The sequence below is a fragment of the Microchirus variegatus genome, assembly GCF_963457635.1.
Source record: "Microchirus variegatus genome assembly, chromosome: 10".
Classification (NCBI taxonomy): domain Eukaryota; kingdom Metazoa; phylum Chordata; class Actinopteri; order Pleuronectiformes; family Soleidae; genus Microchirus; species Microchirus variegatus.
Window position 1 is genome coordinate 18,897,695 of NC_139811.1, and position 72,089 is coordinate 18,969,783.

The 72,089-nt window shown below is 41.3% G+C and overlaps 1 protein-coding gene across 1 annotated transcript; it reads left to right on the forward strand.

The window, feature by feature from the left end:
• Positions 1–13,312: 13,312 nt before the first annotated feature.
• spop (speckle type BTB/POZ protein) lies at positions 13,313–59,233 on the forward strand (the record flags this gene model as incomplete). Its single annotated transcript, XM_083896911.1, has 9 exons — positions 13,313–13,390; positions 14,969–15,090; positions 17,866–18,017; positions 25,755–25,882; positions 46,700–46,877; positions 52,855–52,910; positions 55,285–55,407; positions 56,421–56,563; positions 59,089–59,233. The coding sequence occupies 9 exons, from the start codon at positions 13,313–13,315 to the stop codon at positions 59,231–59,233; spliced, it is 1,125 nt and encodes a 374-aa protein (XP_083753037.1).
• Positions 59,234–72,089: the final 12,856 nt, after the last annotated feature.

Here is a 72,089-nt window from a genome sequence, read left to right on the forward strand (position 1 = left end):
AGAGTGACGTCGGGGCACACAAAGGAGTAACCCTTGTCGTACCAAGTGCAACCGATGGATAGAACTGAACTTATTAGCGCATCTACCTTTCCTCTCCTTTCCTTCTACTGAAAAGAGCAACGGCAAAGGAATAAGACAGAGAGCACTGAGTGCAAATTGTCTTCCTGTCTCCAGATTTCCTCAATGGTCTGTAGAACTGTGTTTGTCTGTGTTTCCAAAGTGTATATATTTAAAATGTTGGGTCTGCAGGCTCAACAGAAATTAAAAACCATGTGAAAAATAGTTTCTTTGGTTGACAAATTATGAGATAAATACCAAAATAAAAGTACAATTGTTGTTACACTGCTTAGACATTATTTCTTAGTGCATAGTTTCTTTCTGTGGGTCATAATAACATGGACCTTACATCAGTAGACAGATAACATAATGCATTGCATTTATGAGTCTATGATGATTCATTTTTTTGTTATATTCTTGAGTTGAGTCATTTTATGAAGAGCCGATTTATTCACCTTAGGAGAGCAGATAATTGCACACGACTAATTGCATTTTCTATGCTGTAGCATTTCAAACATCAATATGAAAATAATCTTACACAAATGTAATATCTTACTCGTCTTATACTCTTATCAGACAACATAATTTGTCTTACAAACATTACAGATGAAAAAAAAAATCAAGGTCAACGAAACAGTACATTTACCACTTTGTTGGCGCTGTATTGTGATGGCTACACTAACAATGATTTTAGGTTCAGGATGGATTGTTATCATAAAAGAATCCAACGTTGACTATCTGACGTTTGGCTGACCATCCATCCATTGACCTTCCTGTGTGGCCTTTGTTGCTCCACAGTAACATCATCCAATTTTCTCCCTTGTCTCCTGGGAGTAAACATTGTGACTTGAACATAAATATCCAACACTGTTATTTTTCTTGAGCGAATGACCCAGGACTATTGTTTACAATGACCCTGCACAGTGGCTCCCTGCCATAGTGGTTACTGCTGAATGGTATCAAATGTGAGCTTGCCTGAGGAGAAAACAGCTAAATTGATGTTCTTGTACATCTTGCTGTCAGTGTATGTTTCCTATATGTGATGATGTGTATAGAGATTTTGTAATGGAATGGGTCCATGCCGAGTTTGCCCCCTCCCCCCTGTTTTGTCTTTGTCTCCATGACTCACTGTTCCTCTGTTTAAGATGACATCTCATAAATTCACTGGCTTCATTATTATTGTTGGAGCGCAGAGAGCATAGGGTGAGGAGAAAATGGAATATAAGGTTGAAAAAACTCACTGAAATCATTACCATATTTACCTATTGACAATACTTCCTCTACCTGGGGATAGACAGAAAGCAGACTCACCTAATGCTGGAGCCACACTGGATGCATGTGCAGTGTGTGACAGCTTCTGCTGCATCTCATGCAGCTTTGTTGTTCACACACCCTTTGTTGTATATGCTGCTCTGTTTTGACACAGAAGGGTTAGGGGTTAGGGTTTTTGACCTTTGACAATTATCATAAATATATATGCTTTTAAATACTCGTATGCTCCTTCATTGTGAAGCTGCGCATCTGTTGGCCGAACTGAAAAAACTTTTAACTTAAAATAGGTACAGGTTGTATTGTGTTTGGGACACACATGGCAGATATTGTATATGCAGGTGTTGAAACTGCCTTCAAAGAGGTGATTGTTGTTTAGCTGTGAAACCCACGCGACTTGTGGGTGGTTTGACACGGGCAGTGTGGCTGCTTGTATCAGTTAAACGTGTGCCTAAATGAAAAGCAACGCGTTCCACGATGTTGACGCCCTGCTCACGTATCCAGTGCAACTGTGGCCGAAGGCAACAATTCTGTGCCAAAGCAAGCTGACATGATTTCAAACTGTAATTAAAATGGAACACAACATGGCGAAGTGGTTGGTGACCAAATTTAACCTTTATGTGTGGAATTCTAATAATGTCATGACATACTTTGAACACTGAATCGATTTTTTTAAGGGGGGGGGAAAATGTTATGCTTTTATATTAAATGTCATCACAAACACAGTCTGATCTCACAGGAAAATATCACAGAACATGTTCATAAGAACAGATATATTCTACATAAATCTCTGTAGTTGTTGGTTCATCAAACTTTTGAATTGCAAAGATTGTCTCCCTAATCAATGATGTGTTCCTATTCATGGTACCCACAGTTCTACAATAATAATAAGCTTGGTGTCTCTTTTTGAACTGTGTCACATTGCTAAATGTGTTCACACATACTATAATGTACACTGTTTGGGCGCGAGAAACAATTTCAAATGTTCATTACTAGTATTACAAGTAATATTTAATATTTAATTACATTTGTTTTATTTAGTATCATTATTCATAACCCACAGCCACATTAACTTACTTTCTAACCCTATTCTTATGGATCAGGTCCCTCTTTCTGCATCCTGCTATAGTCTATTAAAGCTTAACCTCTAGGCATACAAAGGTATTGACTGAGCGCATATATGATGTCCAACAGTCTCTGTATAAAGGGATGGATCACAAGAGATTAAACAAGTGATGGGGATAAAGATAGAGCTAAAGACAGGCTTTGTTTTTGGTCCCCCTATGATCCAGGGCTCCTGCTAATTACAAGCTCTCTGGTCCTTGCTAAATGTGTTTGAAATCCACTGGATGGAGATAATTGAGCTGGAAATGTGTTACATGACAAAGTCACACTGAAGGACAACCACCAAAAGAGGGTCTCCTCTCCACTTCAATGCTGTTTTCTCTGTCAGAAACACTTTTGGAATAAAACTCCCCAAACGATTAATTCCATGGCATTTGTCTTTGTTGTTTGTCGAGATCGAAGCTTAGGGGACGTGTGAGCCACCTATTGTGATAAGCTATAGTCAGAACAGAGACAGGGCCAATGGCGTCTGCGTCAGACAGGTCTGTGTTTTCTTGTTTTAGAAATAATTGCTTTTAGCCTTCAGTTTAGGGTTGTGAGCTCCTAAAAAACCCTCACACATCATCATAGCAGTGTAGAAAATCTTTTATAGCCACAGGCTGGAAGTTTCTGTCCATGCCAATTTTCTTTCAGTCAAATAGTGGTTTGCATTTAAAATTTTGTATAGCCTGGATCTCAAATTGATTTCAGTGCTTCATATAAAAATTGATTTAGTGGCACAGATATATAGATTCTCAGCTGAGATGGTCCTCCCCTGAGAATGTCGTAAAGAGAAAACAAGGTGAAGGGAGACTCCCTGTCTTTCTATTTGCATTTTAATTATAAATTGCATCATTGCACTGAGTGTGGTAACAAAACAAATCCCTCTCCCGCCATTCACTCCTCCATTTTGCTTCAAGCTCGGCTCATTACATGAGAATGTAACTTCATGCAGAGAGCCTCTGCAGGGCAGAAAATAAACAGGGAGGGATCATAAAAAAATGTGAGAGAGCACATCCAATACAAATATTGTGTTGCACAACAGTGTTGTCTATCGTCTTTGTTCAGGGAAAGTTTAGGGAAACTGATCACACAATGGCCTTCATTTATTAAAATTGTGTAAAAGTTGGTGTAGATTCAGGTACGGAGAGTGCCAGGTCTCACACGCGATTTATGAAACTCGCATACCTCACCCAATCCTGACATATGCCAGAACAGGTGTTGATAAATGGGGTGGCTGATAATGATTGTAATACCAGGACTATACACGCTCCTATATATTCACCGAGATGCAGACTATGACCATGAATATAGGCTTCAGAAGCTGAAAGAAGCATTTTAATGTTGGGATTTCAAAAGAACAAGGTGATTCTGTCTGGCAGCTTGAAAAGTGGGATCACAGGAAGTCAGAAGGCAACAGTGTGGAGAGAAATCACAGCAACAATCATTAGTGATGGTGTTGACAAGAGGAGTCCAGCTAACGTTTGAATATTGAATGTATCTGTGATATTTGTGACATATGCATGATTGCCATTCTCTATATCAAGGTGAAGGAAAAATGGTCGGACCTCAAACTTGCCGCCAAAAAGCCAACCTCAACCTTTCACTGACTCATACTGAGGGGTGTGGCAGTGCTAAAGGGGCCTTTAGCCTTCAGTGTGAGGGCATAAGTGACGGAGGAGAGACAGACACACTTCCAGTTGCAAAACTATAACATCGCAAAAAAGAGTTTTGGTGGGTTACGTTACGACCAGTTGCCATTTAGTGGTCTTTTCATGGCTGTGATGAAAATATCTGTTTCAAAACCAAATTGTTTGGAGAGTCTCATAAAGATTTGTTCAGGGTAAGACTTTGTTTTGCGGTTAAAAATTGGGTTTAAGTTGATTTTAGGCAATAGTTGAAAATATACATATTTGCCTACAAACAGAGCCTTTCTTCCAGTGGTTGTGTGTAAACCACACGCAAAACTGTTACTGGCGTGAAACAAGTACAGCAGCAGTACAGTTTCTTTTTTCTAGGCTTTTTTATTGAATAAGTGTCTGATGTTTTTAGCTGAGTGTGCAAAATAATAGTGGGAGTATGCAAATAGACTCATTTGCATGTGTAATAGGATTCACAGACAGAAACTATCGCTGTGAATGTATTTTTGTTTGTAATGAAAGACACTTTGCAGAGATAAGTGTTAACCATTTTGACATATTTCAGTTATTCACTTTTCAGTTAGTAATGCTATGATATTTGCAATAATAATTTTGACTATAAGCTATTTGACTGAGAGACACATATTTTGTTGTATTATATAACATTTTAGACTGTTTAAAGTAGTAATCTTGATCAGATTAAATCAGTAAGGAACATTGGCATTGGCATGATCACCCGGTTTTGTAGCAAACATGTGAGAACACGTTTACTTTAAGTGATTATTTTAAGTGGAAGAAATAATCAGACAGAGCAAATTGAGAGAAACATACCATCAGTGATATGGAAATGGATGGTGATGTCGTTTCACTGGGGTTAGCTCCACAGTTCAGGCCTCTGTCTGCCAGCGCCTCTTAATCCATCATACCTCCTGTGGCCCTGAATCCGACACGCTCCAGTGTCTCTTCAACCCGTCGCTGAGTTTTGTGCTCAACCCTGTCATGCATGCGTGTCCACTTGTCCTGGCATTCTCTTATCCTTGTTTTCACCCTCCTTTTCTCTCTCTCTGAGTGTCATGGCTTTCAGAATTGCCATGGGCAAGATGGACAGACACTACTTAGGAGCAGCCATGTTTTCATACATGCTCTATCCATTCTTGTTCGCACATGCGTCGCAATGCTGAGAGACATTTTGCCTTTTCTTCTATCAGATTTGCCTGCCAGTTTTACCTGCGACAGCTTCTCATATAATTAAGATTTGCTGGCCAATAATGTCAGTGGTATCTCTGTGTTTTCGTTTCCTTCTCAAGACCACCTGCATGTCTGCTGCCAAAATTCTTGAATCTCTCATAAGAGAAAGTTGGAAACACTTCTTTCAAATTATTCCAATGTAAGTTCTTATTTGTCTGGAAGTATACCTCCATCTGTCCAGTATATTTTTTCAGTCAGCTACTTCACTTGATCAGTCTTGCTGATCCCTTAGATGCATTTGCACGTGCTCCTGTTTGCTTTCATTTGAGCTGCTGTCTGCCTTTTAATGGAATCTGACCTTATAATGAACAGGCTCCATTAACCCTCTGTCAGATTTCTTGCCAGATCTGAAGGTAAGAGGGTTGTGGTGGATTGTGAGTGGGGGTCGGGTTGTCAAAAAAGTCTAAACTGTGGAAAAATGAGCTAGCATGTGGGCGTTTGATTTACGTTCAGAAATGCGTCATGCATACGCTCAAAGCTGCAACATTCTGTCACTTCGCCTGAGCTGTTTTTAGTCTTTGTAGTTTGTCCCTCCAAACTCTGCAGCGTGTCTCTGTGCCTCTCTATTTCACTCTCTGCCGACTGTTGCACAAGGTGACCCTCTAAACACTCCACGATTGCCGCTGTGATCGCAGCCTTTTCTGCATCAGCCAAATCACGCAGCTCCACCCTTTGTCCACCTGGTGGTGGTGTCTCAGCACTGTACCTCCCATTTTTTTCCCTCCTCCCAGCAGAAAGTCGGATCCTGAGGGAGACACTAGTGGGTGGTTCTTTGTATTTGATGTTTCCCTTTCATTTTGCAAGTTAAAGGTTTTGGTGTGTGTGTGTAGAGTGTGTTTTGTTATTTCCTTTAATAATGAAGTTATTTTCTGTTGCGGTTTTTGAGCAATAGCTGTAATGAATTCCAGAAGGTTTTCCGTCGCTCTTCTCTGTCAGTCTACTTCACAGCAGGCCCGGTTGCCTGAAGTCCCTGCCATATGGCTTTACTCAAGGATTTTTGGGACAATCTTGTCAATTTCATACAAATCTATTGGTATCGTTCACGTGCATATGATGGGCTTATCATCACCTTCAATAGCTATGGTGTGTTTGCGCGTATGCTTTTTATTTAATTAATAAACAAATTGTGATTAAGTGTTGCAGAGGAACATTACATTACCTAGAATAGATTATTTTTCAGGAGCTGTTTGAAAGTCATTAGAACGTCTCTGTTAATTGCTAATTTTAGATATTAACAAGTGAGATTCAGACACTTGGAGAGAGATTAGTATGACATACCACAGAGTCATAGCTGAATCAGTCAATGGCGATGTTCATCTGAACCAACAGATTTGTCTCATAAATGTTGAACTGTATGAATATCATACATGTGTGTTTGATAAAACAGTCAGTTTGGTGTTAGAATAACAGTACATGAAATAAATCATGGTGTGGAAGAAGAACAAGCTGAAACTCTGAGTGGCTTTCGCAGAGCAAATGGTTGGGGAATCATCACAAGAGAAGTATATACTATACATTTACAGATACACACTTAGTCTGTGTTCCAAGACTGTGTATTGTTCACTGTCACCACTTTAATACATAGCAGTTGTGTGTGAAGGAGAAAAGAAAAGACATTGAAGGCTGCCTGGCAGTGAGTTGCTTGTGGTTTACCTTGAGTCTACATTGGTGGCCAGTGCAAACAGTTGTCCCTTGTTCAGCCAGTCCAGTCACTGTTGTCAAAGACATTCTGTTCAAATTCTGTCTGTTTCAAAAGAAAACATTTTGGAGGTAGTGGACAAACAGGTATAAGTGCTTTTTAAATCCAGTAGAGTTTCTTTTCACCACCAAGGTGGCAGGAAAAGAATGAATCAATGCTGCCAGTGCTCATTTCAAGCCATCAGAGTTCACTGCGTACTTAAACTAAATTGCAATAAGTCGCAGAAATTGACAGACCGAATAAAACTCACCCCATGATGCTTTTCATGTGTATGGAAAACAGCTGGAGCCAGGCTTTTAACCAGCAGGGCGACCGACCCCGGTCCTGGGGACGCCTGGGAAGAAATTAGATGCCCTTCTTTTAGGCAGGACACCCTAAAGACACCCTTTTTTTTTCGGGTGCCGATTGAACCCCAAGTTACACTGTCAAATACGTCATTATTACGGTTATATTGTTCTTGCTGTCTGAGGCTGAAAGACTCACTGAAACAATCGGAACAATGTTGTGATGACACATGCCAGCACATGCCTGTTTATATCCGCTTAGAGTCTGTCCAAGATCAGTTTGGAACAACAATAAATCAGGGGGACACCCTCTAAAAAATTCCTAGCTAAAAGCCTGGCTGGAGCAGACATTATTATTATTAGTATAATCATGCTTGTTCTGGAGAATACCTAAAAAAACACAATAAAGTCATCTAGGATTCACAAGATATTCAAGGTAGTAAGCGTGGTCAGCAGAATCTGTTGCATGTGGGTTTCCATTACTGTGTTGTATTTTATGCTAGTGATCTTTGGAGATCTGGTACAATGCCCACCTTTTCACTTTTCCCTGACTGTTTTGGCGTCCTGTGGCTCAACAGCTATCTACCATCTTCCCTTTTTATGAATGCAGCCAGCAAAATGGCATTGTTTTGATTCCGACTGTTGCATGGCGTGATTGTGTGATGTCAACTCCCCCAAGCTCTGTAGTAGGTCAGCAAATGACACTCTGCAACTCTGCTCGGTATGCACAATGTTTCAAGGATTAATTGATAATCCTCATCCAGTGTTTGTCATTCAATATAAAGATGGATCGTGGTAATGTGAGCTTAATTTTATGAGCTTACTCCTCAGCATGCATGTAAATTCACTCAAGATTTGACAGTGAGATTTTAATATCTGCAAATTTACTTGTAGATTAAAGCACAGCTGAGACTAAGCACAGCTGAGGCTTACCAGAAATGACAGCTGATCCTTGTCTGACAGGATAGATTTAAGATGGACAATATGAATCTGAAACACTGTCAAATCTCCACTTGTACACTTGAGGATAAATCATTTTGATTTACTTATTGGAGTAAGACAAGTCCCAAACTCACAAATAGGTTGTAAAGGACGATTTAATCAACATACACACCTTTATTTATGGAGTTGTAAATGAGGCAGACCAAGCATTGTTGCCTCATTTGTTTTATAGATCTGAAATAGTTGTTGTTACTGCATTGTCTTAAGATCTTTTTGTTTCTGTTGTGTAATGAGCATTTTAGTGTCACAGGCCACTGCTGTGCCAGTAGATGTTGAGTTTTCGATTAGATTTCAGTGATCACACTATGAATTTAGATTACACCGGATATAGATTTACTATTAAAACTGGGAAGGTTTCGTGAAGAACCTCTGTTTTTGCATAAAACATGGGCCAACGATATCATTGTTTTGAAACCCTACTGTAACATTCTGAAAAAAGGGAGCAGCTTGATACGTTCTGTCTTCATAGAAACTGCAGGTTATGGTGGCTGTGCAGGCAACACGTGCATCACCAGCGATCCGGATTGTCACAAGCACAGATGGAAAAACAAATGAACAGAAATGTGTTCTCAAGTATAAATATGCATTGTAAGCTGTTCACGTTATCAAATTTGCAGATGGAGGTAACATATGCACAGACATTATATGCTGGCATCATGTTAAATTTACAGATGGAGTTAATATTACAGCACACGCATTATTACACCATGAGCTGATGTATGGACACAAGTGCAGCGTGATGCTGTGGTGTGGTGGTTGTATGTACTGTAGAGTGGCTGAAATGGTCTGGTCAGGAGCTAGAAGCCCAGCAGCTTCTCATGCGGATGGAGGAAGCAGATGTGCCATCATCTCGCTTAGCTTTTGTTTATACAGAGGAAGTTGAATCTATCTGTCTGTTGGTTTGTCAGACTCTCCTCCCTGGCGGGCTGAGGTGTGTGACAGAGAGATGGAGAGAGATGGAGGTTGGACTGGCAGAGTGAGAGCAGACTGTCTCTCTCTGTAATGAATATAAATCGGCTCCAGGTCTCACTCCCCTCATCTGGATCTGAAAGCGAGCATAGGACCTAAGATGTAGGGAGGACATGGAGCATCCTCCTCCCCTCCTTCTGTATGGACACATGGTCAATTTTTCATACAGAACACAGGCAAACATACAAATCTTTTTGTTTTATGGTGATTGCTCTTTTGTATTGAGTCCCAGTTCAATCAAAACAGCTAATGGTATTACTTTAAATGGAGTGGTAGTGGCTCATACTGTTGCATGACAGCAAGAAAAGTTGCCAGTTTTGATCCTGTTTCAGCTGAGGCCTTTTTGTGTGGAGTTTGTGCTTGGGGTTCTGGTTTCCTGGACATGGAGAGGTTAATTGGAAACTTCTAAATTGACTGTAGGTGTTAAGTGTGAATGGGTTGTGTTAGCCCTTTAGTCGACTGGCAACCTGTCCAGGATGCACCCCGCCTTTAACGCTATGTCAGCTGGGATTGGGATTCCAGCTAACCCGTGACCCGCATGTGGAGGACAAAGCAATAGACAATGAATGCATGATACAGGACTAAACCTGCATCGTAGTGGATAAGTAACTGAGATTAAACCAGTTATTTTTTTTCCATCAAAATACCTGGTGCATGATGCAAATCATGTTTAAGATGTTTACAGGAGCTTGCATCTTAAGCTCTTCATCTTTTATTTTTGTGGTTGTTGTGATGAAGTGATACTAAAATATAGTCCAAAAAAACCTGTGTCATATTATTGCTGAAACGTTATATGTCAGATGACAATCACGCAAAGCAAGCAAATGTACTTTAAATTATGTAAATCTGTCAATTGTCTTTGTTGTCATATTCTGATGTTGTTGATCTTATAGAGCATGTATATTAATAATGAAAACAACAAGACAAAATTGATATTGAGATTGGTGGTTTATTAATAACACATTTCTACTTGCAATCTCATGCCCACACCAAATCATGGGTAGTTTATTCAGTTCTGGTAGACTCCGTTCTAAATACTTGTACAGCCTAGTGTGTCCTTCTGATGCTTGCAAAGTTACATTACTTAGACTTAGACGAAAAATTCACCCTCAACTGTAGTGTAATTCAGTAAAACAACTCAGAAACTGTAGTGTTCAATTCCAGTAACAACCCACCATTAAAAGCTCAACATTTAGTAGGAACTGCAGTCCCTTTGTAAACATGGAACCAGCTGTTGTCTGGTTCTGTTTGCTAGAGAACAGATTGTTAGCGTATTCTGCACCAAACTTTGAACAACTCTCTGCATTGCTTTGTCTTAGCCTCATCACAATTACACTACTTTTTTGTCCAGCCTGTGAGGTGCTGATTAAAACCCATGTTGCTGCAACAAACACTTCAACCCTTATCTGAACAACAACACCTCCATTACATGTACACGTTGTCATTAAGTACCTGTTGGTGAACACACAGTCTTTGTAAAACTCTGCAGGGCATACACTGTATCTGACAACATTTATTTTCTCAATGCTGTGTCCGTTATCACCTATTAGTCATTTGTCCCATTCACAGTGTCATCGTCTGATTTCCCAAGACAAACAAGCTGTCTGAAGATATTTTATACTGAGGGAGTCTGTTGATTAGCACCCATCGTCTCAGCCTCTTAGAGTTGTTGTTGCTGCTTTCCTTCTGCTACTGTGTTCTTGATGTTTGCCATGAAAAGGATGAATAAAGTTCTTGAGCTTTATTCTGGTTTAAGTGTCATCTGGGTCTATTTAGAAAGATGTGAGGCTGTTGGCAGTGCTGCTGGTGTTGTCATAGTTTCTTAAATTGTTTTTCTGTGATTACCACGTATTCATGGTGCTCTTTAAGGGACAGGATGTAAGATAAGTGTTAGGTAAATTGTGTCCTGGGTATGTCATGTTATTTGATATGAAACAAAGCCCAAATGATGACACACAGAGAAACACGTGCTATTAACTCTCGCTCACTCATATAGACTATGATTAATTGCTTGTTAGTCTCACTTTGTATAAATTGCAGATCAGAGCAACCTTGTTCTCCTAACTTTTGTGATTAATATTTTATTGTTTTACTGAGCGAAAATGCCACCAGCGTTTTTACACCACAAATAGTACAAAAGAAGAAATGGGGGCAATGAATTGAGGAAGATCACATGCAGGCATTGCCTCAACATTAATTAAGCCATATCTTAGTCTGGAACTGTTGAGGTCTGCATTTCATCTGCTCTGTCTCCAATCCTTTGACAGAGGTCTCTTTCTATACCTTTCTCTCATTTATCGCTCCGTCTCTCGACACCCTTGGTCTCATACTCGGTTTCTGCCAAGTTTTCTCAGGTCCTGAACTTTTCTTTCAATCAGCCACTAATTAAGTAACAGAGTGGAAGGGTTTCTCTGGCTGGAGATCGGGGGGACATGGCGGCTGAGTAGGAAAAGCCAGATTCTGAGACCTTGTGATGACTTGGGTGTGAAACATGTGAAGAAAAAATTGAGAGGAGCTGGGGATATGAAACCAGCAGAAATAGGAGATTTAGGTAGCAGAGAAATGGAGCTTTCAAACCAAACTGTTGCACCTGCCGTTTTATATTTTTTTAACAAGCATCCTTATTTTCCCATGAGGCTGCTTGTGTAGCAAAGGAACAAGTATGAGATATAATGAGGAAGTTTTCTTTCCTAATTATTCGAGTGAAACCTAATATTACCGTTCCATTGTTGTGTGCCTCTGCCAACCACGTTGCAGAGAATAAGGGCACGATTTCAACTTCTTTTGGTTTACTGTATATACAGAAAAGGGTTTCTGCATGATATTAGTAATCACTTCATGATATAGTTGTGTTATTCAACATCAGAGTGATCTTGATCTCTAAAATTTGATATCCAAGATCCAGTGAGTGTTACTGCCAAATATAAAGACATTCTCTCAGAGGTTTTCCTGACTTATGGTGTTGACAAGGCCAAAAACCAGTGTCACAAGGTCAAGGTGACCTTGAGCCAATCTCCACTGAGCTCTGTGAGAGCTTAAAATGTGCCAACTGCACCCATTACCATTCTGCTATTGGGAAAAAAAAAACCTGCTTGTTTACCCAAATGTTAACATATTGGCTGGCGTGGCACTAAACCAGGGAAAAGGTTTTTGGATATTTTACAATACATTTTATTTTAAATTTGTATTCATCCTCGAGTCCAAATGAATGTCTGTACCAAAGGAAATTCCTCCCGAGATCTCACGTTTACAAGCATCTGACGGACAGAGAGACAGAATACACTCTGAAAACATCATGCATTCAGCCACGATTATCACAAGTATCAAGGCATCAAAATCATGGATAGGGGAGCCTATAATTTATTTTTTCAGCTTTTGAATGTACCATATGACCTTGTGTGTGCATTTGTACAAATGACGACTAGCTGCTGGAGATGGAAGTTTTAAGTGTTGCCCTTTCAGTTAGAGCCACAGTGGACGGATGCAGCCAGGCTGGAATCAGATGGCTGACACCATGGTCTGCTTCCCTCAAAGCAACAAAAAAAGAAAAAGAAAAGACACAGAGATAAAGGAAGGCTTCCCTGTAAGAAGCAGAGCATGTACCATTGCTGTGCTCTGAATGCTGACGCCGCTTTTAAAACAAATGAAATCAGAGCCCCTATGTCCTACTTAGAAGGAAATACAGCTCAATTACACCAACCATTTAAATAGGAATTGCCTTGACTCACACAAATGCAAAGAGACTATGGCGACAAGGTCACTCTTTTTCATAGTTAATGCTTCACTTTTGTAAAAACAGAGTTATTTTAATTACTGTACTTCTCTATCCCTACAGGGTGCCTGTAGCTATTTTGGAGTCTGGACATCCTCTTGTACTGGATTCATCAGTCTGCAGCTCTCAGTACGGCAGGTGTTGTTTAATAGGCTGCCAGCTTGCCTTATTATTGACTCTCTTCACCACTACACACCCCACATCACCTCATCCAACACCTGACTGGTGCACCAGACCTATCCAGGTTCTCTCTGCATCAAGGCTGGCGATGTCCAGTGTCCCAAGCCCCCCTTCCCCACCAGAAATGTTCAGCGACCCCATGGCTGAGAGCTGGTGTTACACTCAGGTGAGGAGGAATGCAGTGGTGAAAAATGTTTTCTATGCTGCTGTAATTAGTTTTGTGTAGCTGCTGTTAGTGAGAAAGCACAAAGTTACCACTTAATACAACTTAGATACGTTTTTCACTTAGTTGTGTGATCACTGACTCACTTATTTCTGATCTTCTGATCCTCAGAGTTCATTAGTTCACCACCCATTTTTTGTGTTGTCACTTTTCCACAATTTTTTTGAGGCTTAGAATGCATTTTATATTTTAACTGAAAATCAAATGTATGGGTTCCCATTACTAATCTTCTTAAAGGGGACATATTATGCAAGATCAACTTTTTAAATCCTTATATTTGGGACTCTGGAGGTCTTATCAGTAGGCAAAGTGTGAAAAAAGATGACTCAAGTTTTTATGGTCTTCCTCAGTCTAAGTACAGGAGATAAAACATGCGATGTTGACTTCCGCACTCATTGGGACGTCACAATGCGAAATTCCTGGAATTGTCTCACGGGAGCTTCGCTTTGTCCGTAAAACACACAAGAGTGCTGGCGAGGGCAACAGTATCCGAAAACCAGAAGTCCGGGAAAAGTTATATTCTTGGCTCCACAGTGCAGCACAGAGTCATACACAAACTTCCAGCATCAGAGGATTTATCTATCCAGTGGATACATGTTATATATGACGGCAATGTGCCCGCTAGAGCTTGCACATTTCCATTTCCTGTCCCTTAAGTTTAGTTTTACTTTTTTTTTAAGGTGGACCTAAAGAGATACTACTAAACAGAGCGTTCTGAACAGGGCTGTTTTGGCAGGGTGATTGAACTGCTGTGGTGCTTCATTCTTATGGTATTTTGACTAAAGCATGTCACAGACATGTTCATTAGGACACCAGGGAAGTAGTTTAACTTGGAGAAATACACACTAAGAAATCAAAGTACGAGACTGTACCTAAAAAGGTACAAATGCTGGCGCTCCAGTTGTACCCTATCAGGGTACAAGCACTGTACCTTCCTCAGTGTGTACAGGTACATTTTTGTCACTAGGGGTGCAGAAATGTTTCTTTGACAGAAAAGAGTCAAAAACAGTTATACAGTAAAACGTTTATTTAGATTTAGTTTGTTGTGGCCATTGATCAGCTGAATGGACATTACCTGTGTCTGGAATTTTCCACTTACTGTTATACATTTCTGACTGATTCACTCATACGGCTTAATGTGTTTCACAAAATTGGTGTCATTTTAGAATGTAGAGGTTATCTATACTGTGAGATTGTGCACTGTAGTATAGACCTCCCCAGTTTTGATATGGCTCTCCTGATTAGAGCTATGGCAGATAAACTATGCCATTGATGATTTGCGTTTTTTTTCATCTTCTCTCTGTCCTTGCAAAATTTGAGGTGTTTTTTTTGTAGATACTTTGACAATATCCTTTCTTCTTTCCATTCGTTTGTTGTCAGTGCTTATTAAGATGAAAGGCAGTTTTGATGTGTGTTTTTGAAGTCCAGGCTGACCAAACACCACTTACCCATATAGAATAGATAAATATATAAATAAAAAAGTGATCTGGTTTCAGCCCTTCATGTGTCCTTTCTTTGCAGATCAAAGTAGTGAAGTTCTCCCACATGTGGACCATCAACAACTTCAGCTTCTGTCGTGAGGAGATGGGGGAGGTCATCAAAAGTTCCAGTTTCTCCTCAGGAGCCAACGACAAACTCAAATGGTTAGTAAAAGGCTGTTCTTTGGAGCTGGCAGATACTCCGAAGTATCTCTCAGAAGAGAAGTTCTCTCTCAGTACTTTTCCACATGATGTCAACATTTGAGAGATTGAACAATATTTCCATAAATCCTAAGGTGCTATTGCTTTGGTGGTATCTTGTATCCCTTAATATAGTCACTCACTAACTTGTGTTCAGAATAATATTTTTTAATTTCAATGTCATGGTTGAATTTACACAGATCTGATCTGTTATTTTCACTCAGATCTTCTCTATCTTACCGGGTGAAAATGTTAACCTTGGATAAATGTTTTAAAAGGCTTATTAACATTTTAAATGTATAGTCAAACGTACTGTATCCGTGTAATACTAGAAAACACTGGGAAACCGTAAACATTTCTTGAGAGGAGCTCATTGAGTTCATCCAAATGGTGTGGTGTGTTTCAAGATGCCAGTTTTGGTCACAGTTTGTCCTGGGATCTAAAACAAGATTGGTTTTGGTGGAGATGTCATACACATCTGACTCAGGTGGCTCCTATATGCTCTCAGAAAATATTCCTTCTTTCATTGAAAAACCTTCGAATCCGCCAAGAAAAAATGAACAGTACATCCAAGGTTGAAGAAAATACAGGTTTATTTTCTTTGTCTGCTACCACCGTGATATGGACCCAGACAGGCAGCAGAAAACTGATAAATGAAGGATAAATTGGTGATCTTTTGGCAAGCCTCTTCATTATCGTATGGAGGTCTGGGGCAAGTGGGAATGGTTCCCATTTTTAAGTGTTTATTTGAGGGTGCACTCCACATATCAAGGTTGGGTATGGAGGCTATGGTGAAATTCAGGTTCAGGAAGGTTTGATAAAATGTTAGTTTCTTGTGGCAGGGTGGTTGGTCTTGATAAGGATGGCTCCTGCATGTCTTCCTGAGTAAGCATGCTGAAATGGGAAGAGAGTTTGTGGAAAGAGATTTTCTATCAATAACTTGGTCTGACAACTAGGGATGCACTGATTGCCATTTTTGTGGCCGATTCCGATTTCCGATTTTTCAAGAAGTTTGACCTGCCGATACCAATTTTAGCCGATTCCGATTTCAATTTTTTAAACCACTTTACAGCATACAGAAAGATATATATTTTTGCATATTTTCTTTAACATTTTAACATAGAAATACAATCAGTTCACATCCAATATCCATCTAAAAATGTGTAGTTTATTTAAGTGTAAACATATTTCACAACATAGTACCTACACAAAAATAAGTAAATGAACTAATGACCAAGAGCGCAGACCTAACTCTCTTGCTCTCTCTCTCTCACTTGCTGTCTCTCTCTCCCGCCCTGTGCCAACAATGCCTCGCGCTCTCTCCTCACACAGGTTTAAATGACAAACAAACAAATGCTGAGTGCTGATCAAAATATTTTGTGCAAGTGATTTAAGGTCCTGACTCTTGTCCCAAATATGACAGGCTTCATTCAGTGATTGAAACAAATATATAAACATTAATGAAACGTTTACATGCAGAGCGCGCCCACTCGCTAAGCAGACAGCAGCGCCGCGGCTGCGCGGATGTTGTGTAATCAAATACACCGGTATGGCGGTATATTAAAAATTCATATCATAACGGAAAAAAAAACTACATGTGCGTGTAGTCGCGTGCACATGTGTTGCTGATGCTGCGCGATGCGGGTGCGTTTGACCGGCTTATTAAAATCGGAATATTTCTGTCTGACCGGCCAGTCGCAGATTGCGGCCGATCACGTGAAAATCGGCCGGTTCCGGTCACTGGCCGATTAATCGGTGCATCCCTACTGACAACACTCTGGGTTCCCCTTGGAGGAGCTGGAAGTGTCTGGAAAAGGGGAATTCTACATTTTTTGGACCAGGCATGGATGGAAAGTAAAGAATTTTAGATACTCTTGCAAAGACAACGCTTGCAAATGTTTTGTTCTGAAACCAATTATTAGGATACCATCCCCCAGATGTTCAATTAATTATTTTTTTTACAATTAAAACCTCTGATTTTTCAGCTTCTTAAATATGTACATATTGCTCTGTATTGCAAAGAAATAAAACATAATAGTTGTGGTTTGTGGACAAAACAGGATATTTGAGAACATCATCATTTTAATGTTTGGAAACCACCAATCAAATTTGTATAACCATTCTCTCTGTATACATACAATTCTTTGAGCACAGCAAGCCTTAATGGAAGACTCTGGTTAAATATTTTGCTTGTGCTAGTTGCTGATTCTCTTGTTATTAAACAAGGTGCACCAGATAATCAATGTGGTCTTTTGACAGTATTAACAGTTCATCACTCATCTTTTTCTGTTGCATCACAGAGGCAGTGGGATTCCCTTCCTTTCACATACACACTTGAACTGTGGATGTTTTGCGTTTGGCATTTAAGCCGTTTTCCCAGTTTCTTGCTGTTGCTGATGTGGAAACGTTGAGAGGTGTTTACATTGCTATGTTTGTGTTAGACGTTCCTTTTTGGTCCACAGTGTTAATTCACAGCTGTCTATAAAACTGTGAAACTGAAAGCTTTTCATTAAGGAGTGAATAAATGGAGTATGGGTTTGTTTTTAGCTCTGTTAAGAAAAAAAAAAGCCCCTTCAAAGGGAGCTTTATTTTTATACTCACACAGCCCAACCATCATTAGTAGAATCATGTTATTGAATACAATAATGAAGAAAAATCCCTCAAGGAACTCAAACATCAGATTACCTTTTAGCTTTGTTAGTCTCATCAGTTTTGTTTCTTCCTCTTCTTCCCCTTTAGGTGTTTGCGTGTGAATCCTAAAGGTCTGGATGAGGAGAGCAAAGACTATCTGTCACTTTACTTGCTCTTAGTCAGCTGCCCAAAGACTGATGTGCGCACCAAGTTTAAGTTTTCTATCCTCAATGCCAAAGGAGAAGAGACCAAAGCCATGGGTAAGTCAGAGCCATCAGGCCCTAACCAGCCCCAGCTCAAACTAACTGAGGCAATATAAGGCCAGCCTGCAGAGAGGTGTGTGTTTAGCAGACATCTGAGCACATTACAAAGTTTGAGAGTTTTGAAATTAAAAACTCCTGTCACACCTGAGTCTTTGAGGCGCAGAAATTTGTAAATGAACGAGGAGGGGAGTGTGTCTAATACACCAAGTGCGTCTAATAATGCAAGTATTGATAGCCATATGGGCTTGTGTAATCACTGCTGGTTGGATTCATTTCCAGTAAATATATAATTTAAAGTAGCGTAGGGCAATTTTGATTTTAATTAAAAAAGACCCAACCTTTTTAAGAAGTCTTCCTCTGCTTCTCTACCCATTGATGAATTGGAAATGAATGTGCCTCCAATTCCTGCTTTTTTAATTAGGTTATGTTATGGGGAGGAAAAGCAAACTTGTGTGGAATTGAATTAGTGAGGGCCAGATGTGTCCGCTTCCTGGTTATCAGGCTTTTTGGCTGCCTCCTCTCTCCCAGTACCCTGCAGCATATACTGTACAGGAAGTTTGGAGGAGGGAAGATGGTGTGGGTGTGTGGTAGGGAGAGGAGATGAGAGGAGAGGTAGGGAGGCGGAAGTGTTTGAATCTGAGGCATGTGCGGTGAAACTGTGTACAACCCCCTGCGGTGCAGCTTGTGTAGAAAGGGAAATCATTTTTCCTGCTACGAAACATTTCCCCATCTGAAATTGCCACCCTCATCCCCCTGTGTGTGTGTGTGTGTTTTCTCTCCCTCATTTGCTCACTCAGGCCTCTCTCTCCACCATGTTACAATGTCACTTTCTTTTGTTCGTTTTATTCCACCTCTATCTTGTAAAAATGGAATACCGCCTTTTCTTTCTAAGTTGCAGGCTCAGGAAAGAACCTCAATGCAGTTACTCTCCTTAAAGCGTTCTCTTCTGGCAATGAGATTGTACATTATGCTGGTGGCTATGTGGAATTGCGGGCAGGATTTTCCACTGCTTGGCCATTTCGTCAGCACCGATTTGCTAAATGCCCTCAGAAAATCCAGAATATGGGGAACACCAAGTGAAGTGAAGAGACTAATTTTCCTTTTCCCACTCGTTTTGCTTCTCAAGGGGCTTTTGTCTGTAAGTGGTGTGCTCTATGGTGCACACCCCATCCCATTCTTGCCATATGCCCTCCTCCAATCTTCCCTCTATCCCCCCAGGGAGACCTGGGCCTTCCACTATGGTTGCCCTGTCACAGGAGAAAATTACCCAGCTGCCAGTATATCTGTGACAGTTAAGTGAGCACTCCATCTGAGAATATGGCAGCAAAAATTGCTCTGTTGGTTCTGGATCATTTAGAATCCAATTTAATTCAGGCCTCTAGGAAAAAAGGCCAAATAAAAACAAAGTGCCTTAATTAAGAAAGCTGGGTGGCTGTGGACTGTTTATATAGCTGGTCAATGCTTGACCCGTATACTCTGTCCCTGTGGGACCTTTGTTTATACAATGCGCAATAAGTTTGAGTTCTTTATATCAAAATGTAGAATAATTGAGTAATAAATAAATACATTTTTTTTAAATTGAGTACTGTATTGAAGCATAACAACGTAGCATTGCTACCATAAATGTGTGTCAGAATCGTACAGTACTGGCTTTAACAGACCAGATGTTAATGTGTTCACCCAGGTCTTACCGGGTCACTGATGCTGATCATAGCCAAAGTTGATAAAAACCCACATGCATTGCTGTCCTTGAACCTGGGACTGAAATTCAATTAAACACATTCCCACAAGTGAAAAACCCATTGAAACCCAAAATAGGGTATGATTTTCACTCTTTGTGAGTGTTGATTTGTGCTAAGATTAGGGGTGTCATGATTCTTCAAATACTTTATTCAATTTGTTTTTAAAGTCAATTTCTTCGATTTAAAGGTCACAGTTCGATTCTCAATATATTTTCTCTCTTCCTTTCTTGCCATTTTTAGACTTGTCTAGTTTAGTCTAGAATCATTGGTATTATGATAACTCTTTACATATTTTAATTACCATTTAGATTGTCGTGATGTCATGAGTGATATAATATCATATATTAAGATCAATATCATATATTATTAATAATATGAATATAACAATAACCAGTAAATGCTCCTTTACGTAGGAGCATTTACATCACATGCTGCCAAGGGGCAGCCTGTGACGTAGGCTGCCCCTTGGCAGACACACGCGTCACCTTCTCTCTACTGCGCATGTCGGTTGCAGAAATCGCTATTCTGAGCAACACAACACACTGTAACAGTTCACTTTCGTAAGCATCCAGAGTCGTGTAGGACTTTTAAGTTCTACTTGGAATAAAGACTTGGAGTGTCGATCAGGTACGATTGGATATCGGGCCACTGCAGACGGGGCCACTTCGTCTCGTCATTAATCCACTCACCAGCGCCTAAAGCATATGTGTCTTTAAGCTGTATCCCATTCACCAAGGTGAATTTCCAAGCATAACTTGCTTTATCACTAGGCGACAAGCTGGCGTAGTACGAGGAAAACATCTTTTTTTTTAGCCGTCTGAATTCGTACATGAGAGCCGACTAATTTAACGACAACACTGCTACTTAAACGCTGAGTGGTGCCGTTCTGCACCTGCGCTGCACGCGCATCCGCAATGTTTGTAAACAACCAAGAGCCCTATAGCCCTAGTTATCACTTTTGGTAGTTACGTCTACGTCCTTATGATGCATGGAGATGTCCTGTGCTATGCTTCACATGCATAGCATAGCTCACACACTGGATTTCTTGTGTTTTGACAAATCTCATGGGGAACGCGAAATATTTCCACACCCGTGATTTCAGAGAAGCAGAGGGGGTTCGAGTCTGGTCGATGTGTCACCCAAATCAGCAGTTGCCATGGCTACTATTAGTTGGCAGCAGCTTCAGGTTAGCAGAAGGAGGCAACGTGTTGTCGTGCTACAATGGCTTCAAACACAATAGTGTATTTGTTTTCCCCTCTAGCAGGCCTTTGAAGGTCGAGATCGCGACGTCATTTCAATCAATATTTGATTTACAATCGGGATCATGACAGCCCTAGCTAAGATGCAGACTGACGTGCATATTGGCAATCAAAGTACACCCTATGTTAATTTAAAAATGGAGGTATAAATACAGAACCAGTTATGAAGGAAGATTTTAACTAGAAAGCCTAATATTACCTGATGAAACACCCCATCCACATCACTCATCCCTTAAGGCCCCACTAGAGAGTGTGTGTCGTGTCTCTAGATCCTCTGATGGTCCATACCAGCTAATGGAGATAGATTTAGGCTGTAGTAGCACTGGCAGCCCACTGCTCCCCTCCCTACATCGTACTCCTGTACTATCGGCTTAGCCACATCATTTCTCTCCCTGCCTTAATGTGCTGGTTCTCCTCTGTGGCTGTCGGGTGGGTTGTAACTTGTCTCTTGACACTCCCTCCATCCTCCTCCTCTTGCCAGAGAAAACAGCTGCCCCCCTGCAGTCTCCTGCCCTGACAGCTTGGAGAGAAGAGATGGAAAGTTCTTATCCTATGCTGCAAGCTGTTTTGTATTCAAATAGTCTTCTTGTTAAGTCTCCCCTACAGACAATGGTTTCTGTTGTGTTGTAGCCAAAGGCTAAGTGAGCTTATGTGTGTATGAGTTGGCCAGAGAGTCTAGTTACAGCATGTTTTTGGTGTGGGCTGTTTCTATATTCTATATTCTATAGAAACAGAAACATATTCTTTTGTTGCTGAAGAATCAGTGATTTTGGTTTCCGTAAATAGAAACTCTGGGTGTGAGCGTGTCAGTGTCTGTTGCCCTCAGTAACTGATGGAAGTGATCGGGCATTCTGTGTGGATAAGTGGAGCATTGCTAATTGTGGAAGCTATTGGTCAGTCTTTTCATAATCAGATGGTATTGACATTGGTAGAAAGAATGTCAATAGACATGTTTTATGCTGACACTAGCTTATAGAGCTCAATCTTCAATAGAGATCAAATTTTCTCTAAAAGGCTCCTTCATGTCAGCCAATGTGAATTGGTTTGTCAGTATTTTCCATGTACTGGCCATTTAATTGGTCCATTGTCCTTGGGAGTGTGCTCCTTTTTAGCTTGTAATATTTACAGTTTTCCGGTTGACCTATTATGTCACAAATCAAAACAAGTATCAAACAGTTTATCTGGCAGCTAGTTACCATGTCGAGCAGTGAACTGGGCAGTTTTCCGTGTTGCTGTAAGCTATGACAGAACATGAAGTCGGTCTCCTCCTCAGTCCAAAAATACACTGGTCTGAGTTTCACCAGTCTGTTCTTGCTGTTATGTTCTTTTTTCTATGTACTGGCTCTTTCTATTATTTCCAAGTTGAAGCCCGGGCGTGGGAAATGTGCAGAGTGCCTGGGTCAGTTTGGGTTCAGTTGAAGGTACAGTAGTTATTCGTCTTCCAACCGAATTATCTGGATGTGTTATTCTGACTTTGAGAAATTGAATTTAGTACAATTCAGTCAGTCTAATATGTTTAGGGCAGAGATTCTTCTGAACTTAAACGTGTTAAATATAAGACCAAAAGTGTGACAAGACAGCAAGAGAGATGTTGACTCTGGCTGCTGTGTCGGCTGGCTCTGCATGCCTGCTCGTCTTCTGGTGACCTTCTTGTTTCTGTGTGCCAGCTGAGCCCCTGAGCCCTACACCTGAATATGGATGCTCTGCTCACTCAAACACCCTGGCATTGCTCCTGCCTTCCTCTGTGTCTCTCTGTCTTCAGCTCAGACCTCGTTTTTTCTCACCTTCCTTATCACCTTCAGTCTTTTTGGCAGTGTGGGAAACTTTACCGTTCAATGCCAGGAGACTTTCATATGCATGGTAACAGTGTGGTAAAAACCTGGAAATCAAATCACTTCTCAATTGACTGGCATCTATACATATCTTCAACTTCAACATAGAAAAAAACATTCCGCTATGTGAGTGAGATTAGTGTGCTGTGACTCAGGCTTCTATCTTTGCCTGGTAATACTGTATCACTTTAATTCCAGACTTACATCACTTCTTCTTAGTTGCAATGACACCAGCACTGCTCTGCTCTTTTTAGTGTCATAGCAGAAGGTTCTCACCCACATTGACTGTCGCCCACTGAAAAGTGGACATCAGTGATCTTACATGCACTTGATTCCCTGCCTGTGCAGGTTTCTGATGCCCCACTGGAGATGGCAGCATGGCATTAGCTGAACTCAGACACACACACTTTTGCTGACAACTCACAATCTCTTCTGGGGTGTTCTGGTGATTCTTTCAGCATTTCCTCAACCTCTCCTCACCTCTTCCTCTTGGGTGTCTTTCTTTTTGTCTCTCACTCCTGTCAACCTTACTCATCTCTTCTCAAACCCCATTTCAGCTATTGAGAGACCTTTACTCTAAAAATCTCAGTCATTTTGAAAACAATGGCACTCGTCTTCCCGTATATATATCCCTCTTTCACACAGAGAAGTAGAAGAATGAATAAAGCAGAGTGCTGTCAAAAGCAGAGTACATAGCAATATCATTTTGTGCATAGGCTTGAGTGCCATCTTATACATGTGTGCTTGTGTTAGCGTGGTGATTTATCTTAGCGTTTTTGCATACACACTGCTTAAAGGCAGGGATTACATTGACAGACCTCCTGCATGAGCAGCCGTGGGAATAACTGCATATGCACTGTACTCCTCCACCAACCCCCTTTCTTGACTGCCTGCTCCCTCAGATCCAGACAGGGGATTTGACACAGGATCTTAGCTTTGCCACTTCATCTTAGTACTTCCCACTGTGATCTGTCAGCAGATCTCCTGTTGGGATCTCTGCTCAAGTGCAGCTTGAAGGGAAGCGTGTTTGAGCTGCACCCAGTGCACATGTATGGATGTGCGGGGCGATGACCTCTTGGTATGTGGTGACTGTCCAGCTTTTATCAGCAGTGCGTGTTTTAACTAATCTTATGGAAGGTTCAGTGGTTGTTTTTATTATTTTCATCCCATAGCATTTCTTACATGTAACTTTTGTCTTGTTAAGAAAGCAACATTTTAAATGCTTGTTGTGCATTGGACCTTTATTCTATTCCTTATTTCTAACTCCTAGTCACACATTTCACTTGTGTACAACATGTATGTTAAAGTAATCCTTATGTCGAATTGGTTGTTTTGCCAAGTGGCCACATGGTGGAACAGTGGCTAGCATTGTTGCATCTCAGCAAAAAGGTGTTCTGTTCGAAACCCGGTTTGACCATGGACCTTTCTGTGTGAAAGTTTGCATGTTCATCCCCTGAGCACATGGGTTGTCTCTGGGTACAACAGCCTCCTCCCACAGTCCAAAGACATGCAGTCTGGTGATTAGGTTAAGTGGACACTCTAAATTGACTCCAGCCCCGCCCACCACCCTCATGTGGAGGACAAAGCAGTAGACAATGAGTGTGAGAGAGTTTTGCCAAGCACAGCAGAATAGTGTCTGACATAAATATATCCCTCTCTATGAACTGCCTATTGGTTTTACACAGTATTTCTTTTTGTTTGTATTCTTGCACACAGGCCTATTTACATGTATGGAATTGATGTACGATATGAAGATTGTGGACTCATCTTTTTTTACACTGTCAGTATGATCAAATGAACATCGATCTAGCTATTCTGATTGTGGGGTTTGGAACGTCTTTGTCTTGTTATTGAATTGGCCCTCGGATAGTTATTCACCTCAGTGTCATCGCAATCCAATTCATGTCCAACAGAATATGCCTTTCTCGGAAAAGAAACTTTATAATGTCTGCAACAGCAATGAGAAGCAGTGAACAAACAAATCAGTTTCCTTTTGAAATGGTTTTGTTTTCAATTAACTCTTTACGGGACCAGGCACATAAAAACATGACCATTATCATATTTTGTCTACCATGAGAGGAATTGACAATGTATCCATACACAGAAAGCATCTATGACACTGAAGCTCGACCCAAGTGAATACATTCAGAAATCCTAGAGCAGTGTCTAAGGAAGCATTAACTTCTCATTAACAAAATGGCGAATGATGCAATTTCTCTAAAGAGTGGTGTAATATCCCTCCAACAGAGCTCCAGTTACTTGCTGAAATTATGTGTCGGTGCTGTGTTTCCCTTCTATTGGCAATTAGCTTTAATTTGCTGTGATCTCTGCAGCAGTCATAGTCCGTAGCCATTATCTTTGGACTTTTATGTGAGCATTTGTGACTGTTAGGTGACTGGAGATAGCTATGACCGCCCCCACAGTGTGACTATCGTACACACAAGAACTCCAGCACCTTTGCTGTGTCTTTGTAGTGCAACCGAGTGTTACAGAATCCTTCCTGCCACTGTCAGAGATAATTGGCACTCTATAAACACATGATAATTGGACTGCTTTGATCCTTGCAATTTCTCACTTCTTGGCCAAAGAGGCACAGCAGTTGTGTCTCATGTTTACCACTAGTCTTTATGTGGCAGTGAGAGGATAGAGGGAGTAAAAGAGAGAGAGAGAGAGAGAGAGAGAGAGATTCTGTTTTCTTCTGAAGTGTTAAAAGCTCCCTGAAGGCAATAATTCCTTCACCCAGCCTCTTTTGCCATTGTTTCTCTGCCGCTTATGGTTGTGACTCATAACAAACTTTCTCTTTTGCGCACACATTTGTTCACACATGCAGAGCTTAATCACATTGTGTCACAAGTCTCCAAATAATCTTGTTTCACCTTGTTTGTGTGTTTTCTTTTCTAGAGAGCCAGAGGGCATATCATTTTATCCAGGGGAAGGACTGGGGTTTCAAGAAGTTTATTCGGAGGGACATTCTGCTGGACGAGGCCAATGGTCTGCTGCCTGACGACAAACTGACACTTTTATGTGAGGTAAGAGTTGAGCCAGTTTTCTTAATTTATATTTTTTGTAAGACAAAGATCACTCTGTCTTCATATTTAAGCTCAAAATCTTTTCCAGTAGAAATTCACAGTACATGCTGCACAGTCAAAAATGATAATCCTGGTTATATTACAAGATCAAAAGTGTTATTCATCAGATGAGCTATTTCAATGTCCATAAATACAGACATCTCTGATGAACTGTTAAATCCAACATTAGGATTTTGGATCACACTAACACTTGATTGTCTTTACATTAGTGGAACAAAATATATTCTTTTAATAACATCTAAAAATAATGAATACTGTTTCTTGTTTGTTGTGGTGGTTTTGCCTGGGAGTGATCGCAACTGTAATTCCTGTTTGACTCATCCTTTTATTTAACACTACTGCTCACTGTATGTCCTGGTTAGTGAATAATGTATGTTTTTATTGGTACGACATTGCCTCTGGCTTTAGATCTCTCTCTGTCTCTTATTGCTAACATACAAGCTGATTGTCATGCAGCCTGCATGGTGGCTTGGCTCCACTTCCTCTGATCCAAAGCTGTCTGGTGCTCCTCATCGAAAAATCCCTTGTTGTTTTACAGCTGTAACACAGGGGGCAGCAGAGGTCAACTGTCCTCTCTCATTCCCCTCTGCTGCTCATAATGGAGTCAGGAAGCAGACAAGAGGTTAAACTTTCTGGATATGTTAATGCCTTAGTTGTAATGCATGCGGCCATAAATGTTTGAAAAGCGTAGCAGTGGCTGTTTAAAACAATTCTAATTAACCCTGCGAGTATGGAGGAGAGCGTGTCTTGGAAGTTTTTTCCTTTTTGTAGTGGAGTGATGTACAAGCCTGTTTAAAGTGTTTTCAAACTATGTTTATTGACAGAAGGGTTGGGTGGGCAGTGCTGCTTCTCCAGAGCCATGTGGAATTGGGACGTGGAGATATGTATGTTTGTGCAGACATGTCTAGTTGGGACACATTTTTAAGGACGAGACAGTTTGAGAGAATGAGCTGAAAGAGAGAATGAGTAGTTATGAGTAGTTACCATGTAGATTCTATTATTCCACTCTTCTGAGGGGCAGAGGACACATGTTGCTGGTTCAACTCCTCGGCCACCACTCTCTCATCGGCTGCACTGTGGCAATTAGCCAGCAAGGCGGGACAAACCTGATTTTTAAAGCACATTTTTGTTCACAAGCAAAAATCAATATATTATAAAAGCACAACAGAAAAAAAATGCAATGAAGTAAGAAAGTAACGGACAGATAATGGCTTCAGTATTTTAAAATCTAATCCAAAGTCACAAACGGTGTGGGACATTATAACTAAATACCCAATAAAAACATCTAGCAGAACAACACCAGCTGACCAGAGAGGCCTATGTGATAAGTAAATGGACGGCAGTAGATGAAAGTTGTTGTTAACATACTAGAAGGCAGCATGTTACAAAAAACCCAGATTGGAAGTGAAATGTTTTGTGCCAAAAGTTAAGTCTGGTATTGTATGATATGGTTTTCCATGAACATGTGGGCAGGACAGTTGGTTGTTGGGATGAGTGTGGGGGGTGTATGTTGGTAAGAAAGTGTGGATTGGGTGTAAGTATCTCTTTTCCTGGTCTTTTTCCATGTGCCCAGTGTTTACCGTCAGAGTTCTGGCTCTGCTTTCGTCCAGATGGTCTTGTCCTGCATCTGAGAGAACCCCATTGCCCTAGAGCCCAGCTCTCTCCCTCTTCTATCATCTCTCATCTCCTCCACTCTCTCTTTTTCCCATTTAAACCCAATCTCCTCCTCATTTCTCTTTTCTTTTCATCTCGATATCTCCCACTCGGAGCATCCCAGTTTCCCCCTTGCTCCATCTTCACCTCTCACGTCTCTTGGCTCCTCCCCCCCTCGCTCAGCCGCTCTTCTGTCGTCTTTGCTCTCCTTCATCACCCCACTTTCTTCCTCTATGCAGGAGAGTGTCAAAGAAGTGAAATAGTTATGAGAAGCCAGATCACTGTGAAAGGGGAATACTGGCACCACCTCTCCTCCTAACCCCTGGTCCCTGAGCTGTGTTCACTTGCCTCTTGAGACATTCGTAATTCAAATTTAGCACATGGAATCTGGCTATGTGTCATGTCGGAGAGGGCCCGAACAACACCAGCTGCCACTCCGTCTCTCTCTTTCTCTTTCTCTTTGTCTCCATTTCTCTTTTCCTCTCCATCTCTGCCAAAGTGCTGTAGACACCTGCAGGTATTTAATGAGGAGATAGCTCACATTAAAGGTGCTGTGCTCACTGACATAGGAGGGCATGAGGGACATAGATATAGAGAAGAAGAAGGGGTAAGGAGGCATGGGTAATTGAAGGAAAATAAACTTGGGCATGCTGGGTGGCCTTGAGCTATGGGGGTGAAGAACAGGCAAGGAAGATATGATAAAGATTATACACAATAAAAAAACAAAGGGCTAAAGGGTTTGGATTTGATTTTGTCGAGCTTCGTTTCATGTGGATGAGGGGTTTCTCCCTTCCTCATTCCTCAAGTGAGGCATAGGATTTTAAATCATCGCCTTCCCTCTCAGCATTGCAGATACCCTCATGCTATATATATGCTCATGATATAGATAATGCAGAGTGTCTGGAAATTTTCATTTCATACATTTGGAAAATCTCCAAAACCCTGTGCTGTCATGAATACCCCGCTGACAGTCATGGTGGCTGACACTGTAAGGTTTACTACACTGCAAGTCTGGTTTGATTGACTAAAAGGAAAGGAAGGGGCTTGTTTTGGAAGGGAGAAGTTTACGGTGAAACTCGTCTGTCACTTCTGTTAAATTGGCTGCTGAAAAGCAGAGGGACTCGGTGCTCCACCTTAAGACGGTGAGGAGAAGAGTTGCAGAGCTGCTGTATTTTACTGAGGAGACCCTCTCCGTCCTCTACAGTGGCTTCACGAACAACATCCACTCTTGTATTATTTCCACCATGCAGGTACAACACAAGATAAAGATGATTACGCTTGATCTGTGTGTGACTCACCTGTAAAAAGACGAGTGCATGTTTGAAATGTGCTGGTCCTGTTTTTGATAGTTTCTGCTGCATTAAAACCTCTATTATTTGAATATCAGAGTAATGATTCAAGAGGTGCCGTCCTATTAGTGCAGTGCACTGATATTATAATTTGTCATTGGAGACTAATGTCACTGTATTATACTGTATACAGACAGCTGATAAATTAAAGATAATTTCCATATCACACTATTCAGTAACCTTTCACACACAATTGATTTGAAAGGTTTTTTTGTTTACCTCTTCTTCTGTTCAATACATTATTGATAATTGTAACCAAGTGCAGTAAATTAATTATTTGCATGAATAGCTGCATCTTTCATCTAAAATCAGACTGAAATGCGATTCCTCCCCTACAACATCCAGCATGATTAATTCCACAGATAGATGTGGGATGAAGAATGACAGTTGATGATGACAGGCTTGGCACTGATCATATTGTCCTTCCATTCATGTTGTGAGCACTTGTGAAACTGAGAAGTATGCTGCATATTTGGCTGCTGTCTGATTTACACATTAAAGTAATAGGAGGAGATGAAGGCAGTTTTCACTTAGAGTTTTTCCCCCAGTTTCTGTGAATATGATAGTGAAGTGCTAGAGGGAAAAATATGAGTTTTTTTTTAATATCTTCTAATTAAAACAGCCCAGGTTTGTTAATGAAATTCAGCAATGTGATATAATTTGGATTGAAACAGAATAGATTTAGCAATTTTTGCCACCTCTGGCTCCAGTAAAAATTTTTTATTTTTACCAAAACCAAAGTAAAAGAAGAGGAAGACACGTATTTTAACAGATAGTTATTTCATAAAGAGCTGAAGCATTAGCATGTACGTTAGATTGTACTGAAGTAAAAAAAAATAAAAAACCTGCAAGTTATGTAAAGTTAGGTCACAGCCGTTCAAAAGTTTGGGGTCACAAAATTTTTTGTTGTGTTTTATGAAAACACACTTTTATATTACATCAAAAGAGTTGCAAAATGAATAGAAAATCTAGTCAAGAAATTGACAAGATTAGAAATAATGTTTTTTATTCAAAATAATAATTTTGACCCTCAAATTTTTCTTTCGTTAAAGAACCAGCAAAAATGTTTTCAGCTGTGCTCACCTTGTGCAACATAATTGCTCAAGGGTTTTCAAGGGTTTTCTAATCATCCAATAGCCTTCTAACGCAATTAGCAAAAACAATGCACCATTAGAACAGTGGAGAGATGGTTGCTGGAAATTGGCCTCTGTACACCTATGTACATATTCTATTAAAGACCAGTCGATTGCAGCTAGAATAGTCGTTTACCACATTATAACAATGTATAGAGTCTTTCTGATTAATTTAATGTTATATTCATTGAAAAAAAGTAGTGTATGACATTTATTTAAAGACTGCAACAACAAAGCATTTTGAATCTTTGATTTGCTGTGAGTGGCCTTTTCTCCATAGCAATAGTAACAGGCCCATATATTTTAATATGTTCAGACCTGCCCACAAACCATCCTAAATGATTTGTCAGAATTAAAGTGGAAATTAACTTGGTAGGTTAAATATTTTTACACACACACACGCACCCATACTCTTCTGCTATTGCCACGATAGCACAATCTAACAGTCAAGTAGGGTCATTAAATTTTTACATGATCAATATTTAGCTCACAGTCCTCAAATTTGATAGCATAAATGTATTAATATGGCAGAAATATCACAAATAGTGTTATGTTTTATCAGATTACATCTCACTTAACACTTGCAGTAAAAAGTTGACTTCATTCACAGTGGCAACTGTAACTTGTGGGACAGAATAAGAGGCAAAAAAAAACCAAAAAATCTGTGCTCATGCATGTCCAGCTGTTGTTAATATACTGCATCCAGTGAAAGAGAAGCGAGCCATGAGTGAGGGTGAGGATCTGTGAGTGCATGTGCAAATTGGAGGATGAGCCAGTGTTTTTCTGCTGCACGTAGGCTGTCTTTGATGCCATTTACTGTAATGCATTGTGACTGGTGTCTTGGCCACTGCTAGCCGGTCGGAGGTCTTTTCTTTAAGGCTCCTCCACCGTGTCCCTCCTGGGAAGAGTTGGCGTTGGGAGAATAAATGAGTGGGGCGCTGATGTTCAGCTGTTTCCTCCTCTTCCTCATGGTGTTACTGCGACTTGCCTCTCCTGTCGGTGGGTAAGCACTTTGCTGGGTGACAGCACCCATCCTTCACAGGGCCCTGCCATATGCTGTGCTGCTGTCAGAGGAGACGACTGCAGATGCTCCAGCTGCTCCCTCCCCACACACTGAACGACACACACAGACACACATAGAGACACACACACTGACACAGGGGAGACACAGAGAGGAAGGGTTGAGGGAGAAAGGATTCATCTGGAGGTTTTGGGGAAGGCAAAGACAATCTTTAATTTGTGGGAAGGGAGGTACATTCTATCAATATAATTAATCAAAACAAATAGGTTAACAAAAAATCATAGAATGACACCTTACATAAACAGAATTTATAGAGCGATGCTTCTTTTGCAATGGGATTTTAACTTGTGTTGCTTACTTGCACCCATTTCTGAGCCGTAATGGATCCTCTAATTGACCTCTGACAAGGAGGTATATGTTTTCACCGGAGTTTGTTTGTCTGTCTGTCTGTTAGCAACATAACTCGAAAAAGTCAGACGGATTTGGATGAAATTTTCAAGAAATGTCCGCAATGGCACCAGGAACAAGTGATTAATTTTGGGCGTGATCCTTGGGGGGTGGGGGGCTGAGCTACCTTGGCGGAGGCCTGCGCTCCGAGTGCTTTTCTAGTTCATAGGGTTTTTGCGACACTATTGCACCATCACCGCATCAACCATTTTCCTTGCTGAAACAAGAACAAAACAAAAATACACTGTCGATCAGACCTCAGAGTGTCAAAGCACTTCATTGTCTCCAATTCTTCCAGTGGAGAAATACAACTATTTAAAAAAGACTCAAATGGCTGGAACTCATAATGCTCACTGCCACTGGGAATATGTGTGTAGGTATCTGTGTGTGTGTGTAAGCCAGTGTTTAAAAACGTGTGATTGTGTAAGTAAGAACAAAGTTGGCCAGGCACAACTCAGTTGGCTGTGGGTTGGGACATTGGCCGCGTAGCTTGTTCAGAAGCTTGACTTCAAATCATGCATGAAATATGGCTCTGTCTGCGAAGATTCCCCCAAACTTGTCCATGCCGATAGTAAGCCGACCCGCCTGTCTACCTCAAATGTAAGCAGCCCTGCCCCGATCCACTCAGGAAATGAAATGACCACTGTAACACATGAAAAGGCACACACTTAGTGGATGATTGTTATTTTTGGGTCTCTGCAAAGAGACTTTAGAGACACATCCAGTTGTTAAAGGTTGTTAAAAGTTAGTTGTAATCGTTGACATTTCACTCCTGGTTGATTTGGTGACACCTCGAGTTTACTCATGGTAAAAGCAAGTGCTGATTAAAGGTCTCTGCTAAAGGTCTCCTTTGACACAACACATGCTCCTCTTTTGTATTTTGTATGTAAATAATTTCTAATAACCAGATTGTCCATGTCAGAGCACAGTAACTAATTTCCACCATACGCCCTAAAAATGGAGTAAATCTAATTGAATTTAACGTCAAGCTAATTTTAATCAGCTGTGGATTCACAAAATGCTCAAAATTAATAAGGGAATTCAAAATATTGCAATTTATTTACAATAAAAGTCAGACAACAGGCACACGTAGCCTGTTGAATGTTTGTGACTGCATGCAAAGTTGTAATTATAATTACTGTCAGTAATACAGGTCTGACCTGGAGTCAAAGAGTATGAGCAATAAATAGCAAAGCAGACATGAATCGGATCAAATTACAAAGAGTGATGTTGAATTACATGCATGCATCACCAAACGTTATAATTGTAATCTGTCATGCATTGGTAAATACTGTAATTTGAATCCAATAAATGGCACACTCCACCACTAACAATGCAAGCGAGCTAGAGAGAAAGAAAGAAAATATGACCACCAATTGAGAATCCAAAGGATAGCTTTGATAGCTGCTGGTGTTTGCTTACTATTGTCTCTGTTCATAATAATTAGTAGACTTATGTGGTGTTTTTGTGAGCACCTCAACAATGACCAAACACTATGTTGTCAGGGCAGAAAAAAGTAAGAGCATCATTTTAGGTTTTATACGAAGGTTTAAAAAAGGGTGATTTAACTTAGATGAAATGAGAAGCCTGTAATTAATGACGGTGAGGTTCTTGTGATCATCTCCCTGCTTATTAAGTGTTTATTTTTTACTTTAATTTAATAGCTTTGGGATTTGGGGCTATGTTTGTTTAATGATGTCAGGACCATATCAGAATCTGTTATTATTCTCAGTTTTAATCAGTTCAGTGACCTGTTGCAGCTGCCACAAGGCTGTTCACTCCGATGCTTATATCAGACTCTGTCTCCTAACTAAAATATCCTGTCATTGCTCTGAATGTTTCTGTTTTTTTTTGTGAGCAATGAATAAGAAAAGGAGAATGAGAGTAGCCGAGTGTGTCTGTGACATCAAGCTTACATCAAGCCTATTTACTGTGGCTGGCTGGAAAATAAGAGGACAAGCCTTGCATTTTAAGAATGGTGATGGCTTCTGTGCTTGGGGCCTCACACACGTTTGAAGATCACACATTTATTAAGCTCATGCAGATGAAATGTGCTTTGTGTGCATGTAAATGTGCGTATTTATGTGGTTTTATTGAAGATACATGGATAGGTTCAAAATAAGATTAACCTTTTTCTTTCCGGCTTCTCCTTCTCTGGATGATCCACATATGATTTGGCATAGGTTTTTGCACCGGATGCCCATGACTCAAACCGACATCCTTCCTTTTACAAGCCCAGTTCCTTTTCCACTTGGCCATGGGCTGCCCCTCAAAAGTAGATTAACCTGATTGTAACATTACTTAATTCTCAGTTCAAAGATTAAACTTAAGTCGAATTGCTATCAGTTTATCATTAAATATGTAGATGATGGTGTTGCACTACACAAACTCACTAAACTAATTAACTTTTAATATATTTGTAACCTAGGTTTAGATACATTTGTTTTGTTCCTCCCATGGAGCAACAGTTTAATTAGAAGCAAATCTACTGACATAAGTGTGGTTTGATTTGAAACAGTGCAGAGATTATATCCAGTACTATCCTAGTATTGTTTAACAATAGTATTTACATTTACAGAAGTCATAAAAGTTTTATTTTATTTCATTTCTTTGGTCCTTCTTAACTCGATAGTCTTAAATGACTAAAAGTAATGTTTACTTTCATATTGTTTTTAGTACTGCAATTCAAACACAACCATCTCATAAACGTGTGATGATTTTCTTATAGCAGCACAGCACATTATGCAAATTGGATGCATCTTTTCAAATTGTCTTTATCACGTGGGACTTTGCCAAAGGAGAAATAGCCTGTGACAAAAAATGAAAACGCACAGTTACAAAAGAAATCAATATTGTTATAAAACTATTGTTCTAAACAACATTGCTGACATTTCTTAATAGTACACATATAGACCAGGCCTCTACTATTAATTATATACAAATAAATCAGATTTTACCGATTTGTTAGAAACACTGCACTGCGAGTTAATTCATAATTGTATTCCATTCAAATGAGGCAATGGCATTGTGAAAATTGATCCCTGCCATGAAGAAAGAGAGAGAGAAGCCAAAAGAGAAACGGAGAGAAAGATGATGAAGTTTAAACTATTGAAATTAGGTGTACTGATTATCCACAACCCATATTATATTATTCTCACCTGTGAAATTCTGCCAAACAGGATGCCCAGAAACATATTCATAATACTGCAATGCATTTTTACCGGACTCCCAGGTAAATGTATCAAGACACTGGAACACAAAGAACACTAAAGGTAGGCTTGAAGGGTTAGGGTTAATCCTGTGAATTCCCCTTTTTCTTTTCGAATTGAGTTTGAGGCCCTTTTCATTATGAACAAAGCTCTTAATGGCATATCAATCACATACATCTTTGACCTTTTAGCAATCACAAAAGCACTGAAATCTTCCACAGCTGGCATTTTTTTTGATTGTGCCCAAAGAACACAACACAGCATGGAAGCAGCTTTTATGAATGTCCCTGAACTCTGGGAACATCCTGCCCATGTATAACAAGGAGTCTGTGGACAGTCTTAAAATGTATTGGAAAGTTTAGCTAATGTATCTTTTTATTTTGTTTGAGTCCTTTAAACATACTTTTTCATACATTTTCATTGGGAGGAGAATGGTGTAAATATCAGTGGAGGGTATCACAATGCAGTGAGTTATCTGTGTGTTGTCAACCATTGATCAGCTGCTACAATTGACCTAATTGTGTAGACACACTGCTGAACTTGTGAAGCAAACATTGGGATGTTATTGTGGGTGTTATTTATATGGGTCAGAATATTTAATAAGGCCAAGGCACAATGCTCTGTATACCTGTTTTTTCTGTGTGTGAGTAAATCACACAGAAAAAAACATGAAGACCTTTAAAATCTGCTGTCCAATACTACCTTTCTTGTTAGGTTATTTTAGTCAGCTGTTTCTTTGGTAGAAGAATCCCAAATAAATATGAGGACAGTATGAGGACACAATCTGAATTAATTAGTTACTGTGATTACATCATGTGAATATGATGTGTAAATGTATGTATCTAGTAGATACACTCCTACTAATAACCATCTGGTTACCCATAAAATCAGCAGCAGTACACCCCACTAGAAGCAAGCCTATCTTAAGGCAAGTCAGTAAAACTATGTAATGTGCAAATTCAAAGTGTGTGTCTGCGCTCTGCCCATGCTTACATGTTTGAAAATGCCACGGTACTACGGAGGCCAAAGAACAAGTGTTCCATAACTTAATGAATTTCGTTTGACTTCATTTTTTTTTTTCTTTTTCAAACTATTTCACACATGGCGAAACACTGTAAACCCATAAACAAGCACATAAACGGGCAGAAAAGATTGATGCATTATGAATAAATCATCTGGGTACCAAAACTCAATATTAACTCTGCATTGCCTGAAGGGTTTGAGCAGGAGCTTATGACAAATGCTTCTTGATGTCGGAGGAACTAACTGGGAGATGAGTAAGGAGTAAATACTTATCTTGGGAACTTAATTACCAAAACAAATGATGATTGTGGTACAATGATTCTTCATTACTGTTATTGTTTACCTAGAATTTTATTCAGAATTATCATGCCATTTGTCAAGGATCTTTAAGGTTTTCAGTGCATGATTCATAATGACTGAATTAACAATTTTAGTAAATTAATGAATACAGAATTTCAAATAAATAAATAAAATACATTTGCAGTGAAATTTGTACTCACAAATTAAATTCTCATATTTTTCTGACTGCTCATACATTCCCTGGTACACAGGAATTTGAAGAAAAAAAAACTTGCTGTTCATCATATTGGTTTCCTTTTAGGGTTGTTCAGTTCAAGTTGGATTTCAAAGGAAAAAGAAGTTGAATTTGAACTTCCACCACCAGCATGTGCAACGTAACAATATAACTCCATTATTAAGAATAAGAAAAAAACACCAACCATCAACATGTTTGTATCGAGTGTTATTGTGAAAATTGCTGCAGTCACTTGAACGACCACTTCATATCCTCCTAGAATGACTCGCATAAGCATTTTCTGTAATAGCACCCATTGCAGCAAGACCTAACTCAAAAGTTGCCAGACTCTAATTTAAGCCGTCACATTTATGCTCTCTTCTAACTTATTTGCTCACAATCTATGGACTGCTGTGCTCCAGCTGGTGACCACTGTCCCTGCCTGCTTCCTGTGAATGTTTGTGTATGTTTGCTTTTGCTCTGTGAGTTATTTTGCCCTCCGATTACAATGTGAAATTGTGGTTCCATTTTTCTTACAGCAGTAGGTAGAGTGTAATTCTTTTACCTGACCATTCAGACATGAAGCAGAAAAGGTGCTCTTATTTTGTCTGTATTTTGTAATCAAAGAATAGCAAGGTTTACCTACTACATTCTCTAGTGCAGTACCTGTACCCATTTTCTTGCATTTCTTACCCAAACAACGTCAAAGTTGGCACCGCACAAAATCGAACCTTTAGTCAGTCACCCGCCATGTTTGAGGCCTGTCAATCAATGTGTTGGACAGTTATACAGATCGAGAGATGTCCCTTGTATTTATAGACAGATATAAAGTAATGGAAAAAAGATGGCTATAAAAAAATATCATCTCTTCGACCTGGACATGTGACCACTCTATATGGTTTCCACTATACCAAGAATTAATGAATAAGTTAATGAATAATATTCTACTTTAAGATATGTCTTTTCTTCTTTTTTTTTTTAATATATGCAATAAATTAACATCAAAACGTTCAGGAGTATGCTAATCAACTGCATCTATATGTATGCAGTGTGCGGAGATTTCACTGTAGAAAGATGCAAGGAGAAAGTGGAGGAGGTTGACAATGACCAAAGATGACAGCAAATAGCGTGAAGACTGTCAGGGCAGCCAGTGTGTCTAAATAACCAGGTGCTCCGATTTAGTTTCTGCCTGGTTAAACAGTGGAATAATTGGTCAAGTTAGCCAGTAATTAGACCGGCTTCACCATGCTGCATCTGAGAGCCCAGCAACGGCTCCACCATGCTAATTGGGCTATTTATACTGAGACACATTGACCGGGCCCACAGGCTTCCTTTCCAATTTGTTTTTTTCAGCACTTGTTTATTTATTAATTTTTTTTCAGTGTACTCAGGCCAGTGCTGGGTTTGCCACTCTCCTCCCCCTCTCTCAAAGCCATTTTTCATCCTAACTTGAGCTCACTGAACTTTTGTCCTTAGCCCTTTTCGTCTTTGTCTGTATGTCTTCGTATAGCTGTCTCACCCGTTTTCCTCTCCATTTTATTTCTACTCGCTCTCCTCCTCTTGCGCACACACAGCGGCTTCTTTTCTCCCAGCCTGTCTGTAATGCTAATCAGTATTTTATGAATGTCAGTGTGTGTGCTTGGAACGTTGTCTCCCTCATGTGATTTTGTGTGTTAAGCATTCCTCTGAGAATATGTGGAGATGGATGAATGTCAGGCAGCCAGACCTGCATCTTTTCTGGATAATTGTGTGATTAATAGAGCCAGCTGTGAAAACCGGACTGTCTTGTCAGAACATGTTGTCCCACATCACTTTTAAGGACATTATTTACACTTGGATTACTTTCCTGGAGACTTGCCTAAACCTAAACATAACTAATTTCCCCAACCCCTAACCTCAATTAAAGCGGCCATAGGACGGAAGTTCCACATAACATTGTTTTTAGTGTATCTGCGCCATTACCTCGTTTATGAAGCCCTGAAGTTTCGAAACAAACAGTTCAGCCACTGCTGAGAACGCTGTGTTGTATTGTAATCTCGGACTCAGCGAGATCTCTGAAAAAACCTGTTCTCGTTACGCCAATGGCATTTCTCCTGAACAGCGGATCCTCCTCGTCCGGGCACTAGGCAGGCACATCCAGTTTGCATATATTGTACCGCAGAAGAAGAAAAACGTCCGTTGTGGAGGTGTGTCACTTGTGGCAGTGTCTTGGGGGAGCTGTGGCCTTGAGGCAAGGCACCTGCCTTGGGTTAAATGCAGTAATTAAATTCCTAGTATACGCAAGTATACATGGCCAATAAGCACGGTTCTTGTTCTTCTTCCTCTTCTTCTGACTCTGGGTCAGACTCCGGGTCAAACTCCGGGTCAAAGGCAGGGAGTCGTGACGAAGCCCTTTTTAAACATTGTTAAAACAATGTTTTGATAATGAGTAGCAGTGCATCCACCGTTCCAGAGGGGGGAGCTGCGCTTCTGAAAGCGTGTGTGCTGATTACGTCACTTCCAGGTTTTGGCCAATCACAAGACAGTTAGGAAAGCTCTCGTTGGCTGGCAAAACAACGCAGTCTGTCTTCTGGGTGTGAGATTTCAGTCTGAAACACCGCGGCTGAGGAGAGCTTCAGTGAGGAGAGATTTCCATTTGCTCGTTTCCAGCATCTAGGAGGTTTTTGACAATAAAAACAAGTTAATATTTGTAAGTAGACCTCCATAACTCACATATATGGCTACTTTAAAATCTAATTGAGGGGTGGGTATTTTATACCTTTGCCATACGGGTGCCAGAATTTAACCATGAACTAAACTAAAAAAGCCATGACCCTCAAGAAGCAGCACACACACCCACACGTACACACACGGAAAAATACTTTGAACACTCTTTTCTTGTAAGTCACATTTCCGTCTCCCTGTGTGCCTGTAATTTCAGGTCCAGAAATGAGCTCCTGCTTATGAGAAACCATCTTCTAACTGAAGATCCCTCTAATAGCTCGCTCACACCTTCATCCCCATGGCCTCGATCAGTTCTGTCTCTCTGCTTTTTATTTTCCCTATATCTTCGCTTTTTCTCACTTTACTCCTCTATTTTATTATCTTTCCCTCTCTCCCTCTTTCTGTCCCCTTCAGGCTAACCCTCAAACCTCCATCAGGAGCAAACAAGGTTCCTTGACATTCAATTTCCTGCTAGCCATGTACTTCTCTACTGTATGTGCTTCTTCTCCCTTTCTAGAAGTCTTTTTGTGCAAGGTGAATAGGTTGCACGAAGGCTTCATTGGGTGAATGGGTGGGAGTGGGTGGGATGTTTCCTATTTTGTGTGGTGGGAAGGGTGTGGCTCTCGCTTTAACAGTAAAGTGACAACAAACAGAGATTAGCTTCCATTTTTTCTGCTATCATCTCAGTATAGTCTGCTGAATCTATTCATTAGCAACATTAGGTATACATGGATGATTCTCACTACAATTCTCTCATGTCTTTATTAAAGTTGCACACATTTGTCTTTTTCAATGAAGTAAAAACTTGTCAACACAGATATTCATTAAGGTTCTCAGAAGTTGAAACAATTAAAATATTGTAATAATGGCTAAATCGTTGGCACTTTTACTCTTGAAACATTGATTATTCATTGCTAACCTGTGTACATCGATGCCTTATTGGTGCTTGCCACTTGGGACAACTAAAATATATTTTTTTATTTGAAGTAGTTAAATGCGTTTTCATGTACTTTTACTACAAATTGCACATAAACAAAGCAGCCAATTGATTATGTTCCCCAAAGCTATAGCTTAGTAATTCATATTTTGTTTTGATGGCACAGCAAGCAGGAAGAAAACTGCAAGTCAGTCAATTCAGGCAGTCAGAAATTACTCAGTAATGTGTGTGTGTGTGTGTGTGTGTGTGTAGTGAGTCCTGTTGAGAGATAAATGAGTCTGGTTGACTTTGTCTGGAACAGGTGGTGAAGTCAGCAGGGAAGACATACAGACAACTCTCATGTACACACACAAACAGAGACACACACACTCAATTTGCCTTCAATGCTGATTTTCTGGCTTGTTTGAGAGTGTAGCCAGTCTGATTGGATAAATGGGGAAGAATAGGTTGCTTTGAATAGCCCCCATATCGAGTGGCTGATGTATTGATTACCGAGGCAGAGGACCCACATTAATCATTCACAGCATGTATGATTGACTGATTTTTTGTGTGTCTTTTTATGAACATGGCATGTTTTGCATTAGAAACTCTGTGTGAACCATTGGGTGTATTAAAGGAACAGTTCACACTTATTACGTCTTATGTGACATCCTGAGATTCGATTGCACATGCACATTTGTGACGTCTGATTTCGAGACCACAGAGTGTGTTTACATGCACACTAAGAAAATGATTACTGGCAATAATCGGGTAACTGGAATAGACCGTATAAGGTGTATACATGTCTCTAAGAAATCTGAGTATTGACAGAAACCTAGGTGTGTTAAACAGGTTTTTCAAAAACCGATAACGGCAAGAAACCGATAATGAATATCGGTTTATTCCGTTTACATAAGCACTTGAATAACCAGATAACTACAAAAACCCGATAATCGTTTTTTTATAGTGTGCATGTTAACGCACTGAAGAGATGTATCTGTTGTCCATGCGTTTGGGTATGTGTCATATGTTTGTGTGCAAGACGGGAAGATTAGTGAATCAATACTGTACTCACACTGCTGTAACATGAAATGAGATTCTAACTGTAATGATTTAGTGGCGTGGACCCGAAAGCAGACGGAGACGGAAAGCTATTTCAAAACAATATAAATTTATTTACAAAATGTGTAACAAAAAACGACTTCCCAAAAGTGGGAAGCGATAGGGGATAGATGGAGGAATAGGAGGAAAATTGTCCTTGCAGCTACTGCGGGGGTGACTCGGCAGGTCGGCGGAAATCCAGAGTGGAAACAACTCACGAACGTGGCACAGGAGATCCCAGGAGAATAGGGAGACCGGAACAGCCAAGGAGTTGAAGACCAGCAGGAGACGTGACGACCTGGAGCGAAGACGAACGGGTAAGTAACTTTGTAAGGTAAGTTCAACGAGAGAGCTAGCAGCATGTCTTTACCCATGTAAGTTTAAAAACGATCTGACACCGGTGAGGAGAAATGGCTCCGCCTTTAAGCCCCGCTGATTACACATCTGGTGCAGGTGAGGAGGAGCCGCGCAGGTGCAAGTGATCACCGGTGTCTGGGAACTGGGTCAGCCACGCCCCCTGCAGAGTCAGAGGAGAGGGGAAAAAACAGCAGCCACAAAAAACAACACTAATAATAAAATTGAGGAGAAGGTGCAGGTGGAATCGTGACAGTACCTCCCCCTCAAAGAGCGCCTCCTGGCGCTAGGCCAGGCTTATCCGGATGGGACCGATGGAAGTCCCTCAGCAAATCTTTGTCCAGGATGAAATGGCGTGGGACCCAAGATCTCTCCTCCGGGCCGTACCCCTTCCAGTCGACGAGGTACTGGTGACCCCGGCCCCTGCGTCGGCTGTCCAGGATACGGCTGGCTGTGTAGGCCTCCCCCCCGTCGATAAACCTGGGTGGAGGAGGAGGGTTGGAGGGTGGGACCAGGTCCGACTCCTCCACTGGTTTAAGGAGTGAGACGTGGAAGGTCGGGTGGACTCGTAGAGCTCTAGGAAGCTTCAGGCGGGCGGCGGACCTGTTGACCATCCGCTCGATGACGAACGGCCCAATGAAACGAGGCGCCAACTTCCGGGACTCGACCTGCAGGGGAAGGTCTTTAGACGACAGCCATACCTTCTGTCCCGGTCGATAGTCTGGAGCCGGGATACGGTGGCGATTGGCCTGCCTCTGGCTCTGGATGGAAGATCGTTGAAGGGATGACCGGACCTTTCTCCACACCGCGTGGCACCGGCGAAGGTAGCTCTGGACAGAAGGGACGGCAACCTCCTCCTCCTGGAAGTCGAAGAGGGGTGGTTGGTAGCCCAGGGTCGCCATGAATGGGGAGATGCCGGTAGATGCGGAGACCAGGGAATTGTGCGCGTATTCCACCCATGGAAGCATGGAACTCCAGGAGGCGGGGTGGCGGGCGGCGACACAACGGAGGGCACTCTCCATGCTTTGGTTGGCCCGCTCTGTTTGGCCGTTAGACTGGGGGTGATACCCGGACGTGAGGCTGGTGGACGCCCCCAACGCCGAGCAGAACGCCTTCCAGACCTGGGAAGTGAACTGAGGCCCTCTGTCTGAGACGATGTCCTGCGGGAACCCGTGGAGTCGGAAGACGTGTTCGACTAGAAGGTCCCCCGTCTCGATGGCAGTTGGGAGCTTGGTGAGCGGTATGTAGTGGACGGACTTCGAAAACCGGTCCACCACCGTCAGGACCGTGGTGTTTAGGCGAGACGGTGGTAGACCGGTAACGAAGTCTACCGCAATGTGGGACCAGGGACGACGTGGGATGGAGAGCGGCTGCAGGAGACCAGCTGGAGGGCGGTTCGAGGTCTTCCCTCGGGCACAGACGGGACAGGCTCGGACGAACTCGGCAGTGTCCTGAGGCATGGAGGACCACCAAAATCGCTGGCGGAGGAACCGGAGAGTGCGATTGAGGCCGGGATGACATGTGAGCTTAGAACCATGTGCCCACTCTAACACCTCCGATCGTGCCGCGCCCGGGACGAAGAGCCGATTGGGAGGACCGTCTCCTGGGTCTGGCTCCGCTCCTTGGGCCAGACGAACCCTCTCCTCCACCGGCCAGGCAGCGGCTCCCACGATGCAAGCTGGGGGAATGATCGGCTCGGGAGACAGAGAAGGTGGATCAGGTGAGAATAGTCGAGATAGTGCGTCCGGTTTAACGTTCCTTGACCCAGGTCGGAAGGTAAGGGTAAAAACAAATCTCCCCAGGAACAGGGCCCAACGTGCCTGCCTGGAGTTGAGACGTTTAGCGTCTCGTAAATAAGATAAGTTTTTATGGTCTGTCCAAACGATAAAAGGAAAAGACGCACCTTCCAACCAATGTCGCCACTCTTGGAGTGCCAGCACGACCGCCAACAGCTCCCTGTTCCCCACGTCATAGTTCGCCTCGGCCGGGGAAAGGCGTCGGCTGAAGAAAGCGCATGGGTGCAGCTTTTGGTCGGCAGGCGAGCGTTGCGAGAGGACGGCCCCAACTCCAGTGTCGGAGGCGTCGACCTCGACAACAAACTGTAGGGAAGAGTCAGGGTGGGAGAGGATAGGTGCAGATGTGAACAGTACCTTGAGTCTCTGGAAGGAATTCTCGGCGTCATCGGACCAGCAGAATGGTTGCAGCGGAGAGGTGAGTCGAGTGAGGGGTCCAGCCACCTTGCTGTAGTCCCGGATGAATCGCCGGTAGAAGTTCGCGAATCCAAGGAATCGCTGCAGCTGCTTTCGGTTGGAGGGGGTCGGCCAGTCCCTCACCGCGCTGATCTTGGCCGGATCTGGAGACAGCTTACCCTGGTCGATAATGAAGCCAAGGAAAGGAACTGAGGAAGCGTGGAAGACGCACTTCTCTGCCTTGGCATACAGCTTGTTCTCCAGCAGTCTTTGCAGCACCATGCGGACATGCTGGACGTGTTCCTGCTCGGACTCCGAGAAGATGAGGATGTCATCCAAATACACGAACAGGAATTTGTCCAGCATGTCACGCAGAATGTCGTTGACTAGGTGCTGAAAGACTGCTGGAGCGTTCGTTAATCCAAAAGGCATGACAAGGTATTCAAAATGTCCCATTGGCGTGTTGAAGGCGGTCTTCCATTCATCGCCCTCTTTGACGCGAACCAGATGGTACGCGTTGCGAAGGTCAAGTTTGGAGAATACTTTAGCCTTGCACAGAGGGCTGAAGGCAGCGTCCATGAGCGGCAGCGCGTATTTGTTATGGACCGTGATCTCATTGAGACCACGATAGTCGATACAAGGGCGCAGAGTACCATCCTTCTTCTGAACAAAGAAAAAACCGGCTCCGACAGGGGATGAAGAGGGACGAATGAGACCAGCGGCCAGAGACTGGTTGACATATTCTTCCATGCATGAGCGTTCGGTCTGGGAGAGGTTATACAGCCGTCGGGAAGGTAATGTGGACCCCGGAAGCAGGTCAATGCCGCAGTCGTATGGTCGATGGGGAGGAAGAGAGAGAGCCAGGTCCTTGGAGAACACCTCCCCGAGGTCGTGGTACGCCGCCGGAATCGTGGAAAGATCTGGTGGCTTGGGAACCGGAACCGGAGTGGTCGAAGGAGCGGGCAGTGCTGAGCGGAGGCAGCGGGAGTGACATGGAACGCTCCAGCTGGAGAGTTGCCCAGACGACCAGTCGAACCGAGGATTGTGGAGCGCCAACCAGGGCAGACCCAGCACGATCGGGGAGGAAGACGACGGAATCAGGAACAATTGAAGTAGCTCGTGGTGGTTGCCGGACAGGACCAGGGCGATGGGTCTGGTGCGATGAGTGACTGTGGCCAGGATCTTGCCGTCGAGGTCGTGGATCTCCTTCGGAGTCTCGAGCGGGATCGTGGGGATCCCGGCCTGGAGGGCAGTGTCCAAGTCCAGGAAACAGTCGTCTGCGCCAGAATCGACCAGACAGGGGAGCGTGATCGACTTCTGGTCCCACCGGAGTTGACCTGGGAGGATCACACGTTTCTTTGTGGCCCGGGAAACGGCACCGCCTGCCAACACTCCTGCGTGTGTTGGAGGGCTTAGTCCTTTAGGGCGTACTGGACAGTTTGCCCGTTGATGGCCCAGTTCGCCGCAGTAGAGGCAGGCCCCGCTTCTCACCCTCACCGTCCGCTCCGCGGAGGTGAGTCGAGTACTCCCCAGCTGCATCGGTTCAGATGAACCAGGAAAGGTAGGAAAAGAAGGCAGAGGAATGGGAACCGGATTGTGGGGACGTGAGTGGCTAGTGACGCGCCGGCTACTCGCCGTTCTCTCTCGATCCCTCTCCTGGATGCGATTATCGAGCATGATACACAAGGCAATGAGTGAATCTAAATCGTGGGCGTCGTTCCGTGTTGCTAGTTCATCGCGTAATTCTCTATTCAGATTTCTAACGAACATAGCGCGCAGCGCCGCGTCGTTCCACGAACTCTCCGCAGCGTGAATGCGGAACTGAATAGAAAAATCAGCCACCGATGAATTACCCTGTTTGGTGTTGATTAGTTTGGAGGAAATATCGGACTCCTGAAGAGAGTGATCGAAAACTTTGCACAACTGGCTGGTGAACGACGAGTAACTAACTGAAGCGGGGGCTGCGTTGGATAGCGTGGCCGTTGCCCACTGAGCGGCTCGCCCCGACAATAAGTTTACCACGAAGGCAATTCTGGCGTTGTCATCGGGGTAGGTGCGTGGTTGTAAGCTAAAAACTAGCGAACATTGAAAAAGGAAGCTTGTGCATTTACCAATCTCCCCGGAGAATCGTTCGGGGATGGGAACAAAAGGTTCCCGCGGCGAACTAGTGGAAGTGGCTAAGCTAGTGCTACTAGCCGCAACTACCCGCTCCGCGCTAGCGGACACGGAAGTGGCGGAGGCTACGGGAGGGTTAGCAGCATTAGCCATGAGTTCGCGGAGTGAAAGGGAGACCTTCGAAAGCATCTGACTATGGCGCCCGATGAGTACGCCCTGAGCGGAAATAGCCTGCTTACACGCGTCAAAGTCCGCTGGGTCCATGTTGGTCAGATCGTTATGTAATGATTTAGTGGCGTGGACCCGAAAGCAGACGGAGACGGAAAGCTATTTCAAAACAATATAAATTTATTTACAAAATGTGTAACAAAAAACGACTTCCCAAAAGTGGGAAGCGATAGGGGATAGATGGAGGAATAGGAGGAAAATTGTCCTTGCAGCTACTGCGGGGGTGACTCGGCAGGTCGGCGGAAATCCAGAGTGGAAACAACTCACGAACGTGGCACAGGAGATCCCAGGAGAATAGGGAGACCGGAACAGCCAAGGAGTTGAAGACCAGCAGGAGACGTGACGACCTGGAGCGAAGACGAACGGGTAAGTAACTTTGTAAGGTAAGTTCAACGAGAGAGCTAGCAGCATGTCTTTACCCATGTAAGTTTAAAAACGATCTGACACCGGTGAGGAGAAATGGCTCCGCCTTTAAGCCCCGCTGATTACACATCTGGTGCAGGTGAGGAGGAGCCGCGCAGGTGCAAGTGATCACCGGTGTCTGGGAACTGGGTCAGCCACGCCCCCTGCAGAGTCAGAGGAGAGGGGAAAAAACAGCAGCCACAAAAAACAACACTAATAATAAAATTGAGGAGAAGGTGCAGGTGGAATCGTGACACTAACAGTCATAACAAAAGAGCTCATATATTGATCAGTGTAATGTTGTGGTCGTGGTTACACACATAACTTGCCGTTCCCAAACCAGCTAATAACACAAATATACTGATGAATATTACTTACGTAATATGTATTTTGTTTCCAGGTGAGTGTGGTGCAGGACTCTGTCAATGTCTCAGGCCAGACATCGATGAATTTGGTGAGGGTTCCTGACTGCAGGCTGGCCGAGGAGCTTGGGGATTTGTGGGAAAACTCGAGATTCACTGACTGCTCCCTGTCTGTTGCTGGCCAGAAATTCCAGGCCCACAAAGCCATCTTGGCAGGTGACTATATATTTTCATCCATTACATCTTGAATGTGTGTCTATGGATCGCAGAAAAAAAGCAATGTTAGTCAACATTGTGTAATGCCACCCAATGCTGAAGGCCCTTACTAACACTGAACCACGTCACATCATGCATACATGTGTAAAGACTTTATTGGGGTTTATAATCTTTACTATCAAACCATGTTTACCTGAATCGTGTAGGATATTTGTGTCCTCAAACTTTTGTTATTCACAACTCTGGAGCAGGGTTTATGAGACGATGTTATCATTGGTCTTCACAGTTATGCTACAAACAAGCAATGAACTATTACTTGTTGTAATTAGCACAGCATTATCTATTTTTTCCCCCCTTGGAAAATTTGAACACTTCAATTAATGTTAATGGTTAGTGATCATTGTAATTGGTTGATGATAATATACTGTTTAATTCTAAATTACTCTACATTATTCTAATGTAATAAATAGAAAATAAATGTATAGAAAGTCCAGACGATTTGCTTGGAGTGTTATACTGCGGTATGTAAAATTAAAAATTAAATGAGTTGTTTATGCCAGCTGGTGCAAGGTACATAATAATAGCTTTAATAGTGAGATGACTTTTACATTAATGTATGTGGTGGAATTTGTAATCATTGATTGGTGGAGAGTTTGTCATTATCATTTCAGGCTTCATTTCACAGTTTTGGTTTCAGTCTAAATACTATTTCAAATGCTTTTCTACCATGAATTAAATTTCAGGGGAAATACTAATACAAATTTTCAATTTCAATGAATACTTTTACTTTCCACAGGGATGGTTAAATTTAAATAAATTGAATATCCACAAAAGAATTGGCTATTGACACCTACAGCAACTGTGTTTCTTCTCCGGCTCTCAGGAATCAATTTTGATCAAACATGGTCACGTAGCCACTTGCAAAAAACAAACATGATTCATTTTGAACAATTAGCTGCAGATATTGGCATAGCCAGGATCAGAGAGTGAAAAGTTTGAGGAAACTGGTGAACTGTGTCTCTGTGGAGGCAAGGGGGAGGCTGTTCATTATTGGATTTGTTGAAGTGTGTGTGTGTGTGTGTGTGTGTGTGTGTGTGTGTGTGTGTGTGCGTGCGCACATAAGCGCGTGCGTAAGTGTGCGTGAGTGTGGAGCCATTTTAATTATGTGCTGCTGTGGTTTGGGGTACCACCACCCTCCCCATCCTCCCTTCTCTCTCTCTCTGCTCTGTCCAAAGTCCGTCCACCTCGTTATTCCCCCTTCTCGGTCATTCCCGTGACAACTCTCCTGGTTGTTAATCGCCGTGGAGACGGACAGAGAGGGATCAAACGATGGAGGCAGAGCAAACCAAATTGGCTCCACTTTGACCATGTGATCTTTAAACCACCTTCTCTTCTGTCTCTTACCTTCTCTTTATTCCCCTTTCTCTTCCTTTCCTACCTTTTTCCCTGTCCACCATAATGTTCCCCTTTCATACTGTCTTTGCCTTTGTTTCCCACTGCTTTCATTGTTCCTCTTGTTCTGTTCTACCTTTTGATTTTTGTTCACATATCCCTTTGTTATTTGTCTTCCTGTCTGTCTTAAATTCTAGATTAGACTTTGCCTTTCCTATCCCTCCTCTCACTTCCTGTCACCCTCTCCCTGTCTTGCTGTCTCAGTAGACTCATGCAGAGATCCTGCCGTATTACAAGTAAGATGACCCCACATTATGCCGCCTTTGCTTGTTTACAGGGAACTGAACAAAGCCAACACGATAACGCTTGCTCCCCTGTATGATTGCTGAGAGTATGCAGGTGTTCTTTAATCAGCATCTAGCCTACAATGCCGGCTGTTTTTTATTGGTAAAACAAATGTTGATTTGGCACTGTTACTACCTCTGGTTGAACAATGAAACTGTGTTCATAGCTTTTATGCAACCTTGAACAGCCTGTATGAAAGAGGCGTGTCTCTCGTTTCCACTCCTCCTGTTTGTTACTGCAGGATGAGCTCACCAGTGCTGAGCTACAACAGACAAACTTATAGTAGTTTTGTCCCTGTAGTCCACCTGGGTATTCAGAGGAAAGTTTGGTTTCAAAGCAGACATTTCTTAGCTTGTCTTATAGTTAAAGCAGTAATAAATTATAATGTGAGCTTTCGTTGAAACTACCTGATGTGTAGAAAAGATTGATTCCAATATCATGCTCCTGTTCCTGATATGTCTTCTTGTAATTGTTAATCATGATAAAGCATGGTCATGCTCATATAAATTACCCACATCTATAGCAAACCTATGGTTGTCTTGAAGTCTCAGTATTCTGTCACTAAACTCTTCTTGGTTCTCTGATATGTAGATTTATAGTTTTCACCAACTAGACTCTATCGCTGCTGAATTATTTTCACGGATCAAAAAGACAGTGCAGTGTGAGGTAGAGAGAAGTGTATCATTTTTGTCTATTTTACTGATCTACTTAACAATCCTGACAGGTAAATAGTTAATCACAACTTTATTCTCCTCGTTGTAGTCTGTTCTCCTGACACTTACTGTCAATCTTTTATACAGTCATAAAATTAAACAAGTTCGGAACTTTCTTTTCTGAGTATAAAGTTCAATGTTTATGCCCAGTATTCCTGCTTTTCTTTGACTCTTTGTTTCTTGCTTAACCTTGTGTGTTACTCACCACAGCATATTTCAAATGTGCTTCTGAAAGCTACAGCATGTGCAGCTGTAGTGACTATGTTGTTTATTCCTTCATGGTTGATTGATTGATTGTTTTTCAGAAACTATGCCCTGCCCAATTGGGCTTACAGGACACCATTATTTAGAAATACACACCAGTCAGCAAGAGTAGAACATAAATTACAAATGATATTCAATGAAATGTAACCTGCCGAACAGTTTTCCAGGCTTTACAGCCAATGTATATAACTACAACATAAAGCTCTATTCTGTTCTATCATCTGAACATTTCCACATTTTAAAAGAGGTGTTTTTAATTCATCTTAATGAGGTCAAAACAGTGTGACTCATTTTCAATTTCACCAAATTCACAGAACCCGTTTTCTGCATTAACTTATTTAACTGTAAATGTTCAACTTCACAGGGAAAAAAAGATTCCTGTTCTTTACACTGCTGACCTTTTGATACGTTTGCTATAATGAAAGATTCAGCACAGTAATTATTCTGGATTTGAATATACTGTATGTCTTCTTGTCATTTTTTGTCAAATTTAATCAGTGATTTAGTTGTAATTGTGTCCATGCTGGATGATAAAATACTGCATCTATTGCATCTTTCATTTCACATTTGTGTCTCAATGCCCCTGGAATCCATATCGTCCTGAACAGACAGAACTGGAGCAAATGTATGAACACTTAAAGAATGGCATTCAGCTCTAATCTGTATGGAATCTGATACTTTAAATTCTTCATATCATCATGGGAGAAACACATGCATCATAGAGTTGAGAGCAGGTGAAATAACCTTTGCATACTTGAAGCTTATTGACAATAGAACGTAGAGTTTTGCCTGCTGAAATGGAGAAAAATTTAATTTCGATATTGTAGTATAAATTGCTAATACATATTGGTATTAGTAGATATATTTTTTTTAAATGAAATAGTAGGACAAAGACAGGATTTACCAGTAACATTAATTAAGGTTCCCTGAAATTAATGTTTTTGTTTTTATTTCAGATTATTATCAACCTCCATGACACAAGATAAATCAGTAAACAGGGTTCACAAAGGTCCTTGAAAACTTTGAAAGTTTGTGAATTAAAAAAATAAATAAAATAACAATAATAATTTAAGGCCCTTGAAACTTTTTGAACATTGCTCTAAATAGACATGGGTCATTGTAAGTGCTTGGATTTTGTGCAAGAAAGAAGTTAAGTTGACATTTAGCTTAGACATTGCTTGATATGTATGTTGAGTAGGCCTACGCAGAACAAACATTGAGTCATAATGTAAACTGTACACTGTCTCTCTCTGCTGTTGATGTGAGATAACCTGCAGAAAAATGAGGGAGTAATGTTAGAGAGAGCAAATTATGTGATGCCTGGGAAATGCAAATTTCAAGTTCTCCGGCTCACCAAAGACAACTATAAAGAGTGGCTTGACCAAGATCCCAAGGACAATCACTTGGCCAGATGCACAGAGCGTGCTCCAAATCAATGACAGTGGAAACCATTGGCTCTTACAAGTTGTCCTACTATCTTAAGCTGTCTCAACACACTTAGTCCTTGAATTTGAGGGGTTTGGTCTTGGAACGTCCTTGAAAAGTCCTTGATTTTGATGTCAACCAAGGTGTGTGAACCCTGATTATAATGCACACCTAAATTTGCTTTCCTAATTTCAAGAGCGAGGTCATTCCCAAAAGTAGGGGAGAGCGAGAACATCATCTTGCTTTACACCAAAAAGAGTACTAGATAAATCATTTTGTATGTTATTTACTTCTAAACAATCAGGAGGGCAATGATTTAAATGAAGATGGCTACTATGGCAGCAGTGGCTGACATAAAATCACTTCAGTCCATTGTTAATGCACTCATTGTGGCCCCATTTTGCTTATCCTCACTATAATACTTGTTTGTGGCTTGTGCAAAGTTGATGGATGACACCATGTTTCCAAATGTGTAATTAATTTGGTAGCTAGGTCTGCAGTTAATAACTGATTATTAAGCACTTAAATTAATTAGCATACCACTGTCTTTGACACACACTTAATAATGTGTTAAACTTTGTTAAAATTTAATCACTAGTTAATTAGGCATATATTAGAAAGCAGTTATATAAAGGGTTACCCAGTGAGCCCATTATCAGACAAAGTGAACCGTATCAAAAGAAGATGGCAGTGGCTGATATTTAGTGAAAGACCACACTGTAACCTTTGTCGAGGCACATTCTTCCTCTGCTGGTAAACAACTGGTAATCAGCTTCAGCCTCAAATCCATCTCTGAGATTCAGCCTCTTGCCTGTGCCAGAACTAACAACAGTCACAGACCGGATGATTGAGAAAGTGTATGGTTTCATTGCCTGAAGCAGAACTCTGCAGACTTGTCATACAGCAGTGATTTCAAGCAACAGAAACTGGACAGATTTATGTCATTTGAAGCCCTGATCAAATAACCATCGCCGTACAGTCTGTGCAGGAGATTAAACATAACCTCTCTTGTTGGAGTCACGTCAGCGATCATTAGAGAGAAAACATACTGTGAAGCAGTTCAATAAGTTATTAGTAACCTCATCTTTGTAGTGATCAAAATGCAACATGTTGTTGCTGTTTTATCAATGAGTGCAATTTTTTTGATTTATTTAAACAAATAATGTTCTGTATTCACTTTGAATATTTACAATGTGTCAATCAATAATGGAAACATCTAGGGGAAAAATGTAAAATAATATAGTATATCTTACTACATTACAACAGCTCTTGTACATGTGCCACCACTTTGACTTATTTTCTGTAAATTGAAGCTTAAGCTAAAATATATTTTTAGCATAAGCTAAAATATATTTTCCTCAAGAGTAATTGTAATCTGTGGCAAACAGTTTTGGCTTTTGTATACATAAGTGAGTGAATGAAAGAAAAACTAATTTTCAACAATATCTGTAGTTAATGATGTAAATAAACCTCCAGAATCCTCTATGTTGCAGTGTTAGACTAGTTTGTGTTGAGTGACAGCAGGTGACTGTGTTATTAAAAGGGAAGACAGACCCTAATTAAAGAATAATGCATCAAATAAGATCCAGTCAACGCAGTCTATCAGCATTTTAAAACGTGCTAAACAATCCTGGGAAGTCGTCATAAATGTGTCAGCAGGAAGGAGCTGAAGTCGACTTTTTACACACGATGCTTCCTCTGCCGTTTCTGCTGTCAATCATCCTGCTCTGGCCCTGTGGCAGGCTGTTAACAGATATCAGAGAGCTCACCATGTATCAACATTACACACAATAACAAATTCCTCTTCTGTCTTTTTGTTTCCCTCCTTTCTCTGTCAGCTCGCTCACCGGTGTTCAGTGCCATGTTTGAGCATGAGATGGAAGAGAGTATGAAGGTAAGTCAAACACTTGACTCTGTTGTTCCTCTTTCCTCAGAGGTGAGTTGAATATTTAAATCCCAGTATTTATTTCTGTTGATTCAGGATGTGCTCATGTCTGAAAAAGTTTTCTGCATGTGTTTCTTCGTGTTGTGTTGAATGCAGCTCTATATATGATGTCCTTAAAACCTGTACATACACGTTTGTGTGATTACTGTGATTTTTAAATTATTCTGAAAGGTGTTATTTCCACGATGATTTTTATGAGATAATGTAAAACTCAGTGACGTGAGGTGTGCTGCACGGCTGTGAACTGTGTTCTGAGTCGGCTCCTGTGTTCTGTTTCAACAAGTATGATCAGGCTAACTCCATCTCCTCCGTCTCCTCCCATGTCCTAAACAGTGAATACCAACTTCTCAAACAGACAATTCAGAATTCTAATATTTAAACACAATAAATTAAATCAATTCATCCACCAATCTATCCTGCTGCTAAACCAGAATCCATGAACCGTTAAATAACATCAAGCCTACGGACCATTACGATGCATGGTATTTTCTGTCCTCACTGTTGTTTGTGTGTGTGTTTGTATGTTTTGTCTTAACATAACGTAGCGTAGCGACTGTCCAGGATGCTAGCATTTCCTGCTAGTTTGTCTGTTAGCAGTTAGCACAGCAGCCGCAAAGTTCATCTTTATATCACCAAACTATGCAGCTGAATATGTCTGCAAAGACACATGGGTGAATTCCACTGTGCTGCGTCCTGATATGACCAAGACTTAATGGCTGACCGTGCAAGTGTGAATCTGCTGTGTTCCTGATATTTGATAATATTGGCCCATAAATAGCGATTTATATTATCAGTATTCTTTACACAAAGTGGAAGTGAAAAATAAAAAAATCAAACAAACAAATCTAAAATGATAGATAAACAAATGCAGGATTTTCCTCTGTTTGTCTTTTTTTTAATGTGAATGTGTCTTTTTTTGTGCATGTGTGCACATGTGTGATGCAGAGAGCCTTCGTGCCACACTTGGTTGTGTTCATATGAAAGGAGGTGGAGGGGAGATTGAACCTTGGTGATTTAGCCGTCATGTCAGCGGAATATTGATGCCTGTGTGGCTCAAATGGGGAAATTATAAAGCACAGAGCCAGGAAATGCATCTTAATTGCTGTTTAAGTGGGCGTCTTCATCAGAACAAGAGAGAGGGTGGGCCGTGTCCCTATACAATTTAGAGAAAACAGATAGATGGGTTAACACTCTTCTGCAGCGCTGATGATACTTTATAGTATCTGTGCAGCACATCTACATGGAAGAGAGACAAATGAGCTCCTAAGGAAACCCTACTAGATGGCTGCTCTGTGAATAGAGGCAAGCTTCAGATAACTATGTAAGTGTTGTCTATTTATGAGATACAGTTGAGAGCTTGACTTCGCAATAAAGTCCTGTTAGTTTGTCTCATGTGACTCAGTGTGTTTGTATGGTGCTATTTTCCCCCTTTCATTATTTCGTTAGCACTCCAACGCACTTTGCTGTCAAAAATTTGCAGCAAGAAATTAGTCAAGTTTAAATCATGTGTTGGTGAAACCCACCCTTCTTCCTGGATTGTGCACATGAGCCAGAAAACACATTCTGTGACAAAAGAAGATTACTTTTTAAGCAAGACTCTGAGGTCAGTTTAGAAACTTTTAGTACACTTTTAGTTAAAATTGTGTGTAATCTGAATTTCTATGACAGCGCACAGTAATAGACATTGTCCTGTAAACACAACACAGTCCGTTTCAGACTCTCACTCCATTATTTCTCAGTGTGTTTATGTTGCTGTTGAGTGGTCAGAGTTGTCACAAATGCACTAAGCTGCTGGTACACTCAACCTGACCCTGCTAAAATGCCTCTGGTCACTGTGGTTACGATAAAGCACCGTTATAATTGGTTTACTGCTTTGTTCTGCCTCTCAGTGCACAGGCAAAGGTTCAGGTTACTGTCACAGTGCCACTGAACGATAAAGCCTACTTTTCTGGCTGCGGGCACTGTCAAGGAATGAATGCTCAGGATTAATTTTCAGGAATCGGCTGAAAAGAATCAAATAAATGTTCTGTTTTTCTGAAACGTGTTCAGACTGTTTAGAGAATCCTTCATTTTTTTTTATTCTCATTTGACACTTGGAAGTTGTTTGACTGACTGCATGGCTGACTGTCCTTGTGTGTGTGTGTGCTAAACAAGGTTTAAGGTTTAATTCAGATGGAGCTGGGGACATTCACATGAAATAAAAAAAAAAAACCACTCTGCTGCTGTGCATGTTTTTGAAGGATTGTCAAAGCATATTTTTCCTCTCTTTCCTTTTATTTTGTTAAACTTTGTGCATTCTCCCCTGTTCTTTCCTCCCATTCAGAACCGGGTGGAGATAAATGACATGGAGCCAGATGTCTTCAAAGAGATGATGTGCTTCATCTACACAGGCAATGCCCCCAACCTGGACAAGATGGCTGATGACCTGCTGGCTGCAGCTGACAAGGTACAGAGTGTATGTGGGTGTGTGTGCGTGCACCTGTTTCTGTGTACATTTACTCACAGAACAGATTGCATAATAATGTCCTCAATTATATAAAAACTAAATTATTAGTACCCACACTAGGAAAATCAAAACCTACCCACTGTGACTGTATATAATTATATCTATACTCTATTCTATCCTGTATGTTTAATTAATCTAAAACCACTTTGCCCTTCTCTCTTTTGGTTGAGACCATAATTTCTAGTGAAATCCTGCAAACAAGGAGGGGGGCGTGGCCTGAACATGAGAGTAGCCTCAGATAAACTCACCACTATCTAAAGTACATTGTGTTTAAGAACACCATAGTATACTTACAAGCACTTACACACAATTACAATTTCTAAAATGATTTCAAACCTAAAGCACATGATAAAATAGTGCAATGTTGTACATTAATACATTAATTTGTATTACTTATCAATCAGGTAGTTGGCACGATAATAATATAATAATCCGTGCTGTAAAATAAGTGTAATATGTATATATATATGTATATATATATATATATATTTTTTAAAGAAAATAGAGTTAAAAAAATATAATGGAATTTGAAAACAAAACAAACAAAAAAAACGGATTTCCTAGGGCTCAATTTAATGTCAGTTTGCCTTTGGGACACCCTGATCTGAGGGAATTATTATTATTCTAACTATTGGTCTTCTTTAATCCATATCAGTGCCTTAACATTATTATTGCTGACTGTTTTAAAAAAAAAAAAAAAACCTGAAGTGAGCATGAATACAATAGAAGGCATTTTCTTAATCAAGCTCAGTGGAAACTCAGGCTGTCACTTTTCCTTCTCTTGGCCATATATTTTCTTATTCAATTTAGCCGTTGTTGCTGCTGCAGTCGAGCAATTCTGTGTTTCCACATCATTACACAGTGCGACAACTGTTGTTAGTGGCAGCGTTGTTTAAGTAATTTAGTTTACCTGCTGTTTCTCCTCTATCTCCTGCACTCTCTGTCATTGGCAGTATGCACTGGAGAGGCTGAGGGTGATGTGTGAGGACACTCTGTGTACAAGTCTGTCTGTGGAGAACGCAGCAGAGATCCTCATCCTCGCTGACCTACACAGTGCCCACCAGCTCAAGACGCAGGCTGTGGACTTTATAAACTAGTGAGTTATGCTTCCACACTGGAATCCTTCATCTCCAGAACTACTTCCTTACTTATGCAAACATTTATGTTATGTCAGACATTCATACACTTAGTTTTTTTTGTTAAAGAAGGTTATTAATTCCAGTGGGACCAATTTTGTGTTTCCGGAGGAAATTTAATTTCATCCCCAGCTCAGACCATTTTGCTGCCGTATCATATTGGATCGTTTAGCAGTAAACCTCAACTGCTGATGTTAATCATGTTGCAAGCCGCCTGTTTAGGTAAGAAGGTGCCTATTAGCATCAATGCCACTATTTACGTCCAAGGAGAGGTGATTGATCCAGCATCTAAAAGCCCATTTGAAGCAAGAGGCTTTCTCACAGTCACTACCTAAATTGCTCATCACTTTCCCTCTTGTTATGTGAATTCTCTGTCTCACAGCCAGACACATTTTACATCCCTTTGTCCATTCCTCTGTCCTCTCTCTGCAGCTTTACGCCATCTTTTGGCGTTGTTCCCAAATGGGCTCCATCTTCCTATCTTCTGTGTTTACTCCCATCCTCATTCTCTCCTATTCTCCGATTCTGTGTGTAAGAACTCATGTGTGCCTAAAGGTGTTCAGTAATGCAGATTTCTGCCCCTAATCCCTGTCATTAATTGTGGTTATGGGCGTTATGACAGTTTAATTTGCGACAGTGTTGTTGTGGTGGAAGGAAAATTGGCCACGGGGGACTCCTGGCCAGCAAAGCGTTATCAACCCTCCTCCTGCGGACACAATCGACAGCAACAAGAGCAACAAAACAAAAATCAATTTAGAGGATGAATACAGAAAACAGATGACATGGAGGAACCAATAATCCTCCCCGCAGTAGCACCTCAACCTCTTTCCAGACCAGTCGTTACAAGCAGCTTACAGTCATTTAGTCGAGACAATAGGAGTCCTCTTTATCCTACCTGGTTTTCAATTATTTATCCTCTCCAGGGGTGTAGCAGAGAGCAAAGGCATCCACACTCTCTTACCCACTATGTTTATAGAAAAGAGTTCACCCATTTTTCTTTTAGCTCAACATGTATCTTAATATTTATATGAATTAGTTGAATAAAGCAGGACAGGTGGCACCAGGGCATGAGTATTGGAAGTAAGACTCTTTTAATGCAAAAATGCAAACAAACCGCACTTTCTTGAAATTAGTATTATTGATAATTGTGGTGGTTTGTGTCTTTATTGCGGCTGACTGGAGGTCAGAGCTTCTTTTTGATTTACTGTCACATTGCTGCTGCTCCACACATCCCTCTGTCCCGTCATGTCCCTCTCTCTGCACTTTCATTACTCTCCCTTACCTCCCATATTTTTTTTAATTAATTAATTTATTTGTCGCTGCTGCTGTTGTCTGCTTCTCTCTCTCCTTGGTACACCCTTCCTCCTTCCTTTCCCACTGTGGCTGCTCTTCTCGTGCCCTTTTGTTGGCCTGTTGCTCAGCCTCAGCACACCAGCCATTACTGTAAGCAGGGGTTCACGTCCTCCACAGAGAATAGGGTCACAGGTTGGCTGGAGGTCTGGGGCTGCTGTGTGGAGAGCAAATGACCACACACAAACACACAGGCATGCGCACGCACGCACACACACACACACACACACACACACACACACACACACACACACACACACACACACACACACACACACACACACACACACACACACACACGCACACACAACTGAGTGCCAAGAAAAGACATAAACACAAGTGTGAACTCACACATGCTGTTGTGTACGATGAAACAAGGAAAAATGTCATTAAAGGCCACACAGTTGCGTGCGTGATACTGCAGCTTAGTGCCACGAGGGTGCCAGGAGGGTGAGGACTGCCACAGGGTCTATCGGGGGAAACTCAGATCTGTAGGAGATGATGATGAAGACCGAAACTCATCAGCGATTAATTACAAGATTTTTTCAGCTGTTTGTACTTTTTTACTTTTTTATATATTATTTTTGTTTTGTTTTTGGCCTTCATAGTAGTTTATTGTGATAAACCACAGGGAATCAAAAATGCTCCATAGGGTTCCCTTGCCTTGTATTTTTTTTACTGGTGAATAAAGAATTAAATAATAATAATTCTGCTGAACAGAAAACTAAGGAACAGCATTTCTGGTCAAAGTGTTCATTGCTTCAGTCACATGTAATGAGAGGTTAAGAAAAAAGAAGGCGAAGAACCAGGGCTCTAATGTGATTCAAAAAAAAAACTATGACTAAACATACATTTTGGTGACATATTTCTGGTGTAGGAATGTTTGCTTTTTTTTTTTCTCTCATAAAATGACCTTCTGGTTTTAACATTTAAAAATATAAAGTAAATAACAGCTCTGCCAGCTGGTATGACAAACCCTCAGAGCTGTGTACCCCACAGATGGAGTCATATCATCCCAAACTTTTCAGAGACTCATGTTTGTGCACTTATTGTGTTAATCCTATCTGTTTTCCTTTAATATTTTCTCACATTTTTCTATTGTGTATCCCCCACCCCCGTTGTACTTTTCTCACAGTCATGCGTCTGATGTGATGGAGACATCAGGCTGGAAGTCCGTGGTGATCTCTCACCCACACCTGGTAGCAGAGGCCTATCACTCCCTGGCCTCAGGCCAGTGCCCTTTCCTGGGTCTCCCAAGGAAACGCCTCAAACAGTCCTAGTGGTCTGGACGGACACTCTTCAGTCCTGACCCTGCTGTGTCCTTCTGTACCAGTGACCTCACTGCTCCTCTCTGTCAGCCCTCCTCGTGCTCTAGTAGCATCCAGAGATGCCGGACTGATACCCAGGACTAGGCTATGGCTGTAGACAGAGGAGCTCAGCTGGGCAGAACAGAGACTGATGCCATAGAGGAGGTAGTTCATGTCTCTGTAGACGGGGATGGGGTGTTATTTTTATTTAAGATCTGAAGCTGGATATTTATGAACTCGCTTAAAGCCTCACATACATTCCATATATCCTTACTTTAGGATACTGTAAGGACAGAATCTTGATCTGCGAAAATAAATTATCTTCAGGCTTGAAATACAGTACGAAAGCCAATGTTGAGTCCCTGTGAATACAATTTTGTGGCCGATTGTCTTACTTAGCGTGTTGAGTGTTAAGGCCCAAACCATGTTTAGTATAAGAGAAGTGAAGAGGATCAACCAACTGGAAAGACCGTTATGTTTATGTTATGCTGAACACGTTTTAATGTTCGCTATGTCATAAAATGGCCACCCTGGATTTGTGCCTCCAACTAGACTCGATCAAATGTTCAAGGGCGGTCATTACACCTGATCAATGACCTTGAATGATCAATGATCAGTCTCTTGAGGATCTGTTCATTTTCTGGGTGGTATTCAGAATTGGACCTCTTGCAATATCAAAGGGTCGTTCAGATGCAGTGTCCTCTGAATGCACAAATACGATATTTTCAATAGATACGCACATCAGAGGCCTGCGCAAACAAAGCAATATTTATTCGTCGCAACGTGCCTATATATCTGGGCATCTATGCAGCCAGTGTCTCTTGATTCTTTTGCCAAAGAAGTCGAACTCGTCTTTATTCACTCTAAAAATAAACTCTGAACTGTCGTCATTCAGATGAAACTCCCGAGTCAGTTGGTGATGGAGAGGATGCACTCACACACGACAAGATGTTTATTTTTTTTTCTCCACACGCAAACAGCAAAGCTACTGTGATGGGAAATCGGCACTATTAATCTGTTTAGATTGTAGCCGCAGCAAACTTCAGTCATCAGATCAGTGCCCATGTTTTGGTTTCTTTGTCACGATGCCTATGACAAAAGTTCCACCCCCGTACTTTTGTTAAAAACACCTCTGGTGTCTTTCAAGCATTTTTAGACGCTGCATATGAACAGCAAGGAGAAGAAGATCCACACTCCAAAATTTCTCACATTTCTGCCATGAAAAGAGCTGCTATAAACGGCACTGGGCTTGACATGATGTCTTAGCAGTGTTTTGCAATGCCAAAACAGTGTTAAATTGAACAGATGTTTTAAATATAAAACTGAATTTTTTTCTTTTTTCGTCAACATTGTTGAACATTGTTGAGGTGTTTTTGTTCGAGGACATTTTTTATGGAATTGTCACCAGACAAAACTGGGTTTGATTAAAACACGTCAATGGAGCTTGAACAGTGTGGAGGATAAATAAAAGAGCACTTTCTGCCCTGCTTTAAAGAATTTATGAATTGAATGCATCATGGAAAAATGCATTCCTTTTGAGTCAAACAATGTTGTGGCTTCTAAACCTAAAAGACAGATTGTTTTTTTATTTTCTGGTGTGATAATGTCTTTTTCATCCTTGACATCTTGATGTCTTCACTGTTTCTCATTATACAGCTCGGTCAGTTACGGACTCATTAATGTGTGGCCTCTTTCAACTGGCTGCCAGATCAGTGCGTGTGTGAATAGCACGTTTCACTTTCAACATTAATCTTGTCATGATCAAAGTTCAATCCTCAGTGCATGTGCTGTCCCCCTGTCTGATCACAAGGGCCTATATATCCGGCTGTGTCGTATACAGACTAAGATCTTGATCTGTGTCAGCTTGCATATAGAAACATATAGGCTGCAATCACCCTTGAGAGAGTCGGACTCTGTGTTGACTGAAATCGAGGCCCAGTGGGTTTTGGGGAAGCTCATTCCTGAGCTCTGCAAATCACTCCTCGACAAACAGTAAGCCTTGACCACTGATCAAACTGACCGAACACCATTACTCATGATATAGAGAGCAAGCGTTGCGCTCCATGATGGAGCACATGCTTAATTAGCTTATTGATGATTCAACAACATTGTACATCATATTTTAAATATAATAGAAGAGTGTTTGACTCTTAAATCCATAAAGCACAATTTTGAGTATATTATACATCATGTATTTATGTTCCCAGCCAGACCTGATCTATAAGACATTAAAATTCATGTTGCAGTTCACATTTTCTAGCACTTTATCCCCTGCGTGAGGGTCATGAGGAGGAGCCACAGGAGCAGGATTACTGTCCAGTGGTGACCTAGGCCAACATACAGAGGACAAACAGCCTCTCACTGTCACACATAGTCAGTTTACAGTGTAGGAGATATCTGGAGTATACTTCTTACCCTAATGTTACCATTTACCATTTTATGGTGCATTCAATTGTTAATACTAATGGTTTGTATTTATATCAAACCAACAGCAGTGCGGGCACCAGCTTGAATCGAGGGACACACATTTTGTTTTTTTATAACTGACCAGGTCATCCCTCTTTCTCCCTCACTTTCTCACCCCACCCTCTCCTTCTGCTCACTTAGCCCGGATTTCCACTGAAAGCGTTACAGCCGCAGCACGTCAGCGGCGCGGTTCTGCTTCGTCCTCTGCCCAGCTGCAATCCCCACTGGGCGCGTTTCAGCAGCGGCGCGTAAAAGTAAAACACTTCCGCCCCCCTTTCAAAATAAAACACAATACGCAGGTCATATAGCCTATCACAACTTCACATCAACATTACGTCGTGACCGGTGCTACCAGGTCAACAGTCAAAGCTGTGTTGTTGTTGTTTCCTTTATACACACAGTCTATCGCGAACCCGCGTCCGTTCGAGATTATCGCATGATCTTTTCCGTGAATACCGCTGGCTCCCAAGGCACCGAGCCGATGCTGTAACGCGCCCGGTGGGGATTGCCGCTGGGCAGAGGTCGAAGCAGAGCCGCGCCGCTGACGTGCCGCGGCTGTAACGCGTCCAGTGGAAATCAGGGGTTACTCAGGATGTGCACAGACAGAAACTGTCCCACAACACTTGGACTTTTAGATCATTTTCTTAAAATAATATACAGTATGAACTTGAGCAATTTGATCTGTGCTATATTTATGTTGCCTGGTGTAACCAATATGACTGCAATGACTTTCATGGTAAATTCATAATTTCATTAGTAATATTTTGATTTTGCTAGGTTTATGTATTAATGTATTCATATTACAAAAAAGAAAAGAAAATAGATTCTCATTGAATCATTATTTTAGACAACAAAAATATAAATGACATCACACTGGCCTTCATGTATATTATATGTGTATACATGTATATATTCCACATAGACGCACACTAAAGCCAGGAAAAGACAGAGAGGATCTGATATCTTTCATGTGATATTTCCAAGTTTGAGAATTCCCCTGTAAAGGTCAAGGTGTGTGTGTGCGTGTCTGCATGTGACAGATGGAACGTGTGAACACCGCAGCCATATGGTGCTTCCTGAGTGGGCAGGCAATTCAGAGCACTGTGCTTTTTTAGGAATGTCCCTGAGACATAAAAAGGCTTTGTTAAATGGAGTCAGACCTGCCAGTGTGACCCTCTGCATATTTGCTGAAATGTGAGGCATCAGGGTGTGATGTGAGAGTGAGGTTGTGGAGCAGCTTGCAGCCAACCTTCTGTGTCTTTGTAACGATGTGTGCATGTTTGTGTTTGTGTGGCTCCACTGGCCTTAGTTGAGACAGTCAGGAGGAGATGGATGGAGCGATGCATGTGGAGAGGCGTACTCGGTTGTTATGCATGCTGTACGAGTCTGTCACTCCCTCTCCCTTCCTCGTCCTCCTCCTCACTCTTCCTCTCATGCGTCTGCCCTGCCTTTCCCAGCATTCACTCCTCCTTTTATAGGAAGGGGAAAGAGAGTGAGGTGTGGCAGGTCACTGCTGTGTAAGCCTGTGACAAGCTCTGTGTCTGTGTCAGTCCGCCGTCACTAAAGAGGAGGAAGAGCCGGCCAGAGATTGATGCCTGCTGCTCTGAGGAGGAGCAGGGAGGACGGTGTTGAGGAGAGAAGGGAGTGGGCCATGTGTTTTTCTAATTTTTATTTATCAAATTAAGTTCTTATCATTTAAAGCCAATAGTTTTGATGTTGGCATCACCCACCAACTCTGAATATAAATATGGTAGTAATCTGGCCAACGTTTTGTCGTCCTCATAGAAACTCACCAATTTTTCTCCCATGTTTTACCCACTGTGAAAAACCTTTTCCTTTTAGTGGAAATAATCACTGACATGCTTTGTTTACTGATGTTACAGAAATTACACTCGGGAGATGGGATTCTCCAGTTTCAGGAACACAGTGGTCATTTTGATCTTGTTACTTACGTATGTGCGACATTGATGATGTATGCCTAATTTCTGGTTAGCGAATATCTTTAGCCTAATATCCTTTATGGTAAGAGTATTTTATAGATCATGAGCAAGGCATTAATAAGATGTATTAGATTGCAGGGTCCTAGGGGGGCTGCGCATTAAGCTGTAAAATCTAAAAATAGCATCCGCTTGTGAAGCTGTTGATGATGTAAAAACAACAACAAAGCAAAACAGTTTTTGAGTAATTTCAAACTAGTGTTTTTCCACAGTTGTGATATATTTTAATTAAATAATATGACTAAAATACTGATCACAACATGGCAACAGGGCATTCTATACTTATACTTTAAATTGGAAATATAAGTATTAAGACTTAAGGGTAGACATAAGGGTAACTTTTAGGTTGCCAGTTTGTGAATACTGAGCTGTTCAGTCTCCTATCATAATATGCTTAGATATCTTGTGGGCATCTGTACTGTTCAAATACATGTCATGTTTGAAAAAGATTAAGCTTTTAGAGCAGCTTCTTAAACTCGAACCTTTTCAATAACTCAAACTAATTTTAAATCATTTACACTGAGAAACCCATACAACTATATTTTCTCTTTAGACATCAAACATTAAAGGTACCATATGTAAGAATGTGGCCAAAAACGGTTACTACATTCAAATTCAAAATACTGAGGTCTTTTAGGTTTCGTTTTCTCACGTAACTGGCAACCTTTGGTTGCTCGGCAACTGAGACTCTACTGACTGCAATGATTGGTAGACGGCAGTAGGTGGCGCCACATGCCAAAACATGATTTCAAAACATAAACATGATTTACAGTCTGCAAAATATTTTTTTTAATGCAAATATCTTGGCTGTACTGTTGTTGTTGGTGAGTTCAGTTTGTTATATGAACATTATTCCTGAGTCTCTGTGACATGTTAGGAGGATTTTATGGCCAGTTGCTTTAGATTTATTACATAATGCACCTTTAATGATGCATCCCATAGACCATTTTTTAAAACTGCTAATTTTTTTGAATTTATTTGAAAATATCCAGCCCCCACTCCAGTGGCTGAATGTCCAATAAGCATATAATAACTTTTGTGTGGCGATATTTGACCATATCTCCCTCATGATATACCAAGTAATCCACTTAGATAGTATCATCTATGACAGGTAAAGGAGAGCTCAGGGCCTTGGGGCAGACAAATGGAAGGATGAAGTGGCAGGGGTAATGGATGGGTGGAGGGATGAAGAGTGATCGGGTGTCATACAGGTGGGATAGGGCCAGACAGATGGTGAATGAAGCAGCGATGGAGGATGGATGACCAGAGCACCACGGGCATTGACAGCGTTGAGAGATTTGTCTTCTTTGTACTCCATTTGTCTTGTTTCTCCTTCTCCACTGTGTCTGAGCGAGTTAAACCTCATAAAACTATTTACTCTGACAACACGGCGACGGTGGTCACCGTGGTACGGTAACTCCTCAAGAGTTGCCGATCAGAAGAATCCTCTTTTCTGGGAGGGTTGCTCTAAGAATTGTGGGATGTGCAGAAACAAAATATAATCCACACATAGCTGCTTGCTAATAACATTGGATATAGATGTAAGAGAAGAAGAGCCAGATGTGGGAGCTGAGTCACACACACGCACACACACAATTACCCACATATATATGAGCTGCTAATTGCTTTATGTGCACCAATCTGTCCTGTGATTGTGCTGGTGCAATATTGCGGTGCTGTGGGTGTTTGCCCAGCTCATAACCGCAGACCAATGTGATGGAGACAAGCTCATATATTAAGATAACCTCGAAACAGAATGGAATTGTATTTCCCTGGCGGTTCAAACGACTTCTGTGGTTGTAAACTGATAGTGGATGAGATTTGGCTTTAATGAAGCAAGACTTATTGTGCACAGTGCAACAGAAGAAGGTGTGTGTGTGTGTGTGTGTGTGTGTTTGAATGTTCATGCGTCCATTTTTTTCCCCTTAACAAGGAGTGCCGTTATCTGCAGCCACATGTTTGCTTGTGTTCTCATGGTTGATGTTGTTGTATCACTATTTTTCTTGCTCAGAGGTTGGAGTGCGTCTGTGATTCATTTTGCCCGAAATAATCAAGTGAAAGGTTTTTATGTTGTGCTCGTCCCTGGTGTAATCTTTCTCAAGGTTGTGTGCGCTTGTGTGTGCATGTGCACCAGCTGTAAGAGTGTCATCTTCATCTGTTTATTAGAATGTTCCCTGTTGGCCTGGCTGTAATGAGACCTGCGGAGCCAGGGAGTGATGGAGTTGAACTCATCGCGACAACACTCATCACAACAGAGAGAGGGGAAAGAGAGGAAGCAGGGAAAGGTAAAAATTAAAACTGATATTGGATTGAGGGGGAAAAAGAGAGAGAGAGGCTGATTGAAAAAAGTGACATCTATCATTTTCCCTTTGTTTTTGTCAAAGTCACCTTTATTGTTGTTTTTTAAGTTCCTTTCATTTGTCGCACGGACTCTGTTTCTGATATTTTCTAACGTCTACGTACCCTGAAATGCTACCTCATGTACAAGAGGAACAGCTGAAATTCCATCTGGAATTATTAGCTCAGTTACTAAGTAGCAGGGGGGAATATATTTTTTTTACCACTTGTCTCCCTCTGGAGCATTAATCCTGTCCAAACAAGACTCGAGATATACTGCGTGATGGCAGCAAAGACGAATGAAAAATAAATGGCCGACCAAATCTGTCCCAGCACGCGTTATGCCGGAGTAAGGCTGGTAGGAATAGAGTAGAGCTTTTATGACCCTGAAGGACAATTTGGTTTACAGTAGAACAGTAAATGGAAATTACTGTAAAGGGCAAAACACAATAAAAGCTACATAAATAAGGCTTTATAGCCTTACTACTAGCTGTGTAATGCTTTGTGAGGCTATATTTATGCAGACCTGCTGGTGGCACTGTTGATGAAAAGTCAGGGGATTATAACAGTTATTCAAATTCATTGTCTTGCCCTGTGGATTGATAAAAATAAAAAAAGCCAATTCATTTAAAGGTTGTTTAGATATATCAGCCTGCACCAAAGCAACACACCGGACCAGCAAGGGCCAGGGAGAACTGGAGTTTGGAGAAAATATCAAAAACTATTTTCAGTGTAATGCAATTTACCCCAGCGCCATTAACTAGCAAATAAACTCACAGAGTTCGATCAGCTTCTCTCTGACGAGGTCAACAAAAGTTTGACGTTAGTGTTAGCCTGTTTCACAGAGCTGATGTACTGGATTGCACTGGACTGTAAAAGTCTCCCTAATAAACTCACAACCCAGCGTAAAACATTTTAACAGCCCAGCGATGGAAGACTTTGTCCACATTAATAGAGGCAGAACGGCCAAAGTTGAAACGTGTGTGGACGACATAAAATAAAAGTGACGCGTGAAGAGTTAAAACAACAGCACTCGGCTGAAAAGAACCAGCAGCGCTTGAGTGAAAAGGTGCAAATAAAAAGCAGCAGTGTATAAACCGCAGACTCTGTGAGGCACGATGGGGGAGGAGAGTGAAAGCAAAGAGATACTGTAAAGGACATCGCAGGAAAAAGGGGAAACGGGCTTATCTTATGAGCACTGTGGTCCATTTGTTACCTGTGCATGGGTAAATGAAAGCCCTCTCTTAGCCTCGTTAAGCATGATGCACAGCCTCAGCCATCAGCACAGTGCTGATTAAAATTCACCCTCCAGAGTTTGGACGAGCGGCGAGCTGATGCTGCACTCTTATACTCCAAAAGCAAATGGGCCGAAAGGTCACGGCTCAGCGACCCTCACAGCCATGCCTTATTTATTCAGTCTTTTAGCTCAGCTGCCACTGGGAGGAAAGGAGGAAGGAAGAACTTCATTCCACCTAATGCTCACAGACAGACTGGATAAGACACCTCTTGTGCTCCTAAATGCTCAGTGGAAAAACTGTTTGTCTGGTAGAAAGAAACCTTAAATCTCTGTGTTTGGTATAAATCCACTGATGCAGATACGCTCGCCGGCCACTTTATCAGATACACAGGACAACAAATAACGTGGCAGGAGTGTGCACACGGTGTGCTCCTCTGCCTTCTGTCTTCACTGTTATATGTGTTCTCTGCAGTTATTAAGTTACTGTTGCCTTTCGATCTTTCCAACCAATCTGACGGGTTCTTCGCTGACCTTTTTCATCAACAAGGCATTTTCGCTCGGAGAACTGCTGCTCACGAACTCAAGAGATGGTTGTGCATGAAAATCCCAGTAGATTTAGTTTCTGAAATAGTTTCTGAAATACTCCACCAACCAGCCCACCAACAGCCTTTCCACATTAAAGTCACATCACAGGAGCAGTGAGCAGCACTTATCTGCACCCTGGGAAAGGATTTTTCATTAGTTTTAGTTTGTATTTAGTTTTTCCTTTTCGTTTTTTTAAATGAGTCTCTTTTATTTTGTTTTTAAAGCGGGTTTTATTATTATACAAGTTTTAATTGTTTTGTAAATGCTTAGATTTTGTTTACTTTTATTAGTGTGAGTGTTAGTTGCAGTTTTTTATAATATGGAGTATTTGCCAGGTGCAAGATGCAAAAAGATTATAACAATTATTGTGTGTACAACAACCCAACAAAAGATGCCATTTTAAAAAATGTATAAGGACACATGAACAACTACCCCTGAATCAAGTATAACAGCAAAATGTGCATCACACTGGATATACTTAGTGTGAAAGATAAAAATCAAATAGCCAACAGACACACATGAATATAACAACATTATTGAACTTAATATCATCCATAACAATAACAAAAATTGTATTATTATTATTGCTATTAATAATACTCGTAATAATAAATAACCCTCATGAGCCACAGAAGTCAGTCTGTCAAGGAAAAACATGAGCAAATTAAAAAAAACACAATAAACTCAGAGACTAAAGGATTGATTCACTTAGATGAACCAACTCAACCCAATTAACTCCATAATTAATGTTAGCATTAGGTTGCATGAAGGTTGTGAGAAAGTAACATTCTGGGAACCAAATGTACAACCAAAAACCAATATTAGGGAAAAGGTAGGACTAACTTTCCATATTAACCACAGGAGAACCTAGGGGGGAACCTTCAGGGACGTTCTCACAACCCAAACGTTGTTAGCTGGGTTATGTCCAACATTGTAAACAAAAACAAATTGAAGACATTTTTATTATGAATGAAAATGAAACCTTTGAAAATTGCTCGCAGTCTAAATAAATACACTTTGTGTGAACCCAAAAGGATTATGAAATAAATTAATCATTTTTAGTGAGTTTTGTAAACACGCAATTCAATATCAGTTGAAAATTAAACTCCAGTTTTCGTTTTTATTTCAGTTAACAAATATGTTTTTTTCCAATTTTAGTTATCGTTATTTTGTTAGTTTTCGTTAACTATTATAACCTTGGTCTGGGGAGCAATGGTTGGCTACCTTGCTGTGACCTGTCCCAGGATTTGAACTGGTGACCCTCTGGTTACAAGCCCAATTCCCCCCTCACTGGGTTATAAGAGTGTATATAAAGGAAAATATACTTGGATCATAACTTTCTGAGAAACTCTGGAGTCCAACACCTCAAATGAATCAAAAGTATGTGTGAAATGGGAAAGGGTTCACAGTCAAATCAGAGGTTATCTCCCACTCCCACTGCAACTTCCCTCTGATTAGAAAATGTCATTCAGCACAGTGTTTTTTTGTGTTTTTTGGTTCACAAATCAGATGGACCAGACAATAATATGATGTCATCCATGTGTGTGTGTGTGTGTGAATTGTCTATGGACTCCTGTGTGTAAAAGACAATAACCTGTAAAAACAACCCTCAGTACACCACGACATTAAATACTCGTCCATCCTGCCAAGAACACAATTCACAAGGAAGCAAGCTTGCAACTTTTTGGGATGAATTGGTATTAGTTTCCCAAAAAAACCAACATCATGAGTCACCTGCAGCAGCCCCGATAAAACTCAGCTCCCGCAGTGTAGAGAGTGTCTGCTATCTGAGGAAAGTTACGCTGGAAGAGACAGCAGACATCCACACACTCCATTTCATTATTTCTCCTCGTCTTCATCTCTGCGTGTTTGGCTTTATTGCATCAAACCCTTTGATTGGAACAAACACCATCTGTATAATTACTGAGAATATTTCTCCAGAAGCTCTTAGAAAAGTAAATGAAGAGGAGGATTCAGTAATTTGTTGCTGAGGTTTTACAAACGTTATGTGTGTGTTTTTTCGCTGTAGTATAGAGGATGCTCTTTGAACTCTGTAAGTTCACTGCGTTTCTTTGTAGAATTACACTTGTTTACTCTGTCTGCAGCATGCTGCAGGGATACTACATTGGCCCACACGAAATCCCAATTTTGGGTATAGGGTCACTAGCAGGAAAACCTCTGAGATTGGTAGTAGGGTTATCAAATATAACACAATCTGATTTTACTTCATATTTAACATAGTCATTTTTTCTCCATATGCTTTTTGACAGCCAGAGAGAATAGGATGAGCTTGTTTTTTGTTCCGCAGAATGGCAGCCACGTTCAGAAAGTGTAATGGAGATACCCAATTAAAGCAAAAAACAATCTCATCAAAGCACCTATCAAAACATCCAGCAAAATATCTAACAAGACAAAGGTGCATATTTAGATTCAGAAAGTCACTTTAGCGGAGTATTTATAAGCCAACACATGTAAATGAGTCCTGTCACAGTGACTGTGATTTGCAGCTAAATAAGTCAGGATGTCAAACTGTTCGGAATGCTTTTGTGTGTTTAGTTTCTTTTCCTTTCCTGAGCTGGAAATGTCGGTTTAAGACAAGAAACCTTTTTTTTCCACGTGTGCGTGTTCTGAGATTTTACAAAAAATATGTCACTGTACATTATTCTATACGTCACATGCAATACACATTCAGGCACTTATCTAGTCTGCGTGGATTACAGTGAGGCCTATGCTTGCCGTTCATTTGTCATTTTACTTACGTTTCTGAGCAAAATAGTTGACATGCAGACAGCGACAGAGGCAAAGTCGTCACGAAGGTCTGTAACATCGCTAATGTGTTACTTCTCTGATTTGACTCGAGGTTCTTAGGTTTCACTTAACTCTTTCTGCCATTTGGAGTCGCACCTTCTATCCTCATACAGAGTTGGTTCCCCCAAGGAAATGTTTGACATTGCTTTCCTCACGCCTCTGATATTCTCAGTTCACTTTCCCCCCTCCTTCAATATTTTGCCTTGCACTCATCTCACCATCTCTCACCTTTACTTCAGACCTATCTTTCATTTAATGCCCTCTCCGTGTACACAGACAGTGCCAAAGTCTCAGGTTTAACCACCATCAGCCTTGTTATTTTTATGTCAGTCAAATTATCTTCATCACTGGCATTTGGCTTGGAAGTTGTGAATGAGTTAGATGAGATGAAATAGAGGAAGAAACACACATTTTACTGCTAACATTATTAGGGTTCAACTCCAGTTTTAAGTGCTATATGTCACACGACATTTATATTTGAGAAATAATGACACTATGTGGTTATTATAGCATTGCTAAAACGGTACTGTACCTTTTTCCTGTAACCCTATCACCCCTCTCCCCAGCCTCCCTCATCTTCATTCTCTTTTGTTTCCCTCTTTTCTCCGTCTTAATCTTTCTTTCTCCCTCGCTCCCGGTGCAGGTCCGGCAAGGTGTAATTGGGTTGTGCTCTGTGAGAGGGCTGCTGGGAGAGGTGCTTTAATCTTTAGTCTTGCTTGAAATGTAAAGGAAAGACTGTACGCTTCAGGCCACGGCAGAGATTCCCCCCTCTTACCTCACACGTGGTTGCATTAATATCTTTCCTCATAAGGACACAATACTTCAATACACACTCCTTGCCTCGCGTGCCTTGCATAAACCCCACAAAAAAACCCACAAAATTAGACACACTAACTACGCACTGGTCACATTTCCCTCTTGGACAATGTCAGCTCTCATATTTTCCATTCAGCGTACACCAGAGAAGTGTATATATGCTGATACTGCCCACAGCAAGTAAAGCGCATTAGTGCTCTCCAGGTGGTGTGTTGACTAGATAATGAGCGTTGAGGTAATTGATTGGGGGTTGTAATTAGTGGTTAGCTGTCACTGATTAATCACAGTCCGCTACTTCCAGCGCTATCTGTAGGTCTCACGTTGTTTTGTGTGTCTGCTTCAGCAGGCAGCATGTGTGCCTTTATCCTGATTGTCTCGGTGCTTAGCTCTGACCTGCTGTGGTTAAACCGGGCGCACGTGCACAGACATTTCCCTCAAAGAAATTTCATTATACTCTGTGTCCTTCAGCTGTTTTATTTTTTTTTCTTCTTTGCTCATTTCATCGCTGAAACCCTTCGCTCTTATTCGTTTGTGAATAGTTCATGGACGGTTCATTTTCAGTCTTCAACCATGTGATGTGTAG